Genomic DNA, 72,089 nt, shown 5'->3' with positions numbered 1-72,089 from the left:
TGATAAATAACGAATAGCAATACTTAAAATAAACTTAGAGTATATTAAAATTCAACTTGAAAGAAATGATGCAAGAGGCATACATGGGGTAAAGTGAACTCCTATCCGGGGTAAAGTGAAGTGCAATAAAATAAGAACTTTAATTAAGGATATAGGTAAATATTAACCCCATGCGCTGGAATGACATGTGTAGCACGGCAGCTTCTGGCTTTTTTGCACCGTAGTTGTCAAAAGCTGTGGCAGATTTTTCTTTTTTTTTTAGGTTAGTTTCTGTTCCACCACGCCGCATGGTTTGCTAGCCAGCTGACAGGTTAGGATATTGCGCACATCATTTGCGCATTGGTTCTTAGCAGCCATTTGCAGCTCACTTTACCCCGAATATGTACCCAGTTGAAAATTAATTATTTAATAATGTTAGGATTAATGTTTTCTCAAACGCGTGTACATGTATGTTTATGAGCTTGTTATAAACACACATACAAATTTTGGAGTTAAAATAACACATTTAAGACTCATTTATCCAAAAAGCTAAATTGAAAAGAAAAGCAATTGGAAGTCTCTAAAACTTCATTTTTAATTTTTTAATTTCCATTTTTCGATATCTGAATGTGCATAATAATCATTGTGGTATTACACACATTTATTACGTCACCAAAATTTGTAAATATATTCTATCGTTAAAGAATAAATTAAGAAAGCTCATTTTACCCCCAGGTTCACTTTGCCCCGGTCTCCCCTACTCTTAAACGTCATACTGTGTTTGTGTAGGGGTACACATATTACTGTGGCACTGTGCCAGGTCGCACCATTCCCGGTAGGTAGATACCACTAGAACTGCCAAATACTTGAAATTTAAACCGAGTAAAACTCGTTTTTTTCAAACCGAGCCAAGTACTCGATTATCTAAGTAATAGCTTGAATAATCGAACAAGCTTGATAAAATTCGATTTTTTTATGATCTGAGTGGCTTGAATATTTCAACGGCTTGCTGGCATATCAGCTACTTTGATTTCAAGTGGAGAATTTGAACCTTCGAGCTACTCGATCGATTTCGAGTTACTCCAAAATTCTAATACTACTAGAAAATTAAAGCCAATAATAACAATTATTATTTAATGAGAATGAATATTTCTCTTAAGGGGGTATAACCGTTTGAAAGTGTCAAAAATCGGATTTCTGTTACATATGTTCATGTAAAAATTCGGAAGATTGACGAGGTTATAGGCACTTGAGTGGAACAACCCAGGTAGCACGGGGAGGCGCGGCACGGCGGGTCAACCGAACGCAATGGAACTACCTACATTTTTCATTAGGGTGGCCCTAAAAATTCACGCTACATTCAACCAATTCACTTCCCCTTTTGCATGCAGAATTGTAATAAGATTCCACATCGATCTACGACGTCTTTTTTTTATTTCGAGTCCTCATTTATTATTTATAAAAAAACGTGGACTTTTCTGTTAGAAAAATCTAACTTTATCTATGATCTCACCATTTTTTTATTTTTCAAAATTTTCAAAATCGGCGCCGTAGATCGATAGCTATTAACATATTTTATAAAAAAACATTTACTGTTTTTGATTTTAGACAAGACATACAGCTTTTTTTCAGCGTCACCGCGTAGCCGTCTAAAATCGAGAGAGTTTCGTATATGTATGCATAACTTGCAAAAAACAATAGTTTTTTAACTGAAACTTTTTGTTTAAGTAGTTCATAATACTATGTAAATGTAATACAAAAACGGAAAATCTTCATTAAGCCGTTGTCTTGTAACAAAATTTTTATGTTAATAAATCTTAAGGCTTATACTCAATATAAGTATAACAGGTGTTCGAATATAGGTGGGAGAAAATTTAAGGAATGATTCTTGCCGAGTATTCACACTTGTAATAAAGTTGTACTTATTGTTAAATAATGTACATCTCCTCAGATCAATTGAACCTAATATTCAGTTGAATCCACTGTTGTTTATGGAAACGTTACTGAAATATATTATATTCAGGGGTTGAAACGGTTCCGAGAATAACTGTTTCAAACTGTTATATATCGGTTCTGACTGAAACAATTATGAAGAACCGATATTCTGAATAACTGTTATAAGGAACCGAAAGGGTCTAGCAAGGTAAGCATGGGCAAACGGCCCTCATGTCGATTTTTGGAGTTGTTATTTTTTAAACAATGCTTCTTGCCTGAAACACCATTATGTAAAGTTTCAGATCGCTACCCCCCTGTTTAAGGATAATACGGGAGTAAACGCCCTTATCGTTATTATTTTTTTTCTCGGTTACTACTTAAGATATTTAAATGAAAAAAAAAACGAAAAATAGCTACATACTAACTGCACTTCATATATTTTTCTAAAAATTATAAATCAAGTATTAAGGGTAGAAAAAAAAATTAATTTTTTGGGGGTGGTTTATGGAAACAACCCTTTGAGTGACCACCTCCAAAACAATTAAAAATAATGCTCTATTATCGAGTTATTATATATAAAATCCTGAAGATAGTCGAGATGGTGGAACATAGTTAAATAATTTAATGAAGATCAATATATTATAAATAGGTGGGGTTTTGTGACGAAAACCCGAATACTTAAATACCGAATATTATTTACAAGCACATACCAATTGTCACAAGCAGTGCGTTATCTTGCTGAACTCATGAATAATGAAAATTGTTTGACCGCGGAGTACTTAAAGGAAACCACTAACATTATAAGGATGAAAGTCCACTCGCGACATATCAATCGCAAAACGTACAAATGTTAAATCGAATATATACCAAATTCTATCAGCTACACGGCAATACAACGATATACGTGCGTTTGTGCGAATGGCAACAGGACAGTGGGTTGCTGTTCGCACGTCGCTGCGATTATTTATTATTTATCACACGGGCGTTTTAAATCCAAAATAGTTATACCGTCCGATATATTAACAAATATATTTGATGGAAGTGACACAACGGCAGTAATTAACGTAAATAGCGACGAGGATTAATAAATAATAATCAATAATGATATCAACCTTTGTCGTTATTACCTATGATTTTCGAACTCCCACTGATTACACTAAAGGCACGCTTCACATAAAAAATTATTTCAAACTCCTTTTGAGAATCAATTTATTCTTCCCAGATTTATTATTTAATCACAATTTAAAAGGCACTTACGCATGGTAGTGGCGAGCCAAGCCCATAGCAAGAGTTTACTGCATAACCGATATATAACCGTTACGGAACCGATATAATAGGTCAGAACCGTTTTCACTCGTAACTATTTCAAGATTATTTCGGTTCTCATAACTGTTTTGAGAACCGAAACCGATATCATAATTGTTTTCAACCCCTGAATACATTATATTCTTAAAGTATAATCAGTGTACAGTAATCTCCCGTTAAGAGTCCGTCGAACAGGGCTGGCGGCGGACTCTTAGTGGCTTGCGGACATGGTTCCGCGCTGTGATGCCAGATCGGGGACGGGTTCTCTCGAGAATTTCCCCCACCTCGCGCACACTACGCCGGAGCTGCGTGTCCGTCAGTTGGCCTCCGAAGCGCCGAGCTCACGGACGCGCCGCTCCGGCGTAGTGTGCGCGAGGTGGGGGAAATTCTCGAGGGAACCCGTCCCCGATCTGGCATCACAGGTTCCGCGCGGCCAGTGGCGCGAGTGAGAGAACCGGAGAACGAACGAAGTTGTCGTCGGGTACGAAAGAGAGAAAGCACGATACTTTGTCTCGCTCCGTCTTTCAGCTGGAGGGGCCCGCACGCGGGTCGAGCCCAAGCTCGAGCTGAAAGACGGAGCGAGACAAAGTATAATGCTTTCTCTCTTTCCTAACCGACGGCAACTTCGTATCCTCTCGCTCGTTATCCGGTTCTCTCACTCTCGTCCGCAGGCTTCCAAGAAATGGTGGGGATAGTGGCCGGACTCTCAACGGGCGGAAAGACGGACTCATAACGGGCGATTACTGTATAACGTTTAGTATTTAGTACGGGCTTTTATATTTGTTCCTTTTTTGCTACAATATGCTTCGGTAATTTGGTTTCACAGAATTTTATAATTATTTACAGTAGCAGTGGTGTAAAAAATAATCATTGTTCGTTTAATTTTTTGCAAAGACTCAACCTCGAAAATTGCGTAAGAAAAAATGATCGTATATTGGAAGCTTCGTTTTCTTGTCGCCTCCGAAGCCACTGTTTCTTAATAAAATCGAGTTTGTTCGAAATGGTTTACTTAACTAAGGGGAGATCAGAGAAAGCGTTTGTGGCGGTGAAGATAAGTCTGCCATCGTATAAGTATAAATGTAGCGTATATATGTATGCATGTATGTACATGCAGGGAGACCAAGCAGGAAGGAAAGACGGATAGTTCCGACGAACGGACGGACTACATGCCTCGGTGTAAGATGAGTAGTGTAAAGTTGAACTTTGCGATGGTAGTAGAATGGAAGGTTTGCTCAGGGAAAGGGGTTGTGAAAGGAAGGAAGGAAGATCAGGAAGGAACACGTAATTCCAGAGGGCTTAGCGCGTACCAATTTTCAGGCCAGTAAATTCCAATAACATCCGATGCCCTTAAAGTCTCCGTACATCACGTCCCATGAACCATCGACCGATTTATTACAGAAGAATTCAGGTTATCGATATCCATTAGCAGTCCATCCCCCTTAGAAAGGACTCTTCTCTTTGTCTTAATGGTTATACCCCTTTACGCGTATTGAACTTTCCTACAATTTCTGAAATAAAATACTATTGGGCTACAGAGGTATACAGTGGCTGGTCGCAACTACAAAGACATTAATCAGGATATGTATGGAAAATTCATTTTCTTTCTGTGCGAATAAATTACAAATTATGCAATTGGCATACTACTGTACACGTTTCCAATATTATCTTTTGTTATGCTGGTGGTTCCAATTTGTTTTAGAATTTTGCACGATGAAAATGCACGTTTACCTTGCACCCTTATCATTTATAAAGTACGAGCTTATTGTTCACGGCGCTGTCCGGGTTATATTAATGTTTTCGGCGAAAGGGAGGGTGCTTTTAAAAAGATTTCTTGGCGAGCACCTAGCAGAGATGGGCATTAGTCGAATAAATTTTTAGTCGACTAAATTTTTATTGTACTAAATTTTTAGTCGTTATTCGTTATTGGAAGGACCGCCGTGGCGACTAAGCGACACGAATAAGCGGGGGTCAGAACCCGAGCCGCTCCGGCTCGGGCCCTGAGGCCCTAGGCCTCCGGCCGGGCCGAGAGAGAGGGGGGGGGGGTATCATGAGGCACGGGAAACGCTTTTCGAGTGTACCTACTCGAGCCGTAGCGACTTATTCGTGACGCTTAGTCGCCACGGCGGTCCTTCGAATAACGAATAACGAGGAACGAATAACGACTAAAAATTTAGTCGAATACAAATTTAGTCGACTCAAAATTTAGTCGAATACAAATTTAGTCGACTAAAAATTTAGTAGAAAACAAATTTAGTCGAATACAAATTTAGTCGACTAAAAATGTAGAATACAAATTTAGTCACCTAAAAATTTATTCGTTATTCTCGAATAACTTCACTGTATTTGAAATTTTTATTCGAAGGTTAGTCGAAGAACAATTTAGTCGAATAATGCCCAACTCTGGCACATACCGGCTAACAGGAATCAACCTAAGTAGTTTTCATGGCCATATGATCAGTGGTCCCACAGAAATCGTGATAAGTGTTGGAGTGAGTGAGTGGTATTTGGATTTTATATATGTATATAGATAGATTAGTTAAAAACATAAAAACGTTGAAACCTTCCGCTTGTCAAGACGAACAAAGTGATGTAACATACATGTGGAACGTGGGTGCAGTTCATATTTACTGAGAAAACGCATTTCAAAGTATGCCACTTCAAATAGGTATAATAGTATAGATAAGAGGAATATCAAGTAAAAGCTCCAATAGTGAGTTGGATATTGTATGTAGAGTTAGTAACTGATGGCAAATCGCGCTTTTAGTTGTACCCGTTGAATGAAATAACCTCAACTTGTTCAGTTAAATAGTAACACAGGCACCGTATATATATGGCTGGCCTCCGCAATTGCCCCCGGCAATAATGGATAAAATTTTAAGCGAATCGAGACAGCGAGTGATTACTCCTTGTTACGAGCCGAGGCTGAGGACAATGAGATTGGCGGCTGCGAAGCCGAGGATTTGTGGTAATTTTAGAGTTTGTTAGTAGCGGATGAACCGGTGCCTAGTTATCACCGCGAGCCACTAGGAATGTTAGTTTAGCTTCGTAACTTTATCATGTGATACACCTCGAGCGGTAAAGATGTATCTCTGTGGGTTTATTTTATGCTGGACGTTCGAATAATGATTCGATTCTAATAAGGAACTCTGACAAGGAGAGGTTCCCAGGTGATATGCCAAAAAGATAGAAAAAAATCCATATTTTCAGTTTGATATGTCATGAATGTTTCCTGAAAATTTGGCACCAAAATTCGCAAAAGATATCGAAGATATAGAAAAATGCATTTGTCTCAAAATCTTGATTTTCAAACATGTTTCCCACGATTACCTACTCAAAACTATTCAACCGATTTACTTCAAATTTGCCACCCTACTACATATACATATTATGTTACTTTCGACTTTCAGTGCAATCAATCACCATTGCCATATTTGTTAAAGAAATAGTTCATTTATACTCTGTATTTTTTGTTCCCATTTCCTCTGCAAACATAAGATTATTAATTCTGTGGATCAGATGTAGTTGATATCACCGGTTTAATCCACGATTTCTAATGTTTATATTACCCGCGAAACTCATGCAGTCATCTTTTCGTTCGGCAGTTCAAAATATATTATACATCTGCCCCAACCACGCATTTTCACACCCCGTTCTTCTTGTTCTCCGTGATGATCCAACCGCATGAAGTGGTGTCCGGATTATAGATCCCGATCTTGAAAGGACTGTTAAAAGAAAGTCGTTCATAACTTACTAAAGTTTGCATGATGATGATGAATTTTCTAAATAATTGATAAGAATAATGATAAATGTTAGTATTGATTAAAGTAATTATAAATGTTAGTATTTAATTATTAATTGCAGATGCCAGGCACGACCGAAGAGTGGCGTGTGTTTGAAAGTAGTTTCAATAAAGATTGGAATTTTCCTCACGCCATTGGCGCCACAGATGGGAAGCACATTATGCACATTTCAAGCGCCCATAAAGGGGGGAAGCGAATATTATAAGTATAAAGAGTTCCACAGTATTGTACCATCCGCAAAAATAGGTGCAAAGTATAATTTTATGTTTGCTGACGTCGGGTGGCAGGGCCAAGTATATCTGATGATGGGATATTTAAGAAAACAACACTGCACGCGAAGATTGTAAATGAGACTCTGGGCTTTCCACAAATGACACCCCTTCCTGGCAGACGTATGGAAGAGACATACGTTTCGCTGGCAGACGAGACGTTTGCGTTACATAATAACGTTATGAAGCCATATGCAGACAACCACAAAAAGGGGTCGATGGAGAGGATTTATAATTATCGACACTGCAAGGGGTGGAGAGTAGTTGAAAATGCATTGGCCAGTTTATCGATGGTTTTGAGGGTGCTCAGAATACCCATGCTATTAAGGGGTTATACCTAGTCAGGCAGCCGAAAAGAGGCGAATGTTTGTGATTTTTTTTTTAAAAAGCGGAAGCATATATTCTTGCAGAACTTTTTGCGCTTAAAAGAGCAACATTTAGAGAGCATTAGGTAATTTTTTCGTAGAAAAATATTTATGTTTATCATAAACTAACCACCGACATCCAAGAAGCAGTTTTTAAAATTTGCTTTTGCGGTGAGCACTACCATTCGGAACCAGATTATCTAAAATAAAAAAACAGGAAAAGATTTCGTTAGTATATTAATGTATCCTCAGGTTGACGGAGAGAATTTTCCGAAATATTAATTTAAAACAAAATGGCGGCTATTTAAAGTTGAAATCGTGATTTTTTTTTCGCGTGATTTTTGCACGAAAAAATTATACGTACGTGACTGACGCAGGCGCACGCATAACCACCGCTCTTGTAGGTGTTTCCCCCTCCATCAGCGGTAGCTTAAGCCCGCCGATCCCTGAGGAAAACTGACAACGGACGACTCACAAGGGAACATCCTGAACCCGGAAATTCAAAAAATTCTGAACCTTTGTGAATATATGGGGAATTTCCTCCTAATTACGACGCAATTTTTGTTTACTGCCCAAATTCACTCTAACGGGGTGTAATTGGCCCGTGAAAATTCGGTTATTTTCCAATTTTGTGTGATAACTTGGGAACTGTAAAATAATTTTTTACCAAATGCTAGATCTAATTAAAAGAAATAACTTTTGTCTTGAAACTTTTTTTCTATCTCTTACAGTTCGCGAGTTATAACCCAAAATCGGAAAATAGCCGAATTTCCAGGGGTTAATTTCACCCGCTTCGAGTGAATTTGGGCGACAAGCAAAAATTGCGTTGTAATCAGGAGGAAATCCCCTACATATTAACAAAGTTTCAGAATTTTTTGAATTTTCGGGTTCGGGATCATCCCTTGTCAGGCCACGTGCCTTCACCGGAATTCGCGAACCGGGTCGTATACGTTTAGCAACCACGGATAACACGTCCACACTACCATGTACGTTCACGGTCGCCCATTCTGGCGTAGACGCATTCGAGCCTAGACCCAGTTTGACACATCCCCATTGGAATAAACGTGCGCGCTCAGCCTTACTCAACGTATACTTACGCATTCAGATCGGGATCCGGCTTTAGAATATGCAGGCGCGCTCAACCCTGCTCAACGTGTACGCATTTCGATCTGGATTCTGGACCCGACCGACTTAAACGTGTCTATGAAGCGACGCGTCGTGGACAAACGGCCTTCGTTGTTATCCGACTATATCCGGTCTGGTTCGGTTGCCGCAGTTCGGTCTGGTGCGCTACCCAGTCGAATCGGTCGCTCGATAGTGGTATTGAGGTTCCCGGAAACGGTGTGGTTTCTGATACAGAAATATACTTCGATTCTTGTTTCGAACTCGGAACCGGATCAGAACACGGGACGCGGATGGTTCTCTATGTACTGGCACCTCATAAATTTCGAGCTGTTATTTATTCAAGCCGTCACCAACGCGCTTTTATGTTTTTCCAATAGTCACAGTCGAAGGAAAGGATCGCGAGTGAGAAGGGGTGAGAGTGAACGTGACTGACAAGGGAACACCGCGAACCCGCACTCATCGATTGGATCGCAACTTTGTGGGTTTATAGAGTGACACAAGTCAAGAACAACTGCTACATTCGTGCCCTGCCGGGTGCCGTTTGAGGATGTGAAAACTAACCTCAAAGTCAAACAGACACTCCCACTTTTTCACGTATATCTCCTAAAGTAGAAGAGTCAGAAAAAAATGTTTCAAACAAAAGTGTAGTGGTGCAATAAGCGCTACAAACTTCCGTTAAGAAAATTTTGAAAAAAGTTTCTTTTCGTCAGGTATTTTATTTTTTAAACACTTTTCACCGAATATTAACGCTTCAGCGGGTGCGCCTCTGGACCTTCTATTAGAGCTGTTTCGATACTCGAAGCATTCATGTAACTTGATGTTCGCACCGAACGGGGCTCGGTTCTCCGAGCCGAGACCCGAACGGTTTCGGGTAGCTCGATTTTTTCGAACAGCTCTTATATTTCGGGTAACTCGAATGTTTCGAGCCGCCCGAATATGTCTTAGGTTGTGGTGAGCAACGTTTTGTCCGAAGTGGGCCACAAGTGGAAACCTACTACACTATGCGGGCCGGAATGTTAAATACATAAATATAACTAATCGAAGAGTTTTAATTTATGGGGTAAATTTGTTATTCCTGACATTGATTTACAATAAAACGTTATTTTTTATATTTGATGTTCCTGTTTATTAGTAATATATACACAGTAATATATACTTCATATTATAATACAAACAGGTATATGTATGAAAATTTAGAAAAATGATCGTCGTAATCGGCTCAATGATGAACGATTAAACAATTGTATTAGAAACCACTTAAAAGGGCATTAAATAAAGTACCAAATATACAGTTTTCAATTTTTTTATCATAATTAAGTTAACTGAAATGAATAAATAAATAAACGTAAAAAATATAAAATTATACAACATTAGAAAGGGATAACTTTATCCTATTTTTTGGCGCAAAATTCATTCCGATATCTTCTACAGTTCAAAAGATATATGCCATTGTTCAGGCGGGCAGTAGGTCAGCGGCTGGCGGGCCAAATGCGGCCCGCGAGCCGCGGGTTGCTCATCACTGTTTTAGGTAGTCAACTGTATGGTGCAGTGTGATAGCTTGGTGTAGCTGGAATGTTTTGTAAGCACCGAATATAAATTAAGATAGATGTATAATATGAGATGTATAGATACGAAAATATAAAACCATATGAAGTAATTTATACAACCCTTGCCTGGCGGATATTTTAACAACACATTGGATGCGGAGTGGATTTTGACCCATAATTTAATTCGTACACTTCGGGATAAGCTCCTACGCTTGAAAGACGTAGATTCTTAGCAGATTAATTTTTTAGTTTTAAGATTATTAATCACGTTATTAAGTATCCTCAAATTTTACAACCCTTTAGATTATATATTCCTCCTAAAAATCTTAGGCACTGCTCACTCCCATAAATAGAATTTGTCTTGGAACGCACTATCAACTCACCTCTTCAAAAAAAATAGTTCCATTTAAACAACCGAACTTGATCATCGTATCTTTTAAAATAATAATCGAAAAAAAAATCGTCTGCGCTAATAAAATTCAGTGTGGTTGATAAATTTTTACTAACCATTTTTTCAAACACATAAGTGATATTGTTTTTTTACTGTTACCTTCTAGGGTGCATGTTATATGCTGACCAAATTCAAGCACGTATCATGTAAAGAAGAAATACTGCAGTTTAATTATTTTAAATATACACAGCAATTCTTTGTCATGTATCAAAAAAGAAAGCGGATGCCAAGAAAAGTCATTAATATTAAAGTAACGCAAAGTTATCCAAACTGGGTCGTGTTTGATCTTATTTTCATCAGCAAAATCTCATTAATATATGAGAAATATTTGTATAAGAATAGAACCCAAAATATAGGAATTTAAATTCTCTTTACTGGATAATTCATCTTACAATTAGCATATTCTGTAGGTTTTACATTCCAACCGATGGCTTAGAAACATGGCATCGGCCGGCGGTTGGTTGTGCTTCACGGTTCTGTGGGGGATATCCCTAGTGAGTGGGGATAGAAAGTCAGGTCGTCCGAACTGAGGTTTTGTCATGTCCATTAAATCATTACTGCGGAGCAGAGGTCTACGAGTGGGGACCTCGTGCGCTCGTTCCCCTTCTACGCGCCGTTGCCGAGAAAGGGTGGAATACACAGAGGCTGACGAAAAGCAAATATTTTGCAGACTCTGCTATCGTGGAACTATATTCGGGCGAACTTGATTCGCACGCAATTAAAGACAAATCTAAGATCGTGCGAATACATCTGAACTGTAACCACAGCCAAATGCGCATTGCTCGCACATAGGGGAGACCGGGGTAAAGTGAACCTCGGGGTAAAATGAGCTTCCTTAATTTGTTCTTTAACGATAGAATATATTTACAAATTTTGGTGACGTAATAAATGTATGTAATATAAGAATGATAATTATGCACATTCAGATATCGAAAAATGTAAATTCATTTAAAAAATTAAGAATTAATTTTTAGAGACTTCCGATTGGTTTTCTTTTCCATTTAGCTTCTCGGATAAATTAGTCATAAATGTGTTATTTTCTCTCCAGATTTTTTCTGCGCGTTTAAAACAAGTTTATAAACATACACGTACACGCGTTTGCGAAAACATTAATCCTAACATTATTAAAGAATTAATTTTCCACTGACAAGGAGAGTCTGGGGTTTAAAATTAATTAAAGAATAAGAAAAAAACTTTAAGTACGTTATACTCTAAACACGATTTTTGCGCACCATCGCCACTGTAAAAAATTTAATTCTGGACCGACTGTAAAAATTCAAACATAATTCTATTCGTAATTACACCTGCCGCCACCTCATCCACTATTATAAATTGTCACGTACTCATTTTTGTGCAAAAAAAAAAAATTTCGGCACACCTTGGTTTAAAGTTTAAAAAATGTCTCGTATGAACAAATTTTACTATATATTTTCAATATAATTTTGCACGAGAAAATGTGATCTTGTACGTAACAACTGTTATACAATATGGAATAGGATACGAGTTATATGAGGTCATTAAAGTAGGTGAATCACCCTGTACATTCGAAGTCCCTACGTGTCTTCTAAGTTCCACTCTGCCGCATATCCCCTGAGGGAAATGCATTTTCATTTCAGTTCTCTTTGCAATCTCTTCTCGGTTTTATTCAAAGTCAATGCTCTCTGTAGTGTATGCCGCTGCTTGATACAAATTTATACCTTAAAGCACTGTGCACTGAACGTAAAAATTGCTCAGGTAGGCGTGACAAGAGCTCTGAAGCTCCAATTTCGATGTAATGGAACGAATACGTTTGCATCGTAACTCAGTCAGAAATTCCGTTCTTCGTCTGTGACGATTAATCCCTTGCTCTGTATTCTCGCAGGGATCGATTGTCGACGTACTGACGAGAAATCGTCGTGGCGAATGTTGTGGTCAGGCGGCGCACAGAAGCTGGTATGTGCAGGACATGGTAGTGCCGGGTCCGCTGCGATCAAGGTTGAAACCAATAAGTTGCGCAACGCTTTGAACAGTCCCTTGGTTTGTGGCTTTGTGACTAAATAGTAATATCGGGAATATCGCGGCGATACTGTCTTCCATTGGGTTTGTAAGGCCGCGTACAGACTTGAGCGCAAACACGAACGAGGCAAGCCGAGGCCGAATAAGTGGCCGAAGTATGGACGTCGTTCCGAGGCATGCGAAGTGCCTCGGGACCGTTCGCCGCACGCCTTGGGCTGTTCGCCGCACGGCTATCGATCCAGGAAAGATAATTCGTTGTCGGTGTGGACGTCGTTTCGAGGCATGCGAAAGATGTCGGTCCATCAAAGAAAATTCGTGCTCACGTACGGACACGTCGAGAGCAATGGAAAGACGAGCTTTCTTCTATACGTGTTTGTTTGTGTTATCTGGCAGTGGCTGTTGGATTCAGTCGCCGAAACAAGGAGTTTACTGTGTCGCGTTCACTGAATGGCAGGATGGATGCTTTTGGTTTTTCGAGTGGGACTTAGGTCCAACCAGGTGTCCGCACATATACACGTATATCCGCCAGTGCCGTCTTAACGTAGAGGCGAAAGAGGCAGCCGCCTTAGGGCCCCGTAGCTCAGGGGGCCCCTGAAAAATTGGGAAATTAATAAAAAATAGGGTTGTAAAAGCTAGAAAAGAATAGGAAATGGGCCCCCCAACTGTGAAAGAAAGAAAATAACGAATAGGTACACCAAAATTTAGATTTTAAAATGGGGCCTTTTTCTCGTGGAATGCGCCACACGTTTAATCTTACTTATTTAATTGTTTTCATACTTATTCGCTTCGCATGTTAGCGCGGTATTTTTGATTTTGTTTAATTTAGAATAATTTAGAGGGCCCCATATGGAGGGCCCCATAGAGGGCCTCTGAAAACGATAACACGGCACTGATATCCGTATGTGTATGTGAATATACATACAGTGTGCCCGAGTTAACTTAGAACGATTAAATGTTTCATGAGCAGGAAGGTAAACATATGGAGGAATTGTTCGCACAAAAGTTTTTTGGTACAGAGGAGGACATCACATGGTGTACTATTACTGCACAGAAAGAAGGTTCCTGGCAGGCGGTGCAGACCACCGCTGTGACGATTAGTTTTTGTCACCGATTAGTGCAAATTCATAAAGACAGGGTACATGTATTTTTATTATTAGCGGATTCGGCCACATCTACTTACCACAATGGCGGAGGTTCAGACGGAGCTAGCGGTGCGGGTGGTCTGCACCGCCTGCCAGGAGACTTCTTTTTGTGCGGTAATAGTATCTACATAATTTTTCTGTAGGTGCAGTGGTGGAGGTTCAGTTCAGGTTTAGAGCTGAACTGAATTTTTTTAAATATAATGCTACATCTTTTTATTTATAATATGATATCCTTTTTGAGACGAGTTGAACGAAGTGCAACATGAAGTTACTTTCATCCCATAGAAGGTCGTAAAAGCGGGGCCCCAAGGATTGAGGTGAATGCGGCTCTCGACTCTCCGGCCAGCTGATCCCTTCACGACGCCGTGACGATTGGCGCGAAACAGCTGACACCGTTTTCGACGCAATAGACGATTACCGCTTACAATTAGTCTGATTCGGACAAGTAAAGACGGTCAAATTGCCCCCATGGGAGTTTTTCCGGACTTCCCAATTTTGTAGTGTACACTACTTCAAATCGTATTGTAGAGAATTAGGCTCCAAAGCTCAGCCGTTTGTTTATAATATCGGCTTAAAATTTAGTTTAAAGAAATTTAGATTCACAAAGAAATGTAGGTAAACCCACCAATAAATGAACACTTAAGGATAATGAATGAACACTATTATAAAATTATGTTTGCAGCGCGATTGATTCCACGTGCTGTAAAAATTGTTTGGATATGAAGCAAGAAATTAAAAGAAGTCTCTAATTAATTAGTTGCTTATTTTAATAAATTATTTTACTCATTTTAATAAAAAATGTCTATTCACTGGTACGTGTTCATTTACTACTACATCCACCCTTAGCAAATCACCGAAACAAATCACAGGATTAAATAAAATTTAAATACAAAAAGAAACTTTCACTACTTCTTTAGGAAGGGAAACTTAGGAAGTCCTCAAATACATATGTTCAGTGTGCAATAAAATAATAGCATTTATGACATTCTGTATAAGCCAGGTATTTGGGGACTTCGAGGATGCATACCAGTCCATTCTTGGCTGCGCATTTGAGAAACATGACTTTAAAAGAAAATGAATGTACAGGGTGAGTCAATAAGAACTGCCATCTGAAATAACTCGTTATTTATTAATTTCATAAAAAATATATTAAAAACGCTTTGTCACTCAGAAATGGACTACACTTTTCCTTCTGTGCGTCCACAAATGTCCACGTGTTTCCCTGACAGTGCGGCAGGAAACGAAATTACAATTAACACATTCGCCACTGTGACGGTCACTGTTCACGCGAAACCGGTGTGTATTTATGAATTTCTCTCCCGGAAAGCATTTACCGCATGGAGTTCATTTTTCTTTTTTTTTATTTCAATGTGAAAGATTTGGCCAATTAGAATAACTTTTTTCAAGCTGAAAAACAAACTCATAATGGCTGCAAATATAACATGAGTCCACGTCCTTTCATTTAACGACAACCGTTTTAGAAACTCATTTCTGTTTCACACTTTGTCACCATTGCTCTTTTAAGTAGAATAAGTTCTGTAAAAAAATATGCTTCCGCTTTTACAAAAAAATTCACAAACATACGCCTCTTTTTGGCCTCCTGACTAGGTAGCCCCTTAAGGTAGGCTCTCAGTGTGCCTCGTCTCGCCTCGGTGCAACTTCTTTTCTCACGTACCTACATCTAGACTCGCGTCGCCTCGATTTTGCCCTACCTGAAGTTTTCAGCTTGCCCTCGGTTCAAATGTTTGGACAGTTGTTCAGAGAACCTCTTCCTGCGCAGTCGTCAATCCAGGGTGCATAATTATGCTTGCACCCACTCACACTACGCCTCGCCACTCTTCCTCAAAATATTCTCGAGGGGAAATCCGCAGATCAGCGTCGCGCTGAGCGAGGTGGTACAAGGCGTAGTGTGAGAAAAATTGTCAAACTGCATAAGAAAAGCATAGGAAGAATGAAATGAGCCGAGGCGAGGCGTAGTGAGAGCCTTTCGTTACACATCTACCCGCTTCATGATTTTATTGCCTACGTGTGGACTACATGCGACGAGCAAAACTTTTGCCAGATCAAGAACAATACTGACCCTTGATGGTACTTGTCTTCTGATTCCACTGGTTAGGAAATAGGAGTCAACTAATTTGAAGAAAATTGTCCCCACACCAGTGGCGGATTTAAGAAAAAAGGCCCAGGTGGCAAATGTTCTGAGGGACCTATTTTTCGGGGAAATGAAGAGATAGGGACTCACAAGGAACACCGCGAACCCGCACTCACCCCGCACTCACGCACATACTATACTAAGAATAAACAACAGCCACACGGCTTCATTCGGGCAGATCCGAGCAGCGTTCCCGTTACCCCACCATACCCGTTGGGGGCCCAGCAACTTCAACTGCCAATCTACGATCATCAGGTGGTGGTGGCTGATTTCTCCTAGCGCGCTGCTCGCGAAACCGAACTCATCAGCCAATATGTCTGAACACGACCTTAGTACGTTTCTCGAAATCGTTCGACATTTTCTTCAAATTATGCCAGCGAAGGCCATATCGGGCTATTTGGGAGCCCGGTCTCCATGATGTTTACCATAGCCGCGCGGAAGGGGAGCTCGAAAGCCAATGGTAAGGTGGGCGCGTCACGGATAGGGAAACCTGTAGTAGTGTGCGGTGCAGCCTCATACCCGTACGATAGGCTGAAATGACTGGCCCTCTTAGGAGCCCAAGTGGCAGCGATCACTGGGGTCCCAAAGATTCCCAGTCATTCAAGCCTATCGTACGGGTATGAGGCTGCACCGCACACTACTACAGGTTTCCCTATCCGTGACGCGCCCACGTTACCATTGGCTTTCGAGCTCCCCTTCCGTGCGGCTGTAGTAAACATCATGGAGGCCGGGCTCCCAAATGGCTCGAGCTGGCCTTCGCTGAATTATGCTATACTATATTTAAATATAAATTTTTCGAGATCAATTTTAATTAACCATTTACAAGATTGCACTTATGATTAAAATTACATTACCTTCATCGTACAGAACAAAATGTTTATAAACCTGTTGAAGTATTATGAACTAATTAACACAGTGAAACATTTTCGTAAATTTTTTGAACGTTTCACCCTATAAAACATTCGAATTTATTCAAGGTTCGCATTTCAAATGTAAGTATCCATCGGCTGCATTAACTGTGGCATTGATTCGATCGAATCCGATGCTCATCGTGCAATGGTTATCATGGGACACGAAACGATTCGTGGAATGTCGACGACTCCGGCGAAATACGTGTACTTCGCTTAAAATTAAAACGATGCAATTTCGGTGGCCACGAATGGGTATAGTTAGACGAGCATTACTCCTGCCGTGACGTTGCATACGTTCACGACTCAATTATTCCCCCGACGGATAGCGATGCTCCTCAACGTTCCGTTTGCAATGATAATTGGATATCGATCGTACCGCAAAGAAATATAATTCGCATCTGGACTCCCAGTAAAGTCACTTAACCTTAGGTGGTAGAAAAAGGTTTGATAATTAGTTCAGATTTTCAATTTTGCTCCTTAATTTCTACAAGGTAGATTGTGACGTTAGCAATCGAATAATAGCGTCATTTTTGATAATCAAGTGTATAAAGGCCGCATTGAGGTTCACTTCCCGATCAAAATATCAACCGAAAAAATTTACATATTTTCATCCCACAACATCTCAAGCATGACTATGTTAAATTTTAGAACGAAATTCCGAATGGTATGCAGTAATCGTCCGTTATAAGTCCGTTTTTTCCGCCCGTTGAGAGTCCGGCGACTATCCCCACCATTTCTTGGAAGCCTGCGGACGAGAGTGAGAGAACCGGACAACGAGCGAGAGGACACGAAAGCGTCGACACGAAGTTGCCGTCGGGTACGAAAGAGAGAAAGCATGATACTTTGTCTCGCTCCGTCTTTCAGCTCCAGCTCGGGCGCGACCCGCGTGCGGGCCCCTCCAGCTGAAAGACGGAGCGAGACAAAGTATCATGCTTTCTCTCTTTCGTACCCGACGGCAACTTCGTGTCGACGCTTTCGTGTCTTCTCGCTCGTTGTCCGGTTCTCTCACTCGCGCCACTGGCCGCGCGGAACCATGTCCGCAAGCCACTATGAGTCCGCCGCCAGCCCCGTTCGACGGACTCATAACGGGCGATTACTGTGTACTCTACACTCTCTACAGCAACAGTCGGGCTGCACTCGGATCTCTACTGAATGTAGTAGTGTGATCCAGTCTGGTGTTAGACTCGGTGGACACGTTGATGCAACTGGTAACAAGCAACCGCGTCAGACTACTGTGTATTCCAGGACACGCCGGAATCGAACAAACACATTGTCCGCGAACTTTTTCGTCTGTTCCTGTCTTGTTCACACCGCCACAAACATGAACAAAACTCAGTGTACGAATCGTATGTGAACCACCTCAAGTTCGCACGAGAGCTCTGTTTAACGGGGTGTTCTCCAAATTAGAACTGCTCGTATGGGCTCAGGCGCAATAGTCCAGCAGAGAGTCGTGCCTGCGCGAAACAGGTTTGCTCTAATGTGGAATGCAGTGTAGTGTAACTGCCCGTTTTTCAACGCCATCTTCGGGAATTTATTTAACAAAAACTATAAGTTTACACTATCTGGCGCTTTGTCTGCATATAAAGGTAGGTTTAAAGTAATACTCAGAATTTTTTTGATCCAGTTTATTGCACATATACATGGATATAGTCGGTGCCAGAAACTTCTTCAAACAACTTCTTTTCCGACGGGCGTTGGTGTGGGAACTGTTCTAGTCATCCAAACTGGAAAAACAAAAGATTTATTTTTTTATGTTTGTCGCTGTGGTTGAAAGCACGGACGAGTGTGTATATTGTATGAAAATAATTCTACAGAACGAAAACAGCTTAATTTATCAGCAAAAATCGAACATATTTTTCAAACTGCTGCCATTGTGCAAATTTTGTATTGATAGGGGGGCTCTGTGGTCCCAACCATAGCGACCAATACAATAAAGAAAATGAACCTTAAATAACTATTGTTTTCCATTTTGGACGACTAGAACAGTTCCCACACTAACGCCCGTCGGAAAAGAATTTTTTGAAGAAGCTTGCACCACCGACTATATCTATGTATATGTGCAATCAAAAAGATAAAAAAAAATGTTGAGTGTTACTTCAAACATACCTTAATATACCAGCAAAACGCCAGATAGTACAACGTTATAATTTTTATTAAATAAATTCCCAAACACGGCGTTGAAAAATGGGCAGTTACCTCTGCTGCTACGCTGAACGGCCCCCCTCCATACCTACCAGACTCTGACGATCACAGTGGATTTCTCCTTCTTTCCTTCTCTTTTCGACTGGGATCGTCAGAGTCTGGTAGGTATGGAGGGGGCCCGTTCAGCATGGCAACAAGGCGGAGGTGCCCCCGGTGGCCCGCGAGCCACCAGTTAGTCAACCCTGCACTAGGATACCCACCTAATAGCTTACGTATTGGGAGCTGGACTGGAGCACATAACCGGAGTGAGGCAACAAATTGTTTAACGCTATGACTGATTGTGAGTTTTATGGTGAAATAAAATCGAAATAAAACCGTTCGAAGGGGAAATAAAATCAAGAGTAACAGAGGCAGGTTAACATGCTCGCGATTCAAAAGCGGTCTAATCGGCACTCGGAATGAGTCACACACTAACGAAATTTTTTGTTCAACCTTCGCGAAATTGATACCAATAGATTCCTGAAATCTTACAACATAATTAGAACTAGTCTAAATAACACAGTCCTCCGGCTTATTTTAGCCAGGAAAGTGCCAGGGATTCATTGATACCCCTTTCATGAAGATGCGATAAAAAATAGACAACTTGAAAATTTCAGTGGTGCAGGACTCATTCCAACCTTATCACGTTTGGTTCCCGGGTATTAGGTTGTGGTGGGTTACTGGTCTCTGTGACCAAAGAATATGGAAGGTGTGATCCGTGAGCCCCTAACCGGGCTATAGTGTATATTCTGTATCTCGGAATTCAAAAGAAGATTTAGACTACGTGACTTCTAGCCACTAGATCTTGCGAAACGTGCAGAACATACAGGACGATTGAATTATACACGTGTTTTCTTGTAAAGTCTCCACTGCATTCACTCTGACTGCAAATTCTTGCTGTGGAACTCTCGAAAGCAAAATAAGGGCTGTTTGCCTTCAACTCCACTTGGAACGTCAACACTTATTAATACCTCAATATACGACGGCGAGAAAAATCCAAAAATTTCAAAAGCCAAATTCAAAATACTTTGCAAGGTGTTCAGTTTTCGAAACTTTTATCTTGATATGTACTTCAATATGCAGCACAAGGTGTAGTATCAATTTATGTGGACAAATACATATGATCCTACACAAAAACTGGAGCTGCAAATCACAGTTGCACTATTCCTATGCAGGAAGTAACATCATATTTCAAATTTAGGTCCTATTAAATCGTTCAACATTTTCTGTTGCCTCTTTCATTACTAGCCATAGAGGCATTATACAATCAAATTGCGTAATTCACTATATAGGAAGCATTGTACATACCAGCAATAACGTATTTAGTGGGAAAGGGATGGCTGTAATCATTTGTTGTATGTAAATAAACTGTAACCCTTACCTACTGGAGTACCAGACCTTGTATTAGTTTTAATTCTGACATGGAAAGTAAACAGGATAAGTGGATAAGGAATAATACGTTTTCATACATTCTGAACAGCTTCAGACTTGTATACTAGGGTGGTCCTTATTTTTCAACTTCCGTTTTTTTTTTGGTCGAATCATTCTAAATTGTGGCACTTGGTGAGAAAATGGTATGTGTAAAATTTTAAAGTGATTGGACAACGGGAACCCGTGCCACATTTGGGTTAAGGGGGAACAACACCTTGAAGCCCGGAAAAAAAGTACAATTTTTTGGAATTTTTTGTTAGATATCCATACTTCGTAGGAAAGTCATTGATATGGGGTTGAAATGTGCATGTAGTGGGCAGTATTTTAGAATTTTTATGTGACAAAACATACTGTTTTAATCAACATACATATTATTATTATACATCTAATAAATTGTGCTTTCATTAAAAAATATTCACCGATACTTCAAAAATAGCCAAAACAATTATATTCGAAACTGACGAGAAATCACTAAAATTTCAAAACTTTAGCTCAAACGTGGCACGGGTTGCCATTGTCCAATCACTTTGAGATTTTGCACATATTATTTTCTCATCAAGTGTCACAATTTAGGGGGTGCGATAAAAAAAAACTCATAAAAAATGTTGACCCCTATAGCTAAGGACCACCCTATTGTATACCTACACTGTGTCTCACCATAGTAGGATAAGTTGAAACATCCAATAAGAATCGTTCGTTTAAGGGGTTATGCCTACCTGCAAGGTCTGAAAACACAAGTATTTTCGGGATTTTTTTTAACACACTCGAAGACTTTTTTTTAAATAAACCTTTATGTATTCGAAAGTGTACATGTTAAACTACTTGTGGTAATTTTTGCGGTGGAAAATATACATAAATAAAAAAATATATCAGCGATCTCCCGGCAGCGATTTTTTTTTACAGTAGTTTGCGGTGAACATTCTAATTCTGACCTGGTTCATCTGAAGTAAAAAATTCGCGGGAATTTAGTTAGTATATTGGATTATCTTGTCCTTAATCGTTTATTATTCCAAGATATTAATTTGCTACAAAATGGCAACTGTTCATAGCAAAAGTATCGATTTTCACCACAGAATCGCGCTCATGTTTCATCATTTTCCATCTCTAAAATAACAACTACCCAACGGGAATGAAAAACCCACGATTAAGGACAAGCTAATCTAATATACTGACTAAATTTGGTCGAATTTTTTATTTCTGATGAACCAGGTCGTAGCTATAGTGATCACCGTAAAAAAAAAATCGCTGTCGGGAGATCGCTTATAATTCCATTATTTATTTAGTTATCGCATTGCAAAATAAACTACAAGAACTTTAAAATATATACATTCGAATATACTACCGTTAATTTAAAAAAAGTCTTCAAATTGAAGGAAAAAAATCCCGAATATACTTGCCTTTTCAGACCTTGCAGGTAGGCTTAACCCCTTAACATTGTGTATGTACATCACGGTTAACGAATAGATTTCAACGATGTATCCTGCCGTGTGGCTGTTTTGAGAGATCGTGTAAACTCTGTTAAATAACGCTCGAATTTAGCTTAATACCATTTAATGCAGTGCTGTCCACGGGTGAAGCCCCGTCCTCGCCTTTGTTCCCTCCCATATGCCGTATTTTGTTGGTAGGTGAAAGCGGCTAAGCTCCAGAGCTTACATCAGACAGCACTGATTTAATGAAACGATCGCAAAAGCTGCAATACCTGACGATGGTTGTTACGAAGGCCGAAAAATCAAAAACTCCATAGCCACCACAAAGGCTAAAGGTATAGCTGATACAAAGACCTGACAAGGAACACTATTCAATTGATGATGGAGTGGCGCAGATTTTTTTATATAGATCGAAAGTATATGTCACAAAGGTCAGAAAAATGTAAACTAAAGATGCTCCCAAAAGCTGGTCTGACCTTGAAAAATCAACAAAGATGGAGCAGGGGAAGAAAGAAAATTGAGGGAAAGAGAATGACAAATCTGTTTGTTCAAATTTAAATATCTCTATTATATGAAAATACATTATAGCAAATTAATGATAATAGATTAATGATAGATTGTAATTAGAAAAAAAATTATAATAAATGATAATAGGTACTAATGAAATCAAAACAGTGGGTAATATTAACCATTACATTCGTGATAATCTTGTCGACAAGAAGGTTTAAACAATGATTGAAGCAATAATAAATTTCAGAATAACTGCAACGAGCGAACATTGTTTATTTCATACCTTGATCAACGAGAGAGTCTAAACATGTCACTGACATCATTAGTATTATCATTTATTATCATTAATTTTTTCTAATTATTATCTATCATTAATGAATTATCAATCATTCACTATAATGTATTTTCATATAATAGAGATATTTAAATTTGAACAGACAGATTTGTCATTCTCTTTCCCTCAATTTTCTTTCTTCCCCTGCTCCATCTTTGTTGATTTTTCAAGGTCAGAACCCAGTATCCCGTATAAAATTTTTGCATGATCCAGAATTTCTTCCAAAAGGGTCGAGAGACGCATTTTTCATTTAACAGCCAAGATAGATTTATATAAAACGTGAAAATATAACAGTAACAGATTTTGCCACAAAAAAGAAATAGATTCTCTGACGCTACATTAGACGCATTGTGCTATTTAAAAATAAATTTTAAAATCAGAAAGTAATTTTTAAAGTAAATTTTTTATTAAATAAATAAATTTACCAATTATATTTAATATCTATTTTTTCATTTACACAAGTTTTGTATAAATTAGACAGGAATAATCATTTAGTTAAAGTTTTCTTGTATTTTTGATAAATATTATCAACATTATTCCAAAAATATAATTTTTGCAATATTTTTTTCAATTTCTCGAGAATTCTCAAGAAATATGATCTCATTTCTGATTTCTCGAGAAATAAAAAATATGGAGAAATCAGGAGCACTACAAATGATAGATCTAATTAAAAGAAGTAAGATTTTGTCCTGAAACTTTTTTCTATCTCTTACAGTTCGCGAGTTACAACACAAAATCGGAATATAGTCGAATTTTCAGGGGTTAACTTCACCTTCTTTGAGTAAATTTGGGCAGCAAACAAAAATTGCGATGTAAACAGGAGGAAATCCTCTACACATTCACAAAGTTTCAGAATTTTTGGAAAATTCGAGTTTGCGATCTTCTCTTGTACAGAAGCAGGACACCAAAGTATTACATTTACTTGTGGCGATACTAAAAATGTCTCATATATTACGTGAATAGTGTCAAAGGCGAATATGTTGCACGAAATGTTTTCCAGTCAATTTTTTTTAAGAGTTCTCGAGCTTACCGATGTTACCGATGTTTTTTACATGTAAATTCTTATTTTGTATTCTGTAAAATAACATGGATAATGCGGAACAAAATATTCCTCGCTTCATTTACGCCGTTTAAAATTATCCATATATGTATAAAAGATTTTTCGTATCGTTGCGATTAAAGGAGATAATTTTATGTTTTTTTTTTTCAAATTGGACACCTTTTATACTTAGATTTCGTGTTCTGTATTTGTAGTTTCAATCGTTCCGGATTTACACAGTAACTACTCGAGCGCTACCCTTTTACGTGTAGATTGTCGGTATAAATGTTCAACTTTGCTATGCTTGTTAGATCTGCTGAACTGGAATTTGAATGATGAGATAGTGTTCATAAAAAGAGGCAAGGGGAAAAGGAGGATCTAGCGGCATAGATCCTCCGTGCAGACAGCAGCGCTATTAGATACGCCCATCTCAATCAACGCTCTGCGGATGGTCATAAATTCTTCTGCCGTAATAAAGAGGAAAGGTGGCGAGAGAGCGGGGGTGGGAGAAGCGTCGAAACGAGCTGGTGAGTTACGCGTGTTGAAAATGTATCGGTGGTCTATACTACCTACCTTCAATTTCCACCTTTTCGTTCTCTTTGATCGTGTTCACACTTGCCCGCACAGCCAATCCCGCATTCACTAAAAGTGTACCACAATGCAACAGAAATTTAAATAACCACGTTTCGTTTTGAATAATCAGAAAAGTCTGGCAGTGGCTGTTCTCATAGCTCCTGACGATCGCTTGAAGCTAGTTGATTACTGATTATTTAGAACCCTGCGTGTTTCTGAAACTTACTCAATTGTAAGCACCCGAATGCTTTTACCAGTAGTGTTGGCTAGAACCGTGATTTGTGAATCACGAGTGATCCGATCACGTTCATTCCCAATCACGGTGATTTTTCACAGTGATTCGTGATTTTCCTGATCGCTTCTGATTGGTGCAGGCAGAACAGTAATTCGCGATTTTCGTGAGCTGATTGGTGGGAAGCATAACTGCTCTTTGCACGCGCCACATAACCCCAATTTCTAATTTCTCTTGAAACATTCTTAAGTCCTCACTGTGCTTATAGAATCTCAGTTGTATATTTTGAACCAATGTAAGCGTTCTTGATCTATTTAAATTAAAGAATATTTATTCACTTTAGTTAAAAAGTATAATGTACATGTGAATAGTTTAGCCAATCAAATCAGTGCGTGCGCACATTGACTATTTGTGAATTTATATACTAAGTATATATTCGCTGAATTAGCACGCTTTGACAGTAGCACAAGCTATGTACAGTGAGTAAAAAAAGTATTTGGACGGTTTTTAAAATCGCATAACTTTTTTAGAATTGGTCCAAACGACTTGAGTTTTTTTTAGAAGCTAGAAGGATTAGTTTGCTAAATGGCGTAGTTGGTCGTTTTGAAAAAAAAAATGCATTTGGTCAGCATAGAAAAAAAAATTGTAAAGGTTGTTTTTTTAATAATAATAATAATATTCTGAAAAATGAAAGCGAGTCCGGGGAATGGGGCAAATTTTACAACATTTTCAATTACCGGTGATTGACATATGAGTCAATATTCGTGTTGACTCGGCAGTTACCGGATGTTCGCGAACGTTCGAAGGAACTAACCTATTTTCGAATCGATCTAGATGTTTACATTAAAGTAACAATATTTGAGAACTTTTAAGAGAATTTTTAACATTAAAAAATTTATTGGCAGATCTGAATACGAGTAAAATTATAATAACATAACAGTAATGATTCGCTTAACAAAGCATTAGAGGTTATAACGTCACCTTGACCTTCGGTAAAGCCAGCATACAGTTTGGCAATCCAAGGAGCAAGTTACACGACAAAATTAAAAATAAATATACGGACAAAAAAACTGGACCAGAATGTGTTTTAACTGCTGCTCGTGAGAATGTTTTAGTTAAGTGAATAATACATCTAGACAGTGTCCGGTCGGTCGGGCACGGTAAATAGTTCTCAAGCTTTAAGTGAGTCCGGTAATTACAACAAAATGTTGTTTTACATATTTTACTAATATCTCTTTAATCTTTCATTATTTAGTTAAATAAAAAATTGCTGAACTTACGGAAATACTTAATAATCAGTTCAATGCAAAAAAAAACCCAGAATATATGAAAACTTATGTTGAAATTCTTAAATAACATGGCTGTTGTAAAGGTATTTACAAATATATACAGGCCTGGTATGGAATTCCTACACGTAGTGGAAGGGGAACCTGCGCACGCGTGGCATGTTCCCCCTCCATTACGCGTAGGATTTTTCTGGCAAGCCCAGTAATACCATTGCAATCTCTACTACCACAATCTCATTAACACATATGTATATGCCTTCTAAGTCACGACGCCTCTCGCGGCGGCCAGGGAAACTAAACAGAAATCGGCACACAAAATCGATGGGGTAAAAGGTACAGAGTCGGAACACCTGTCTATTACACAGTGGTGTAGACACGCGGGACATATCTTCCGCAGGATTTTTCTGGCAACTACTTGCAGGCAAGAACTTGCGTAAAAAAAATGCTGTAGTGTAAACACTCATGCAAGGTTCTTGCGCAATAAATGTCGCAAGTTTGTTGCTAGTGGCCACGAGGCTTAAAGTCGAAGTAAGCAACTCTTCGCCGACGGGCAGCGAGCGCGTCGACAGCCGAGAGCAATAAGACCAGTGTTCCAGATAATTCATCTACTATAAAACACTGAAATGTTTGAATTCCCCATACACCTTTATGAGAGTATAACCGCTGGATTGGTGAGATTTTCCTCATAAAAATGCAGTCCAAACACGACGCAACTCTGTCTACATATACTATTATACGTAATGAGCACTTCCCGCTCCGGTAAATGAGACTGGAAAATCCGAAATACATAATGGTTAGACTCATTTTCATTGTAAAAATCTCATCTCATCAATCCTAATATCTTCGTGAATATTTAAAATTTTCACTTTTCATTAGTGGATGAGTCACGTCGCGTACAGGGTTTATCGCTTTTAACTGCCGGTCCTCAACTGAAAGTGGGTCGAGGATCCCTCGCTGTAACTCTGTTTAGCTCTCTGTGGATGTCACTCTTTTAGTTTCTTTTCGTCAAACGGCTCGGACGAAGCCCCAGTCAGACGTGAAATAATGAGGAGCTACGTACAATACTTTCCCATCTCTGCGTTGTACAAGAATGGTCAATGTCTATCAGCACGCATAGATTTGGTTTGTGAATTCACAATTGAAAAATACCAAATTATAGTGTGGAATCGTGTTATAAAATCCTACCAGCGGCTAACGCGAATAAAATTACTGACTACTTTTTACTTTACATCAACTAAATGTGGCGGTTCTTACGTTAGCTGCGATGTGCACAAATAGCTAACGGTGTGCACATTTTTGTGTTCGACGACGTTATGAATTTTGGGTGATTTATTGTCATTTATGTTCTCTGAACGGCTAGAGCAGCGAAGGGAATTCTTACTTCGTAAAAATATTATCTCAATGTATATAAGAAAGAAGAAACAAAGGCAACAGCAGCTATTCGCTACTTCGACAGTGGGTGGCTAAATTGAATTGTCCGTCATTGCTATATATGTAACTAGCGTCCCCCATCTCGGCTCGCCCGAGATATTAGCGTGGCTAATTCATGTTTATTAGAATTATTATCTTTTAAGGAAACTTATTTTGAAAAAAAAGAGCTTGATTTCTTCGTAATATTTCGGAGAAGATAACATTCTAGGTGTAATGATTTTCTGACTAATAGGATAAATTGTTGTTGCGCATCACCTGCCGCAGCAATGATGGCAAATATTATCCATCGCTTCTATTTGAACTTCTCCTAAGTTAACATACCTAGTTAATTCCTGGATCATAATTCACAATGCAAACCTTCCGGCAACATTCACTCTTTTATAAGTCCAGGATTTACCAGTGTATCTTAATATATAAAGCAGAAAGTGTTTGTGTGTTTGTCGCCTAAAAACATTCGAACGGTAAACTCAAGGGGGGGTCATAAAATTTGTCCCAGCTCATTTTATTACCTACCTAATTCACATGAACGGGGTGCTATTTTCACAGAAAAAGATAAATAAATCAAAAACAATTTTTTTTTATAAAATCAGTACCTAAAAATTTTGGGTGAAGCTGAGTAGCAAGCAAAGCTAGTATTGCATGCGTCTCGAGCAGGAGTGGATGGATCTTGACAAATTTGATCGCACCCGGGGCATAGTACCATCCACCCGAGGTACACATAAATCTGCAATCGTAATTTCTAACCAGACGGTCGTTCTAACATATATGTCCGCGGCAATCCACTTCCCTAGCGAGAAAGCGCGCGAAAAGCTTTGCCATCTGGTGGTGACATCAGGGTACTGCTGTGGGCAAGGTATCGTGCGGGCCGAATATGCGCATGCGCGTGCGAAGTAGACTGCCGTATACACGGGTCACGTGGTTTGCAAAACAGCCGTACACATGAAACGTTTACACATAAATTACATGCTAATAACGCGTTTCTGAGACACGTTACGTAGCCTATGTCCATCCTAGAGTATGCAGGAATAACGTTTTAAAATTGGAGGAAGATCGGTTCAATTGGTATTGAGTTTTGCGCGAACATAAAAATCGGCTCTCTCTTTATATAATAGTATAGATACGAAGAGTATATTAGTTATGAGAAGCGAGTAGGTAGCTATATGTAATCCAGTCGATAATAAAAATAGTAATGGCTATTATTCATAGGTATTTGAAAATAAAAATTGATCTCCTAAAGAAACAATTTCAAAATGTATTTTAACTAATAACTACTTAAAATAACGTTCTATAACTTAATACAATAATTATTGAATTTTCAAATAATTATGATTGATTATTTAACAAAAAGTTGTCACTATAGCACACGTTTCTTACTTCTAAGGAACGCTTTTCAGCGTTCTTTTTTGCACTGAATAAGCTTTTTAAAATACTGTTTGTAAACGATATTAATTTACGATTCTTATGGAGATGCTTAGGCTAGCCCAATTAAACTGATGGATTTAATGAAAGCCACTGTATATGTATATTACGATGGGTTTCAATTCACTGCTTACAGGATATATAGTAGCTGACTAACGTTTTTCCTTCGCAGTACACTTTCTACTGAATTATATATGATTCGAAGTGCTGTCTCTGCAGTATGCAGAACCACCCGCATGTACCTACTTACTCTGCTATATTTAAAACGTTCCCTGAAATTAGAGCTCCTATTTGGCGCATAAAAACTAACGATTTTAAGCAGGTTAAGCAACATTCGGAAGACCAACGCATTCGTGGCCAACCGGCAGACCGTGACTGGGCCAGTTTAAATCTGTGTAAAAAAAAAATTATTACACAATTAAGGAGTTCTTGTAGAAAATACTAAGTGCCAAAAATCAAATTTTTCAGAAAAGAGAAAAAACTTCCCTGACGTTAAATTATTTACCAAATTTGATTTGTTTTGATTGGTAACTATGCTTAAGTATACAATAACCTAAATACATCACAAAATATTGATTTTTTAATTAATATAGCTCAAATTCGTGAAAAAATAATTGTATTTGTAGGAAACACTGTATTAAAAGAGTGTTGTTTCGGCGCACTGGTTCGGTCCTTCGAATGTTTAAACAAAAACTAATTGCAATTTTGAACTAGTGCGTCGAAATAACACTCTTTTAATTGGAACGATTTATGCGTTCGAAATTTAAATTATTTTATTGAAAACACTGTATTTGTCACCTCTTAGTTGTAGAGAAAACTGAATGTGCCATTCCTTTAAATTTTCAAGCTCTGTAAGTGTCAATCCTGTTCACCTATCGCTTAATTGGCTCTTACATTGTTTTTGCACAGAAGTGGCGTTGAAGGTACCAGCGTGCCTTATTTACAAAGGGAAGTTGGATTCAAATTTAATACTATATTACCCTTGGCACGTCAAACGTTTTGCGATGAAATTTTTTAATTTTGGTACTTACAAAACAGTTTTCTACAAGAACTCTTCAATTGTTTCTTAATATCTCGGGAACTTCTAAATACTCGAAGCTAAAATGTTATATTTCGGGTCCACACTCGAGAAAAGGTTGCATTAAAAGTTTCTTTTTTTTATATAAGAAATAATATGACGCACACGGGGTCTATAAAAAAATCAATAATCTAATCGCCTGTCCATTAGCAGTACTCTCGTAAACAGTGACGCACCCAGAGGTGGTGCCAAGGGGCCCTGGCAGCCCCCAAAGAAAAAGGAAAGAAGAATTTAATGTAACCACGACTAAAATAATTCAAGAGCTTTGTAAAAAGAAAAGCAAACTGGATTTTATTCTTTAAATAAACTTTTACATTCACGCAATGAATTTGATTGAATTCGCATTAAAAATATTTTTATCTGCTCAACTCGGCACCCCCCAAAATTAAATCCCGAGTGCGCCACTGCTCGTGAAGATGTACTAGAAATGTAAGCTTAAATTTCCATTATAGTGTCGGCACGTGTCCAAAGTGTGGGGAAAACTTTTCTGGCATGAGCGGCTGCTATTTAGGAAAGGCTTGACCGCCTTGAAGGGGCTATTTTCAAAACACCGCACCAGTTAAAATGTTAAGTAAAATGTAAAGTAAAGTACTGAAGGTTTTCGTACTCTTGGTCTGAATTTTGTGGTTTGAAAATTTTATACAAAAAAAAACTGATTTGCACAAAATGTAAGTTATTCAAGGGATGAAGTACAGTAGTGACTCGATGCTTGTTCCAAGCTCGGGACCAGAACATGAGTTCTGGATGACCCTACATTCTGGCACCTCATAATTTTGGAGATGTTGTTCATTCAAGCTGCGGCTACACCCTTTTATGTTTTTCTGACAGTCGCAGTCGAAGGAAAGAACTGAAAGTAAGAAAGGATGAGAGTGAATGAGAGAGGCAGGGGCGAGTTTGAAAATTTTGTGCCCCTAGGTTAACAAGCGTCTCCCAACCTTTCCACGAAATATCATCAAATATTTTAATTCAAAAGAGTCGGGACAATTTAAAAATTAATTCAATATTGTAACTCACATCTAAGTCATTGCTAATTCGCTACACGAAAGAAAGTGAATTGGCTTTAAAATTATCTGAAATCTCTGTGTTTAAACCTTTTCCAATTTTGTCATCCTCCAAAATTTGCCACTTCTAAAAATTTACCGCCCTTCAAAACTTGCCGCTTCCTAAAATTTGATGCTCCCGAAAATTTGCTGCTCTCCAAAATTTGATGCTCCCCAAAATTAACCGCCCTAGGCAACAGCCTACTACAAATCAGAGTGAGTGAGATGCACACATTCTCTTCGTCGGTTCTGGACATTTAAACCAGAAGACAGAGGTGTGAAGAAGTAGGGTCATCTGTTATCGATATTATGGCGATTTTACACGTTTCACCTTGGTTGAACAATACGGTTAAGGTGTCATGCTCAGTCAGGAGGCCGAAAAAAGGGTGGTCTTTGGAAATTTTTTACTCAAAAACTATAACACATTTCTCAAAAAATCTTTTTTTCCTCTTAAGAATTGCATCTAGTACCATGCATCGTAATTTTTTTATTTAAAAATATTTATCAATAACTAAGCTATTGTCCATCACTCGAAGGTTCTCTAAAAAAAAGGGCTTCTGCGGTGACCACTGCTGCTCGAAAGTCGATCATCTAAAATAAAAAATTCAAAAGAGTTTACTTATTATATTATATTATCTAGTATTTGTAGGATTTTTCGAAATATTGATTTGGGAAAAAATGGCTGATGTTTAAAGTAAAAGTTTCAATTTTTATCATAAATCGTGCCTAATTTTCGTGAATTAAAAGAAAACTAAACATCGGATAAAAAAATCCTTCGTTCAAATACTAGTTAATATAATATAGTAAGTAAATTCTTTTGAATTTTTATTTTAGATGATCGACTTTCGAGCAGCAGTGATCACCGCAGAAGCCCCTTTTTTCTAGAGAACCTTCGAGTGATGGACAATAATTTAGTTATTGATAAATATTTTTAAATAAAAAAAATACGATGCACGGTACTAGATGCAATCCTTAAAAGGAAAAAAGATTTTTTGAGAAATATGTTACAGTTTTTGAGGAAAAAATTTCCAAAGATCACCCTTTTTTCGGCCTCCTGACTGAGCATGACCCCTTAATCCAACAAAATTGGAACAATAAAATTGAAAGGGGAATATTTACACATTTTAATGAAATTTACCAAACTGGTTCACTTAAAAATGGGGTCGAAACAAATTGTACGTGCCGTCTTGAAATAATTTGAAAATATTTAATGTCAGTGTACTGTGGCGGATTTAAGCAAAAAAGGCCCAGGTGGCAAACGTTCTGAGGGGCCCATTTTGGGGGGAAAATGAAGAGGTAGTTTACTGAAAACGCACATGTGTGGTAGTATGAAAAAAAATGTAGTGTTTGTATACCTATACTTAATCATAATTTTTTTTTTGGTCATGAGGCCCTGTGGGGGCCTTTTGTGCAGGGGCCTAGGCGGCAACTGCTCATCAGCCTCCCTGTTAAATCCGCCACTGTCAGCGTGTAAGGAAATTAAAGTAAACCTACGGATAGAATAACAGAGAAGACGTCGACGTTGGTAGACGAGACCGTTGTTGATGCGTCGAAATAACAAAGGGGATATCATAATATTGTAATTGTCTTATTGCTTTTAAAAACAATTTTCTTGCACAAAACAACAAGCTCTGTTTACAATCAATACATCGACGCAACTGAAATGAAACCTTTTAATGTTCAAAATGCGTGTTTACAGGTGTTGGATTTGGAAGAATCATCCTGAATGGACGACCGCATTGAACAAAAGTTGTAGTGCAGATACACTCACCATTTACCCCTACAGCCTAAGTAGGCTGTCTCGAGCCGTTCCTTGTTTAAACCTCTAACGACACGCTTGTATGCTTTGCCAAAAATAACAGTGAAAGAAGTATCCAAACTATGTCGTGTCTGGTCTTATTTTAATCAGCAAAATCTTATTAATATGTGGAGGATATTGCAATGAACATAGCAATAAAACTAAAAATGAGAATTTAATTTTTCATTCGTAGAAAATTTATCCTAGGGCATGCTCTGACTTATATGCAAATATCAGCCAGAAGCTCTGACCCAAGTAGCCGGCTACTTGTTATGTTGCACGGTCGGCTGGATCCGGTGGAGATCTCCCCTGCTGGTAGGGATAGAAAGCCACGACTATCGAACTGGAATGTTATTTTTCCAACGAACATTTTTGTATATCGTTGTATGAACAATCAGTTAACAGGTTGCCATTTGTATTAACCACTTTAGAATTGTTTATATGACGAGTATGTTAGTAATTAGTTTGACCTTATTATTCGTTTGACGCATCACATTGATTAGTAATTTTAAATAACGACGAAATGCACACATTGGCAGAACGTAGTGCGAGGGAAGAAATAGACGGGGCATAACAAAACCTATTCAAATGTAACCTCCTGGCCCGCGCATCGCATTAGAATAATTACATGCAGTCACTAACACGTCCCATTTTCAAGCTGGTGCGTGGATCGAATCTGTATATTTGAGAGAATAAAGGATGAGGCACGGGTGGCAGAGGAGGAAGGAAGGAATGGTTGGGCGGAGGAAGCAGAGAAACACAGGCGAAGGCAAGTGGGGAGGAACAAATGCCTCGTCAGAAATTCTCATTTATGTGAGTTGCCATGTCTGTATGGTTTATTCGTTTCATATAACTGAACATTCAAATCGGAACGGCGAACCTACATTTTAATGCGCTCATGGTAAAACTGAGAATGGAAATTACGCTAATTATCATAGGGCAACCGAAATAACAACATTAGTTTACAGCCATTTTGCGCAGCAGATGCCACTATCTTTTCTTATGTAAAATGGCCCGCTTAATAGTTTATATTGTAAACTAGTGTAATCATTCATATTCACGAAATGCACATTACACTAGTTTTAGACAGATAGTGTCGGTTTATTCAAGGTCCAACTGACGCGCTGCGCCTCAGAGTTTCCTCTATAGCAGCATTGAAACCAAGCAAGATGGAGTGAGCGCATTTAATCTCTTTCTAGAGAGACAACCGTGCAAGGCCACAGGGTGGACGGAAAGCAGAGTGAGGTCTGAAAGACCACGTCTTAACTCAATGGGATCACCGTAAGAAATTTTTGCTATTGGGCAGGCCATAACGGTCACGAATTATAAACTTTCGCAACCGGGGAAACACCTAACCCGTAAGGTTGCCAGCAGCAAGCAACGCACCAGGAGAAAAACGGTCACCCATCTTTCCCCGATACGCGTCCCACGATGCTTAACTTTGGTGATCGAACGAGAACCGGTGTTTCCATCGCGGCCACTGCCGCTGGCACTAGTTTTAGGCAACAAAATTTGATCGCTATTGGAAGCCCGGGTGAGAGACGTAAAAGTTAATAAAATCGTAATTGACAATAATACATATTTCGTTCGCCGTTTCTGCATACAATACGAGACGTAAGTCACAATAGATCATTATTAGGCTAACTCGGATTGACGCCACGTGAATTTACCGCCTACCGGAGATTAACACGACACTTTGACTGGTGCAGGGTTTTGAATCTAGCCCCTTCACGGTAACTCGTAGCGTCACCTTTGTGCAGAAACATTAATCATGCTTTTCTCAAATCTTTTTTTTCTCTTTTTCGCGAATGAACGGGGGGTTAGATCGACTTGAAAAAATTATAGGATGTATAAAAGATGTGCCATTCTCAGCGCAACCTATTACATGATCCGTAAAAATTCGAGGTTTTCCGAATTTTTAATTTTTTTATCAAAATCACGAATTTCTACGCGATTAAACTTTCTGGGCATAGGCGACTCTATAAGCTACAGCTTGACCTTTTTAGCTGCCAAATCAACAATTTTGCGAATTTTAATATAAAGCAAATGGCATTTTATTTAGAAAAGATAGTACTTTCGGAAAATGGAATAAAAAAAACAATTTTTCAACTTCCTAGTCCCTTTAAGGGGTGTTTTCACCCTGAAGAACCGTAAATGGGCACAAACGAAAAATTGCCTGATACTATTGAGATCCTCTACAAACCTGCACAGTTTCAAAAAATTCGGAATATTCGGGTAGCCGAACTTCCCTTGTAAGTACGACCTTATTTGGGCTGTTCCTAATTATTATGCGTAATCACTTCAGAATTCCTTGGACCCATTCAATGTTATATAGGTATAATTAAAAATATCCCGGATATGAGGTCTGGGTTAGGTTTGGGTTAGGTTGTCTCGGGAGGGCCCCGCCGTCATCGCGCGGGGTTGTTGAGCGCGGATGTATAGCTAGTTTGCTCCCGCGTAAAGTCCCTCCCCTCGTTCGCACGACTCCGCGCCCGAGGAAGACCACCGGGGACTTTTAGTGGGTGCAAGACCCACATAACCCCGTCCCTCCCCCGGGGCGGGGTATCCGTTAGGGATTTCTCCACGTCAAAAAAAAAAAAAGATCTGGGTTAGGTCTGGGTTGAGGATGAGGATGTAATGGAAAATATACTCATCCCATACTCGGTTGCCAGACGATCGAAGTGTCGCTGAAGCGGCAGAGTATGAAGCGATCTTCAATGTCAGGTTGTTTTCATTGGAAACATTTGCGAACTCTCGGACCATACTTTCGATACATTCCAGAAAATATCGATGTGACAACACGTCAGTCTTGCACAGGATGGTTCTTCCTTGGCGTGAAAACACGACGACGCCACTGAAAATGTTGATGGTCGTAGCTCGTCCAGGTGACAGGCCTGTGCGGCCGAGTCCTACGGCTAGCTAATAGTACCACTTGCATGCAATACTTGAAGTGGGCTGCTCCAGTACTCGAAACAAGCAAGCCAAGCCTGACTCGGCTCGAGTAACCTAACCGATCCCAGAGCTCGCAAAACCCGATCGACACGAAAGCACCGAGCGGCTCGAATGAACCGAGTATTGTTTCAAGCAGCTCGACAGATTCGAGCACCTCGAATGTGTTCCGAGCAGCCCGACTGTGTCAAGTAAATAATGGTTATTAACAATGTGACTACTCTAACTGAAACCGAGAAATGGAAATGTTCTGTAACTACTGAAAATAAATAATTAACTCAAATCTCCCATTTTTCATCTTTTTCTTGTACGTATGAGCGTATTCATAAACGTCTCTTTATTTGATCTTTCTTTTCCTTTTACTTTTTTTTTATCTTCTTCGTACGGTTATATTTTTGTTGTGCGACTGTTAACAAAGGGTGTTACCCTTTAATTAATAAATACATAAATAAATAGAAATGAACAAATAACAAATAATCGTGAAGTACTTGTAAACATTGGAATATCCACATGTTACATAATTGACTTTTTCAACTTACTATTTTTAATTTAGCAAATTTTACATCACAATGCTAGTCTGATTCGATGGGATGGAAAATATTTGTAAAAGAGCGTATGAAATGACGAAAGATAAAATAAATACATTTAAATAATATTTACCTAGTTGAACTATATGTTACATGCAATGTATTACACTAGGGTGGTTCTTATTTTCGACTTTTGAATTTTATTCGGATCACCCTCCAGAATAGTTCCAAAAAATTTTAAAAAAATCCGTGTAAAGCTTGAGCTCGATCGGATAACGGAAAAGGGTGCCCCTGGGCCCTTAAATATTTAAACCATTATTTAACAGCTCGCGAAGTCGATTTTATATAATATACTTCAAGTTATTGGTTGAATAAAAAAATATGTCAAACAGAAGTTGTAGATCCGGACAAGGAGCATCTTTTATGTTCTAATACTTTTTGTCGTGCGACAAACGGTTTTCGAAAAAAATCCGAAAAACTAAAAAAAAACTTTTGTTTCCTCAAATTTTGAAAATTTAAATGCTTCAAGACCACTTTTTATTTATGAAGGCGAACAAGAAAAATGGAATTTTTATTTTCGAGGACGCAAAAATATCGAAATATTAGACTCTATATCTTCGATATTTTTAGGAATTTCGGTCCCAGAATTTTCAAGAAACATTCATGACACATCAAACACTGAAAATAAGAATTTTTTTATCTTTTTCGCATGTTACAGTATATGCCCCGCCCGCAAATGTTTAAAAAATAGTCCTCGAAAATAAAAATTCCATTTTTTTGTTCGCCTTCATAAATAAAAAAAGTACTGAAGCATTTAAACTTTAAAAATTTGAGGAAAAAAGTTGTTTTTTTAGTTTTTCGGACTTTTTTCGAAAACCGTTTGTCGCACGAGAAAAAGTAATAGAACATAAATGATGCTCCTTGTCTGGATCTACAACTTTTGTTTGACATATTCTTTTATTTAATCAATAACTTGGATGATATTATATAATATCGACTTCGCGAGCTGTTAAATAATTATTTAAATGTTTAAGGGCCCAGGGGTACCCTTTCCCTTTGTCCGATGGAACTCAAACTTTGCACGGACTTTTTTTTAATTATTTGGAACTGTTCTGGAGGGTGTCCCGAAGGGAATCTTGAAAAAAAAATTCACCAAGGGCAAATAAGAGCCACCCTAGTATTACACACATACCTAGTATATATGTACATATCACATACACTGTATGTATAGTATGTATGTAGTACCCAGTGTGAGCATTATGCCCCATGTGTATAATTTTACCTTGTGGCATTTTTCCATTCCTAACCGTTTTAAAGATAGGTGCATCTTGACCCAGTTGTTTAACACACCCTGCATAGTTCTATTCATTGTACGTGTCACATATTTATATGTAGAAACCTCCTACGCGGCAGTATGTACATAGAAAGACTATGATCGTAAGTGAAACTGACATCAAGGTACACATGCGGCATGCATAAGGGAATCCGCTAATCGGCGCAGAAATACCTTGATCTGCGTTACGCCAGTCGCTATTGTTTCCCTGCCTGACAGGTCAGACGATAAATTGACTTGCTCAAATTAGTAGGTTTATCCCTGACAATACATTACCCAGAGGTGGTTTAGAGATCTACAGACACTAGTTCTATCGAATTAATCTCCCTCATCCTCTTTGTCTGGTTCTCTCTTTCATTCTTCTTAGTATACCTATGTTCCTCCCCTTTGCCATTATTCGCCCCTCGATCTTTATTGGCATTTATATTTATTCTGTGCCACTTATTATGCAAACTCAATCGACCCGGAGAAGTCACTTGGAGGGTACTATGGGAAGGTAAAGATAATGGTGGGTAATCGGTAAAAACGTCAAGTGTTGTTGAATAGAATAGGAAACTACGACGGCGGAGAACAATGATAGAGATATTATACAGTATATCTAAGAGAAACGTGAAACAGCCTTGGGAGTCGTTTAATAAGTAGAGTCATTTTAGCTATCTCCGTTTATCTTGATATCGGCTACGAAGCGTGGATTTAACAGCTTCAAGGCGAGCTAACCAACCACCTAACCTGCTATAATCTTACTATTTTTACCCCTCGTGGCCACACGGGGTGTATCGCACCCCAGGCAAAAGAATTTTGGTCTTTGTCAATATTTCTGCTAACTTTTAGGCCTTAATAATAAAATTTAAAAATTTGGTGAATTTTAACAATAAAAATCGCGTTTTTCTAGAAGTATTTCTTCAACGTCAAAATTCATCATATCAAAGTTTACATTTCTAGAAAAAAGACTATTATAGCATGATTGTATGCGTACTGCGAATGTACAATTATCACTCAAGCAAAAAATACGAAAATGGCGCTGGGGTGCAGTGAACTCCATGTGACCAATTTTTTATTATAAGGTGTGACCACGGAGGGTTAATAAAGTCTTATTCGAATGAAGCCAGACGTTTTTGCTTTTCCTGTTCTTTCTATTATGAAACAAATTAGACTGTCCAACAAAATTGAACTTTCTTTTGGTTCTGTAACATTCAATAGCCGTTTCTTATAGATTTTTGTACGCTGAAAACGAACCCGTAAACCGTTTATTGCCATCACCCTCAGTTTTCGAGAAATTCGATTTTGAAAAAAAATATGCAAATTTTCAACTTTGAACATTTTTTGTGTTCAAACAATAATAGTTATTCGGTTGCATGGTCTATCAAATTATTCTATGAACTCTCGCGGACACAACGATATAAGTTATGATTGAATTATAAGCATTTCAATATGTTTAAACAACGATCAAAGGGAAAATTTTGCAGGTATCTTGCTATATATTTTAAAAACTAAGGGTCTAGGAGAAAAATTGACTACTCCACGCGATGCAGCAGAAAATTTTCTTTCGGAAACCACCAACAGAAGTGGTAAGTCACGTTTTGTTTTCAACACAGAAGCGAAATAGTTTGGCAAAACGTGCGGCGCCAACAGTGGTAGTCACGCGCGTTAAGCGATTGTGTTGCGCTGAGCGGCAGTGTATCGCGCGCCGCCGTTGACTACCACTGTCGACGCCGCACATTTTGCCAAACTATTTCGCTTCTGTGTTGAAAACAAAATATGTCTTACCACTTCTGTCGATGCTTTCCGAAGGAAAAATATCTGCCGCGTCGCGTGGAGTAGTCAGATTTTCTCCTAGACCCTTAATTTTGCAAATAAATTTAAAGATATCTGCAAAAGTGGGTGAATTTCGGGTGTTCTTTTCCCTTTGATCGTTGTTTAAATATATTTAAATGTTCATAATGCACCAATAACATATATCGTTGTATTTGGGAGGGTTTATAGAATAATTTGACGCGACAAGCAACTGAGTAACTATTACTGTTTCGACACAAAAAATGTTCAAAGTTGAAAATTTGCAGTTTTTTTTCAAAATCGAATTTATCGAAAACTGGGGGCGATGGCAACTAACGGTTTGCGGATTCGTTTTCAGCGCACAAAAATCTGTAAGAAACGGCTATTGAATGTTACAGACCAAAAGGACTGTTGGATAGTTATTATCAGCAGAAAAACATTTGCATGTAGGTACGTAGTTTTAGATATTTAATAACCTGATATCCAATTTTTTTTAATGATAATGTTCTTCGTTATATCTTCATAAGTATGCGCACTACGAAAGCGTTTGAAATGTGAATTAGTTATATTCAAGAACGTGCAAACATTTAAACTGCTTTAAAATAGAAGAAAATAATTAGTCTTCTCCATCTTAATGTGTACTGATCGGAGCCAAATGGTCGCAATAAACCGAGCAAGAAGTAATTAACACCTCATTATTTCACGCGTAGCGGGGTCTTTGCTGGAACCACTCAACAAGGTGAGTGAATGGGATATATCGAAAATAATTAAGTGAATTAACGCTTAGCCGGCTCACTTTGGTTGAACAGTGCAGTTGATGCAACAAAATTGTAAGACGAATGTTCACACATTTCAATGAAATTAACATTAAATTGAAATTGATTGACTTAAAAATGGCGTCGAGGCAAATTGTACGTGCCGGTGTTGAAATAATTTGTGAATATTTAATGACAGTGTGTTAGGAAATTAAAACAAACCTAAAGAAAAAATAACACAGACAATAGAATTCGGGAAATAATGGAGTCTGTTCTTCTCTGAGATCAAGTAACAATATGCAATTGTTCTAGAATGTCAATACTTTTCTATACCAGTCAGTAATATATCTTCTTAAACAACAATAAAATTATAAAAATTCTTGTCAGGAATGAAAGAATTAGTTCCTACGTTTGAGGTGTAAAAAATGGGAAATTCATAAAACATAATAGGAAGACTTCAAGTGTATTAATTTTGAAGGAATGAAGAAACACACGCTTCTGTAGACATTGGTGTGTGAACGAGCGGCGCCGCGATGAGTTCTGCTAAGGGCTTCTCCCCTACGGTGCTAGACTGCGTATCTTACACATACAATGGATTTGGACGTGCGTAATCTTCGCTCTCGAGATAAGCAAGGAGCCCCTGAATGTCATGCGCCTGGATGCAAACCTTGCAGATATTCCTCGAGTTTGTCTCAAGATAGGAAAGGACAGACTTTTGTACCCGGCTCATCTCATTCCACCTTTACAATTACAAATGCAAAACGGATAAAGTACCTACACCTACACGCATTCTTGACTTTAGGTACCTACGTAGTGATATGGAAGAACATATCAGGTTACCTTATCACCACACGGACAAATTTAATTCCCTAGATAAATTACTTCTTTTTTTTACGGATGAAGATATTTTTCTGGGGGTTTAAGTGATAAGATACTTTAATTAATGCTTAAGATTTAATGTGTAATTAATGCTCGCTATTAAGGTGTGGGTGTACCCAAGAGAGTGAAATCAACATATGTATGAGGTTAAATCCATACTATTATATAAAATTGAAGATGCATACTTTGAAATGCGGTTTCTCAGTAAATACGAACTGTACGCACAAGTGTGTTACATCACTTTGTTCGTCTTGGCGAGAGGAAGGTTCTAACGTTTTTATTTCTTTTAAATACTGATTTTTAAATAATAGTAGATCGGGACGCCACCGCTAGGCGGCGACCGGGCGAGCGCTTTTCTCGCTTGCAAAACAGCACCGCGGCGGGAATAAGTAGCCGAGGGCTCTCGAGTTTACAGATTGCAGATTACAGATTATGAATCAGTCACGCTAATATTTCGGGCGAAACCGAGGCGAGGGATGCTGGTCATCTATACTATTGAAAAGTGAAATTTTTTATTTTCTCTTTTATTTTTATTACGGTTATAAACATTTGTGAAAAGTTTCCTACTGAAAACAAATTTTACAAAAACGATACTGTGGCGGAAATGAAACAGAGAATGTACAAATTTCACTTTTCAATCGCATTGTTGTTACATATTGCTTCTGTAATAATTATCGCCTTACATTCCTCGTCCGCTTACTCCGTCACAGAAACCAATTCGGCGGAGTCGCTCAACACCCCGAAGTTGCGCTTCGCCACGAACAGAAGACCCAACGAGCTTGTAGCCAGACTCGATTGCATTAGATCGGATTACAATAGAATCTCGGCGACGGGTGCCTCAGTTTTTTTTATTGATACTTGATCGTTTAAGTCCGTGTTCTTCGACGCGTTCTCGCGGATACAGTACTCTTGTGTAACATTCCGAGGAACAAACATCCAGCGCTATAACGCTAATAACAAACTATCCTTCTTTCCACATTTTATATACCTATTGTATTATAAACAAATATGTTAAAATACCAAAAAACATTATTATATCCTACAAAAGTAATTATATTTATTCACATTAAAATGAGTTCAAAACATAATGTATTATAAGCCAAATATTTGGCACTGTGCAACCGTGAAAGAAATAAAACCACTGCGCAGGCGTATATACAAAATTTTGAGGTATAAAAGAAGGTGCATAAACAGCAACGCACGTAGATTTCCTCTGAATTTGAAGCTGTGCAAACAGAATATCTCAGAGGTATCAGGGTTGCCAGATCAGGCCTGATCTTTTGCCGGAGATTTCAATTTCGTTGAGGATTGCAGACAGGCCGGGGGGTGAGAGAAAAAAGTGCCAATAAGAAAACTGACATCTAAAATTCATTATAATAATGACTTCTTATAAAGGAGTAATAATAATAAAAGTATTATGAATATTTATTAGAATTTGTTACAGATTTTAATAGTTTCTAATTTTGTTATGGCATGCTACATACGTGCAAGTGCGTGGCTACCGTATTCGCTAATATTTTCTATTCTGCTGGAGATTTTTATTGTGCCTGCCGGAGACAACCTGTTCAAAACCTGAGATTCCGGGTGAATGCCGAAGATCTGGCAACCCTGGAGGTAGTTGGTATACTGTTAATACATGTTCATGTTAATACCGTGACTGGTTCTTAAGAGGGGGACCTGGTTTAGGACGCTGAAAACAGGGTGATTTTTTAAGAATTATATTCTCAACACATATAAAAAGAATCTTTCCAAAACTTTAAGAGTGTGTTACTGTACATTCAGACAACAAGAAAACTTTTCTAACAAGTGAGGTTTCGACCGCTTATAAGTGCAAGCGAGGCCGACGCTCTTTTATTTCAATTTCGAAAATATCAGCCCTTCACAGACGGTACTCGCGAAATTATATATTATTGCAACCATAGCCTAATGCGTATTGAAAATTAATAACATTATTTAAATAATCTTTATAAATTGAATTGACGTCACACTGCCGTTGGCATATCAAATGTATCTGACATCGACTGTTGCCAGTACAATGCAATAGCTTTGTTCTCGTTCGTATTTACAAGCATTTAATTTATTTCATAAATTATCAAAGAAGCAGTAAGCTGACATTTATAAATCTGATTATTGTGGAAAAGATGTGATTTGCTAACTGCTGCCGGCAAAGCTGTTGCGGGGGTTTAAAGACTTCATACAAACAGCTATGACATGTCGATTACATTTATAAACATTGAAGTAATAGTATTAGTTTTTAATATGAATGAGGGTACGGCTATATGGTTATAATTGTGTAATAAAATATGGTTTTTATTTTCTTTAAGTCAGTCGATCTGCCACGACGTTATCCAGCTCCCGTCGCACTTTGAATACGTGCCGACACGAATGAAAGTTTAAACTTCTATATGGTCTATTACATATGCATGAGGATACTACAACTCGATAGGCAAAGCTTTTCCGATGAGAATAAATCCAAATACGACCCCATTAGGACTATTTTTAACTATACCGTAAATAAATTTGACAGTATGTATGACTCATTTTCGTGAGAAGAATCTCGCCGATAGAGTAATAATACTTTCATACAGGTCTAATAGAGAATATAGAAATTACAATTTCCATTACTGAGGTCAGGGTCAGATATATCGGACGGTCTGAATTTTTTTGCGAACAGCGATCGAGGGAAAATACGCTCCCTCCAATGAGCCTGCTCCTTCTCTTAATGTTCATGCTCTCTCTCGCGCTGAAGACTCCCTGAAGGGGGCCGATTTCCCCTCGATCGCTGTTCGCGTAATAGTCCAGTGAAATTAGACGGAAATCTGCCCAATCTACGGAATAATTCCCACCAAGCTAAATTTTGGTATGGGCTTTTATTTGGACGTTTTAAACAATATGTTAATAGTCCCCATCGATCCGACCGCCGCTAAAAATGTTACAGAGAGTTGAAGAAAACAACTGTTTTTCACAGATATTTCGTTATCTAGCAGTTTTGCGACAAAAATAGTTATTATACAATTTATAGCTTAGGAAATTCTCTACAAAGAAGGTGCTGTGAGTTTTTTTTGTAGGAGTAACCATTTTCATGTATGTCGGGTTACCATGTTTCAACCCCCATACATTTGACAAGGGAAGATCCCGAACCTTGAAATTCAAAAAATTATGAAACTCAGTTAATATGTAGGGGAAGTCCTCCAGAGTATAACGAAATTTTGTTTGCTGACGAAATTCACTCCAAGAGGGTGCAATTGACCCCTGAAAATTTTTTATTTCGTATTATTACTTGCGAACTGTTGGAGATAGAAAAAAGTATTCTGGAAAAAGTTACTTCTTTTAATTAGGACTATCATTTGGTAAGTTATAGTTCTTACAGTTCTTACGGTTCGCGAGTTATAACACAAAATCGAGAAAAAAAAACGGATTTTCAGGGGTCAATTTGACCCCCTTAGAGTGAATTTGGGCAGCAACAAGAAAAATTGGAATACATACTTATATTAACCTCTACATATCCCCAAAGTGTTACAAAAAATTGAATTTTCGAGAGGATGGATCTCCGCTTGCGAGAAATAATATACTTAGTCCAGTGAAATTAGGATCTGCCTTCGGAACAAATCCCAGCAAGCTAAATTTTGGTAAGGGCCTTTATTTGATTGTTTTAAACAATATGTTAATAGTCCCTATCGATCTGACCGTCGCTAAAAAATTTACAGGGGGTTGAAAAAAAACAACATTTTTTCGTAAATATCTCGGAAACGAAGGCCGAGCGTCAGTGACATGTATAGGAAAAAGTTGTTCAGAATCATGTCCCCGACAACTTATTTCAAGGTCGTCAAAATCGGTGAGGAAACACCTGTTCTGCATAATTACTGAAAATAATTTAAATCGGCCTTTCAATGCTGCAAATAAATTTGATGTGCACATCGTTTATAATTATAGTTCAAATTTTGTCAGGTTTGGTATCTTTCCATCTTTCCTTCCTACACTCCCGGACCTCTCTATCTTTCATTGTTGTTACGTTCAGCGAGGCTCTGACGCTAGACGCAGCTCTCGTGCCGTATTCCTTCAAGACTTCTCGATAGAAAGAGAGAACTCTGTGGCAACAGCGCGGCAGAGACAGAGAGAACAGCAGATGTGGCAACTATGCCTCAAAAATTCGTCTGCACAGAGTATCTGGCGATGTCACCTCTGTACAAGTTCTTTTTATCGACCGCATTAGGGTCCGTTTGTTTACTGGGGATGCTTCGATCGATTCGGACCATAACAAAAATGAGACGGCAGACTTAAGGACCGCATATTTCCAATTACCTTTTCGAAAATCTGGTAATCCAGCGGCCATAGCCGTGATGAATACACCTGTTCTCGTTATTAGAGACTTAGGGCAAAAGTTTAACAAATATCGGCTGCAGAATGAAAATGCGCTTCTTAAAGATATAACTAGAATAAGATACAATAATAATATATTTAGGATAAAACACAAACTTCCATACCAAAATCTACCGATATTTAATGAAGAAAGCAGCTATGACTAAGATAAAAATACAAAATATAATTATTTGTTATTTGAAAATTCTAAAAGCAGGTTTGCCAAGATTAATTTCCTGTATAATATAGATAGACGAAATATATTTGAAATTTCAAAAATCATACTGTGATAACGAAGCTGTGAAGAAGAAGTAGGTCTAAAATAAGGGAAATTAAAGGTATAGCCTCGCTAAGAGGTAGGAACTTTATAGCATACCAAAGACTGTTAGAAATGCTGTATAGATTAACTACAGTGGTTAAGTAATACATGTTATGTAATATAATAGTGCAATGAAGTATATGAAGAAAAAAAATGTTCTCGTTAGATCACCGTAGTTAAGCGTCACGAGGCGGTGTACTGGGGAAAGATGGGTGACCGACCGGGGACGCCCCACCTTTTTCTCCCGGTGTGCTGCTGCTGCCGGGACCTGAAGGAGAGAGGAGGGAAAAATGGAATGAATAAAATAATAATGTTCGTTGGGCAATATAAACAAAATGCTTGAAACGCCATTCTGTGTAAATAACACAGGAAAAACAAAATACAAATACAAAATCTGGCAAGCAAATGTTTTTCGACGAATGCTTGGAAAACAAGCAATTCACTCTAAGCCCGCTTTTGTCCCGCCAGGCGGAAGATTTGTATTACGTAGTTGTTCAAAGTATTATTTTACTTCGCTCGTAGTCAAGAGCACCAGGAGTCCATATCAGAAGGACACATTTGGTGCTGAGGATTTTCATCTGTCGAAATTTTATGGTAGAACATAAACCATACTGTTTTTTTTTTCATTTCCTCTTTCTAGTGGGAATTTCTCCTGATAGCAAGGCCGTATTATACTGTTAGCTCATTCATAAGTTTATTAGTCAATTTTCTCTTACTGCTAACACTTTATTAATTTTTTCTTTTAGTTTTACAAGTGTAGTAGGCAACCGGCACTTAAGCAACGGCCTATAGTGTGCGAAGAGGCCCATAGGTGGCGTACATTTATGAGGAGTTCGGAAGACAGAGACCGTGCAGAGTCAGCGTAGCCGTGGTGGCAAACGCGACTGATCAGCACGCGGTCGGCTCGGGTTCGATTCCCGGCCCCGTGGGCTCTTTTTCCGACTGCTACACAAGTCCAATTAAATTTGAGAAAAAACATCTTTTCTCGTGAGTAACAAAAATTTGCCTTGAAGTAACATCTCTGTTTTATCTGGTCTGCGAGGCGTACCTGCATTACACAATACACAAACCCGTTCCCGTATCTATCGCTGTAAACGCGTCGGTGCTTGAATTTTGAAAAATCACTTTGAAACTTAAAGAAAATTAAAAAAAAGGACATTTTGAAACGATGAGGGTGCTGTACCCCCTTCAAGTTAGCCCTATGCAAAATCATAATGTGTTATATTAGAATTACAATAAATCATTTCGTAATAAATTTGGCAAATTGTTCAGTTTGTTATAATAAAGATGTTGTTCAGCTATTACAGTATATAGGTACATATATTATTTCATGAGATTACATAATGATTGAAACCATTTAAATACTCCATATGTAAATAATTTGATACGTTTTTAAGAAATCGCAGAAAATTGGTGGGGGAACAGATTTACATACTCATTATGTATGTTAAAATTGTTTCATTCAAGAGTGAAAGATTTTATTTACAATTCAGTATCATGATAACCCTGAAGGATTATTCATCCATTATTTCTAACAAAAAGTATTGTTGAATACGAATTTAATCCCGAAAAATGTGTACAGTCATGCCATTTATTTTTAGCCCAACGAACTGGAGCCATTAAAGTAATTTACGGATGCTAATGGACCACTTTATCAATGCGTATAGGGGGATAATGATCTTTGAAACGAATGCGCTGGAAAAGTATATGGCACGAATTGATGCATTAATTTTGTGGAATGATGCACGTGTATTATGGAGTGTAGTGAGTAATAAAAAGTTCAGAAGCATTGAAGTGCAAAGTAGGGAACAATAAAAGTCTGCAGTTTGATTGAACAATTGCCGTTAAGATAAACAATCATTGTACCGACATTTGACGACAATTTTGTTATTGAAATTCCCGTCATTTATTTCGTTTATAATACAAAATTTAAAACATTGAAGAAATCGATAAAATATTCATTCATGCGTAGGTACATATATCACAGGCAAGCTATATCTTTAATTGTTCACCTTTGCTATGAATAAAAGCACACATTTCAAACGCAACAAAACAGGTATTAATTGTCACGAATCTGTTTGCAGTATTGTCGATCAATATGTTGAAATATTGAAAATACATTATACGGGTAAAAGGAAGATTGTGAAAATACACATTTTGACTGGTGTCAACGTGTTTTCACAAAGAGGAACTTCTATCTGGTGCCTGGGCTTAGCGTGTTTTTACATCCATATTTATTGCAAAGCATTCAAAGTGTTGTTCAAGGGACTCTAAATGTTTGCCTTGATAACAAATCGAGCTCGTATTTCGCTTTATGCTCCACTGCTTTAATAACCCGCGCGCGAGCTGGGCATTGCCTGTCCAGTAGTGATTCGATATAAGTTACAAAATCCCTCCACGATATAAGTACCTTGTTATCCCCCACCAAGCAGTGGGTCTTTCTCGGACCCAGCCAACTGTGAATTACAGTTCTGTCTCCAAAAGTGAGACTGGCTCGGGACCAGCCGGTATCAAGTTTCGAATCGGGTAGTCTATTCGGCTTGCTTTTATTCTCTGCCGCGGCGTGTTAGAGGAACTGAGAACGACTAAGAGGACAGACGTCAGGAACAAGTCATAAATTACGGTCCCCCCTCACTTGTTCTCAGACCCTTTCAGTCGTCGCGGCAACTACAAAATAAGTACCTAGTTGTGGATGGCGGATTATCACTCATGGAATCACGAAATGTATTACTTATGGAGACATCTCTGTAGACCGAGCCGGCGGCTTCGACGCGGGGAGCCGACGATGGGCATTTAAAAATCGAAGCGGTACTCTCACTCTCGTCCGAAGGATTCCAAGAAATGGTGGGGATAGTCACCGGGCTCCTAACGCATGGTAGAAACGGGCTGATAACGAGGATTTACTGAATACCGTTGCGGCGTAACAATAATATTTTCGAAGGATGTTAACCCCTTGGCCTACAACATCGACTGAGACTCATAGTCTCTCGATCGGGCCAAGGATGGAACGCACGAGCGAGACTCGTGGCACGTCGATCGGGCAAAACGTAAACACCAAGGGTCAGGTTCGAGGTTAGTAGATACTACGACTCAACTTTTCGCCGATGTCTTTTCATCTCAGTTATTCCTGGCCGCATACACACGTATTTACTTTGTTGCAACTTGGCTAACGGGGCTAAGACTAAGATTGACAACTTCGGACGCTGAGCCTAACCCTCAAATGACTTGACGCGTGGCTCACCGCTGGTGCTGATTTGGTGCCGGCGGTCGGAATTTAAACGGTAGGCCAAGGGGTTAAGTTATAAAAAGTTCACAAATGTTGCGTAAAAGAATGAAATAGCCAATGAACCTTTATTGTCATGTAGGATATAGGTTATTTTCTCTGTCACTTCGAGGAAGGGACCACAGAATAATCACGCTTTTTGAGCCCGGTGTACGCCGCCCGATATCCCCGATAGACGCACCGGCAACCTCGGAACGCATTGCGTCGCGGCATCGTGCGCGTTTGCCGAACTTCTTTTGTTTCCTCACGCGACGGCGACAGTCGCTGCCGAACGACAATCCGACATGTACTTGCGTTGTGCAATAAACGTTTACATAGAGAATAAATAATTTTAATGTCGCGCTTCGTTTTCGAGAAAATTGACTACATTTTAGCCGAGTATGAAAATTCAGTCAGTTTTCTCGAAAACGAAGCCCGACATTAAAAAATTGTATTCTATATTTTCGTCTTAATTTGGTCTGTGGAATCACTACCCAAAAGAATTGCCACCTGTAGTCAAACATCCTGTATACATAACTTCTCTGGCAATATGAATGTCTAAAATTATAAATATCGAGTCCCTGCAAAAGAAATGTATGTTTCACAATGAAGTGCTGAACCCGAAACAGTAATTTTTTTTCAAACAAATCTACGCGTAACTTTAATTAGACCATAGAAAACGAGAATTCTCACTATCAACTTGGGAAGAAAGTGCATAAATGTAATGCTGGATATATGATTACTTTTTAATATCCCGTGACACGATGCAGAGCGTTGACACACGAAAGGTATTATACCTAGCAGTTTCTCACATCTCGGGTTATTCACTTGGAAGAACGATGCTATACCACTTCTGAGATTAAACATATTTTGCGGGTTTTATTTTAGCTGACCCTTTCCGCGTGTGCTTAACATTATAGTAATTTTTGCGGCTGAACGGAAGGAACACAAATTCAAGTGCATCCCTACAAATAGCCACGCAATAGGATTACGTATATACTTTTCTCATTGTGTATCTTATAAATAAACGAACTTGGATTTGCACTTAAACCACCATGTTTATTACTGGTATTTCATACTACAAATAACCAAGCACAGGGTCCTATGACGTTTAGACAACTTGAGATACGTAAATAGACTCTGTGCAGCACTACTTAGGGCAATCATCAGAGTCAACGCATAAACCTTGCACGTTTCGGAAGAAACCCTCTTTGCATCTGCATCCAGTTGTTTCTTCTGTACATTCCTGTAATCAACCCACAAGTACCGTGCCAATTAGTCGTACAGAGAAATGTGAATAAGTGATAACTAACGGTCGTTTCGAACACTTACGATAAGTGGACATTCGTAGATTTCGCTCGTAGCTTTTGAGCTCTCGCATGTAGGTTCGCACAGTCTTCCACACTGTGACATCGTTTCGTTCACTGGGCAACGATAAACTTCTCTCAGACCATTACGGAAGCAACCGATACAATAATGGTCGCCGCTATCTGGAATAATAATTACACGTTTGATTATCGCCAAAGGTTGATGACACGCGTGTTAAGTTTTTGGATCCAAGTTAAACCGGGCATAATACAATTGAGGACCTTGCAGCAAGAGGGATGCATCTCCATTTTCTACAGTTTTTGAGTTACGACGAGTAACACACGTAAAAAAATCTACATCGTTTGGTGCACGTTTCATGCAAATCCGATAATAGATGAGCAACTTATTGCAAATTTTTTATAAGGCTCCCAAACGTGCGTGGACTGAGGATGAGGATACTTCCACTGACAATGACGACGAGCAGGCTCAAGAATTGAAGATCGAGAATCAATTTTTCCCATCTTTGATTAATAAAGCAACAATAAATCAATAAATTGTGTTCTTTATCGTGCATAGTTATCAAAAAAGCAACCGTTTTTTGTACACTTTGGTGCGAGTGAGGGGCGGCTCCAAATTTGAAAAATTTGTCAAAAATAGAAATAAAATAAAAAACTTTTCAACTCAATAACTAGGTACTACTTATTGTGTGAAAATATATTTTATCAAAGCTATAATTTTATTGTTACGTACGCAGACCCATCATTGACTTCTTAATTCTTTCGGGTGTCCGGAATGCACGTGACCCGGCGGGGTCACCGTTTTCTGCAGTGGTGTGATGCAACCGAGTTTTCCCCGAAAACTTAATATTCAATTGAAGGCATTCATATCCCCACTACTTTCTAGCCGAGTTTCATTGTATAAAAAGGGCCACGAATCCATACTCGGGTGCTCATTTCCAGTCTAGCACGTTTAGACGAAAGAGGCTGGCGAGATCGAGTAACATTCTCCTTCGAGTATTATTTCAACCTAAACCATACAGTACGTAGAGTTGCTGATAGGTGTTGCAACTATTAAACTCTTTGAGACCCCCGCATTTCTCACTGCGTAAAAACTAAGAGGTGGACCTAGGTACCGCGACAGAAGCACTAAACAATTGTAAAAGACTGAGCTTATATGTAGAATATAATTAGTTATTTCTAACTCAGAGTTCCTTATTTGAATCATTCATCATCTGAATCTCCTCTTTGAGACCAACCCACATAGATACTCCTTTACCGCTCAAGGTGTATCACACTTTTAAGTTACGAGGCTAAACTAACATTCCTAGTGGCTCCCGGGGATACCAGACCCCGGTTCGTCCACGATATCCAACCTCCCAGTGGCTCCCGGGGATACCAGACCCCGGTTCATCCGTGAAGCTTACCTCTCCTAGTGGCTCCCGGGAATACCAGACCCCGGTTCGTCCACGACATCCAACCTCCTCACAACGGCTCCCGGGGATACCAGACCCCGGTTCGTCCGCTACTAACAAACTCTAATAAACAAATACAATCCTCGGTCTCGCACCCGCCACTCTCATTGCCCTCAGCCTCGGCTCGTAACATTATAGACAATTTTTTCTAAATTACTGGAAATTAGTAAAGATGGAGTTGCACCCCTCTTGTTACAAGATCCTTAATTATGCACAAAAATCAACCGTTACTTTGCACGTAGTGTAAAAACATGTATTGCTGCCAAAGAATAGCTGAATAGTTATGTACAAACTTACAAGCGGGGGCCACCGCGACGACGAACAGGACTGCTACGACGATATATGGAGACATGGTCGACTTTTCGATGCTGTTGCTTCGTTTCACTAGTTTCAAACTTACTTTCACTTGTAAAGTCGAAGCTTCCTTTTCCTTCAGTTTTTATACACCTCGCATTATGCAAATTTCATGCATATATCATATTATTTTTTTACTGACGTACTATTTAATGAGAAGCCTGCGAAGGACACTGTTCTTCGGTGAAATGATTAATTCTAAGCTTGTAAAGCTTATCATAATGATGGAGTACTTGGTTTGTAATATTATTGCTAACCGAGCAACACAGTTGCAAATAGGAACACAGGCGCACACACATCGTTAGGTAAACTAGCCTCTTGTTCAAGCTAAAAGCAAAATTGCGTTTTTCTTCAAGGTGGCAGATATGAAAGTGTCTGATTGATGGGACGATTATGATTATAGTCCAGCGAGGGCCAGTTAGGTGATTAAGGAGCCCGGCCTCTATGATGTTTACCAGAGCCGCGCGGAAGCGGACCTCGAAAGTCAATGATAACGTGGGCGCGCAACGGATAGGGAAAACTCTATTATTGTGCGCTGCAGGATCATACCCGCAGGCTTGAACGATTGGGATTCTTGTGGGTCCCAGTGTTCGCTGCTACTTGGGCTCCCAAGAGGGCCAGTTATTTCAAGCTATGTGTACGAGCCTGTGCTGCGCATGTAAGTAGTAGCATTACTGCTTACACTCTTACAGTACGGTATTACTGTAACTCTATCATCTTACAGTGTGATATGTAAGTACATATATTGTTACTATTGGTATGAAAAAAAAAATATAAAAAACAATTTTTTCGTCGTTTTTGAAGTGGCAGAGTAACTTATACTACTAAATAAGTGTTTTATGCGTTCTTCAATGTGTTTACATATATACAGCAAAGCAGTATAGGAATTAAAGAAACTAATAAACGCAATCAATAAAATGTTAATCATGTTTCTAACAACGTTGATGGCACAGAGGTTCAGTTGCTGAACCGCTGCGAACTTTTTGAACGTAGGTTCGAGCTCCGAACTGTCAAGGCCCCCCCTTGAGCTTATTTTTTTTTACATTTATTATATATTTTTTTCAACACTGAAAATGGGTGTTTTTTACGCCTACTAAGCGGGATCAAAATGACCAATTTCAGACGTATTCGCGTTTTCTACTTTTCCCAAGGGAGAAAGACTTTACGCGCATGCGTATTCGTAATTTTTTACTTTGCTCCCAAGGAAACTTGAGTTTGCGAGCTGAGTGAACATGGCGTTATCCTGTGGTGCCAAGAAGCAATTGGTCGACTAATCGATATCGATCATGTGTGTTTATGTTGACATTACTACTGTCCCCGCATCCCTTTTCATTAAAAGATAAAATGAGTGATAATAAGAGTGATAGTGATACGGGATACTACCACCCCCCCCCCCCCCGACATAGCAGAAGCTGCAAAAGCGATTGAGGAAAATTTGCTGCCCCCCAAAATCGAAAGAAAAGTAGACAATGTAAACAAATTTATGGAGTGGCGAGATAATCAAAAAGTGGAGTCTTTATCGCAAGCAGTGCTTTTATCGAACATGCATATTTTTTTGCGAATAGCTCAGCAGGCTATCAAACACACACCTTTCATGCAGGTGTTGAAAAAAATGATTTATGTTTAAAAAAATACCGACTGCGGGTGTGTTATGAAATAATAATTAATTAAGAAAAAACTAAAATGATAAAAACACGTCCATACTGTAGGGAAGTTAGAGTCAGAATTGATCTTCATACATGGTAATCCAATAGTTACAATTTGAAAAGGGAGGTTCATTAGAAAAAATATGTATTTTGATTGCAGTCGGGTGCCAAATTTACAATAAATGTGTTTTGCCTGTTTCGTATTTTTATTCTATGCTCTAAATATACTACCTATCAAAGTAGCAGGGTCATTTACGTATTGAATCAGGTATACTAATCAGGCAAAAAATGATATTCCGATCCTATATAAATGTACCACTCCATAAACGATGCGGACGGCAAAGAAATAACAATAACTCATAATATCTTAATTTATTACAGAAAAATGCAACGAGCCTTTCTTCAGGAACTTTCAATGTTTATTTAAAAATAGAAATTGCCACTTGATCTCGCTTGATACATAACTATTTCGTTAGGAGAAGTGATCAAATATATAGGTCTTGTGTTCTCCTTTATCACGGCTGTAAAAAGTGAAATACAGCAACAAAACCAGAATATATATTCATTTGGAGCATATCAGATGGCTACCAACACTAAAATAAACTGATTACAGTTCGGTACTGTGGCGGTAAGCGCCCCCGCGCGGACGGCGAGCGAAGCGACGCGGCGATCTGCGCGTTAGCAACAGTGAAAGAAGCGCGGCGATCGGCAGACGACGCATGCTCGGCAGTCACGCGAGAATATCGGGCCTGAGCGCACGTGGTGATAAAAAACCCCCCAAAAAAACCTAACAGAGTGTATGTTCTTTGATACCCACAATACTAAATCAGAAAGTTATTTTTAAATCTGGTCACATTATAAAATTATTATAGGTATTGGTGAAAAATCATGCTATGATAATCATAAACGAACTGCAATACATAGATGTTTAAAATTAAGAAAAAAAAATTGTTCACTTTTGACCAGGGTTTCGTCGAAACCTGCCACATATGCAGCGTACGTTTTCGACTAGCGGTCACGCTGCCGGTAGGCGTTGCTTTTGTATTCTCGGCTACCGCCGTTAACACCTGGTCGCCTCATTACGTTTCGAACGCGTTCGGTAATTATCGTAACTGCGCACGCTTTCGGCTACTGTCGTCGGTTAGCAGCGCCACAAAGTTAATACAATGAGTTAATTAAAATACTAACTTCATTATGTACTCCAATTCTTGCCAATTGGGAAGCTGAAAAAATTGGTTGCCACCCGCGGCGCCACCAGCACACGTGCCACTTGTCATCAGTGTTTTAAATAAATAAATGGAATGTAAGAATATGATAAAAAGATTTGTTTCTCCGAATAGTTAAGGATATTTATCATTGTTAATGTCAGGATATTTGAATTAGAATTTATGTCTTTATATGCATCTACATACGTGTGGAGTGATCAAGTAGTTAGGTTAGGGCATATCATCTTCAATAGTAAGTAAGGAAGAAGGTGCATTGGTTGAAAAATTGTTATTATTATCGTAAAAGACAAATCTGAAATTGCCACAAACCATGTAAAGTTACCATGAAAAAAATTGAAACGGATGGATCATAATAGTTAAATGTCCATAGTTTTCACCTTTTGTTGTCATTTTAATTTTAAAATCAACAGTCAGCAAATAACGAAAAAAAAATATAAATAAACCCAACTTGTAATATTATAACGACATTTTAGTTTGGTACATGCGCTAGTGGCGCCCTCTGCGCTGAGTTTTGCGTCAGCTTCCCCATTACAGGTAAACTAACAAACACTTCATGTGATTGGTGATAAGTATGTATACAATTCTTACGGGCCAATTGATTTAACTTTCTCTTGTGTCATTCACGATATATGAGGAAAGACCATACGGATAAAAATTGAAAAAGAACGAAGTGCCTCAGAAAATCTATTATATTAACATAATTTAGGGTAAATAACGTGACTACGTTTATCCCATAATTGCGGAACAATCCGGAACATGCAATATCCTGATGCAAAAAGACATGGAAAAGTCCTTGACCGTTTTGGGATCCGAGGCTTCGTACTCCAGATATTAACAATTGAATATTAGCGGTTCAAATTCCGCGACGCGCAGTTTAAAGCCGGAACAGCTGAGCGCGGAGCACTGACCGCTTGCACGCATGCGCAGGAGGTACATGAAGATACAGACCTAACCCATAGACACAATACAGCCAACCGTGCTGATTCAAACCGTGAAAATGGGTTAGCGCGGTCGTCTCTACTGTGTGTATGTGGGTTAGGTCTGTATTTACGCGCAGGCATGGTCTGGAATTCCTAAATAAATCCCACTCGTAGTGGAGGGGGAACACGTACAGGAATGGCGTTAATGTGTCCGTGAAAACGTCGTGTCGACGCAGTTTGGCCGTGGTTGGTTTCACTTGGCGTTGGTTGGCTTGATGTCACGACATTTTCACGCACACAATAACGCCACTCCTGTAGGTGTTCCCCCTCCACTACGAGTGGGATTTATTTAGGAATTCCAGACCATCCGTGTCTCTGCGTGCCTCCTCTGTGTGTATGTGCGAGTTCCGGCTTTGAAACTGCGAGCCCCGGAACTTGGACCGCTTATATTTAACTGTTAATATCTGGAGAACGAAACCTCGAATGCCACAACGGTAAAGAACTTTTCGATGTCTTTTTGCATCAGGATATTGCATGTTTCGAATCGTCCCTCAACTTTGGGACACCCTGTAAAAATTACACGGTATCGAAGGGAACATATGATACTGAAACGATTTTTTTTTAAATAACCTATTTGTTTATGAGATTTTAAGGTAACCTTTCTGTATTAAAATTTAAAACAGCAGCGAATTTTGTATAAGAAAGTATTTAAGCTTTGAGCTAAATCTAATCATTACCGAGGTATTTGCAAAACCGATGTTCGTAGTCTTTCTACCACGGTGTAATAGACAGGTGTTCCGACTCAGTACTTTTACCCCAGCGATTTTGTGTGCAGATTTCTGTGTGGTTCCTCTGGCCGTCGCGAGAGGCGTCGTGATAAGAAATCCATGTATGCATTTATGTGATTGTATTAATAGAGCTTTTAGTCGCATTTTACGCAAAAAGTCAGCCTATTCTCCTTGAGCGCCAATCTAGCGGCCGTCAGAAGAACTAAGACGAAAAAGTCACACATTCCGAACAGGAGTCAGGACACCTGTCTATTACACTGTGCTAACTACTTATCTTACTTATTGTTAGGTATAATAGGTGCTCAAAGTGATACCCGTTGGATTCCATACAGCTGTTCTTGCTACTAGGTTAACAATAAGTAAAGCTTAATACTTTCTTATACAAAGTTTAATATCCTGATCACCACCTGTCTCCAGTCTGACATCAGATCGGTAGCAGGTTCTGGCTCTGGCATGAGAGCGCAGAGTCTGACGTCAGAACCGTAGCAGACGGCAGGATCTGCTGCGGATCTGCTGCCGATCTGACATCAGGCACTGACATCAGGCTCTACACTTCAGAACGCACCCATCTGCGGACCCAAACGACTACGGTTCTGATGTCAGATTCTGCTGCCCAGATCTGGCTATCAGGGTACCTTCTTATACAAAGTTTAATACTTTCTTATACAAAGCTTAATACTTTATTATACAAAGCTTAATACTGTCTTATGAAAATCCACTGCTCTTTTAAATTTCATAGTTTAGAAGTTATTCAGGGTGAACACGTTATGTGAGTCACCCTGTTCCTACTATATTAACCCATTCTTTTCTCGACCCGGCTTAACGATCTTGCATCATACATCCTAAAATAACCCCCGTACATAACGGATTATCTAACAAGAAGAGTTTCTTTTACATTTATTATATTAACTTTTCTTCCGGCCGACCATATAACGCATTCACAATCATCCAGTGACTGATTTCTATATTTCCATGCAGAACCCAAACGTTCTTTAACGTTTTTCTTTGATAACTTGAGTTTTCTCTTCCTTTCGACTAATTTAAAACTCGCGCTGCCCGTTTACTACAACGTAAATCACCTACATCTTTTCCATAATTTAACTAGCATTGTTGCTCACTTTGCTTCTTCCGTTATAAGGTAGCACGACGCTCTCATCTCGCTTTGATTTGCCAGTGTCCTCTGTCGTTCTGCAGAAGCCAGAAGCCGTAGTAATATAGTCACAATATTTACTTTTTACACATAACAGGGGACCCTATGGCTGTTCCCCTGGGGATTCTAATGAAATTTCGAGGACACGTATAAACTTATGGATTCAGTATTCTATAGTAAAATAATTTGTTTCTGCTATTAGGGCCGTTTTAATACTGGTCATTAGTGCAGTTAACCAGAATATTAATTTCAGTCCTTTATCACTTTATCAGTAATACCTGTATTCTATGTTTCTTTTGTCGCTTCGTATATATTCGCTTTTATCCAATACAATTTTTTGTATACTCCTTCAAAATGTGTCCATACATTTCTATCATTAATATTAATTCTTTGTAAAATATGCGCATTGGGGTGTAATGTTTTAATGAATGCCATCATCCCACCTGTAGGGCCTATGCGTACGGCGACTTCTTGCAGCGATAGAGTCGCGCGTTTCGGCAAGTGAAACAATTGCCAGCGATTGTATCGATGCAAACGCGCGACTAAGCGTTCACTCAGTGTTCGGCAGAGTTCGGAGGGATTCGGCTGCACCGGTGGAGGAGGAAACACCTACAGAAGCGGTGGTAATGCGTGCGTGAGTGACGCAGGCGCAGTTCATGCAAACACATTACCACCGTTCCTGTAGGTGTTTCTCCCTCCATCGCTGCAGCTCCATCGTTCCGAACACTGCGTCACATTTGTATCGCTGTTGCATCGCGACTGTGCTATGCAAGTGTGGAAAGATAAACGGGCAGTGACTGCATCGCGCTAGCATCGCGGCCTCTTTGCGAGTGTATCGCGACTGTATCGCTGTAAAAAGTCGCCGTGTGCATAGGCCCTTACATTTACGCCTCCATCAAAACTTCCGGGAAGCCAGGCGTAACACCCACTGTTAGTTGAGATACCACAAACATTTCCCGCGCATTATAAGTGGAAATCCCTTCTTTTAAGAAGAAAATTGTTTTGTTCCGAACGCATTTTGTAACAAATTTCGTAGTTTCGAATTTTTTAATCTTAATATGTACGTATGTTCTCTATAATGGTTTGCTGAAAATTATTAGGTACTAATGCGATTCGACGTCAGTTCTGGACGAAGAATATCAACATATGTACTTGATATTGTAATGCGGTTGTTTGAAGCAAAGCACATTTACTAAAGTTACAAAAAATTATTACATATTTCAGTATTTCTCAAATCCTATGTTAATATATAAATAAATTATCATTTTCTAAAGAAGGTACTTGTATTAATTCATTTTTGTGTTCCTCGCTGTAAATCTGCCACATCAATATACCCGGATGTACCAGTCGTAAGCCACCAAAGAATTTCGTGTGAAAAGGCGAACTGCACAGAACATAATGTGCACGGATCAGCGGATAGAACGTAACTGATACTGACACGACGGGTCAATAGATGGAACGTAACTGACAGGTTGATGGGTGGAAGTTAACTTGTGTACTGATCGGAGAGCGGAGCGTACATATTATCTATTCACGCCAAATATGAAGTGCCTGATCGGTGTTCGAATATCGGTTTCGAAACGATTTGAAGTTATTCAATATTGTGAAAATTCGAATCGCAACGAACCTCATTTCGGAATCTCCTTCAAATTTTCATGAATCTGGAATTTCAACAGTATTGAATTCTTTGGCCCACAAGGCCCAAAAATCCTGAAATTTTAACAGAGCACCTTGCTCCGGTTATTTTGTAGGGTAGATAGATGTAAATAATAAATAAAATAAATGAGTAAATCTAAGTAAGCGTAAAGAAAAAAACAAACATTTATTCTCAAATGGTAATTATTTACAACACAACAGATAAAAATAGTAAAGTAAACTAGCGCACACATATATACACTGCTGGCCAAAGTTAAAGCATCACTATAATTTCCCGAAAATTTTGGTTATTTTCAGATGTCTATATCTCCGCGATTAATGGTTCCAAAAATTATTTAAAAAAAGCATATTAACGCTTGAAGGCTCTAGTTTTTGAATCAAGCTAACGAAACTAACTCGTGAAATCTGGCATCTGGAGGATATTGTTCTGTTCCCAATGCTCCTATAAATGGATAGTTTTACTCACTAAATGTTTTTTTTTTATAGTCTTAAAAGGTGCTAGCATAAAACTACAAACGTGCAAAATAATACGCGCAACTCTTGTTTCTTTTTTCAATTCCCCAAATATTAAGTTTCCTTCAGTTGTCACACTAGGAAGACCCCTTCCTTACTACAATGCACACGCAAAGAGAGGAACGCCTGATTTTCAAATATGTTTGAACTAGTCGCCGCATTTAAAACCATTCCAGGCTCATATTAATTTTTATACTTTTTCATGGAACGCTTATTCACTTTTCGTGGAACGCCAGTGCTTGGCGGAACACAGTTTGGGAAACGCTGCGCTGGAGCAGAGGTGGGCAGAACTTTTATTTCAACAAAAAGTTCGAGTAACGAATAAAAGTTAAAAAAAAATTATTCGTCATGTGTCGAATAAAGTTAGCGAGGGGGGTATTTCCCAGGGAATATGGTTTATCAGCTTGTTAATTAGGGGTGCGGACGAACCTGATGCGAAATCGGAGAGTAGCGGGAAATGTTAGTTATGCCTATTAACTCTAAATTAAAGTTTGATACAACTCGAACAGTAAGAAGAGTATCCACTTGTTACGTATCCTCGTATCGTATCGCCGTTATGTGTCATTCAGTGATACGATACGGTGCAACGGCGTGTGATTTTTCCCCGTATCATCACTGTATGCTGTAGCGAATCATGGGATCTAATTTTGAGACGCGACGGTGCAACGCTATTCGTCCACACTGATACGCAACAGCGATACGATACGAGGATACGTAACAAGTGGATACCCTCCTGTAAAGTTATCAGTGAATACGTCCAACCATCTTTAATTGGTTTCAATGATTTACTCGATTTTAGCAATGAATAACTATTCCGTATATTGAAAAGTCAGTCTTTTGAATAAAACAGTGTTTAGTGTTGCGATAAATAACTAAAGGGTTAAGTTACTAATATTACAGGGTGTTGACACACTGGCGCGCCAGTGGAGAAAGTTTGTGATTTTATGACCAAAACCTCAAAAATGAAGTTCTTTAATTCGACGAAATTAATGCAAATGTCAATTGAAGAACTATATTCATTTTCGTGGTCAAAACCTGGAAACTTATTTTTAATATATAAAATTCGGCACTTTTACGTTCTGATAGGGTAGACCGGGGGCGATAGTAACATGGGGACGATTGTAACACGTTAAATATCTCAAAACATATGATAGATATTAACACAAATTTTGGATATATGATGAAGAAAGACATTTCGAATACACGCATCCATATTCTAGCAGTTTAGATATAAAATAGACATGCATAGTGAGGAAAATAACTTTTCGTTACCCTAAAGCAGCGAAGGCCAGCTCGAGCCATTTGGGAGCCCGGCTTCCATGATGTTTACCAGAGCTGCGCGGAAGGGGAGCTCGAAAGCCAATGGTAACGTGGGCGCGCCACGGATAGGGAAAACTGCAGTAATGTGCGGTGCAGCCTCATACCCGTACGATAGGCTTGAATGACTGGGAATCTTGGGGACCCCAGTGATCGCTGCCACTGGGGCTCCTAAGAGGACCAGTTACTTCAGCCTAGGAGTACGAGTCTGCACCGCACGTTACTACAGTCCTATTCAGATATATTGTCCAGTGAATTCGGTTTCACAAGCAGCGCGCGAGGAGAAATCAGCCACCACCACCTGACGATTGTGGATTGGCAGTTGAAGTTGCTGGGTCCCCGAAGATTATGGTGTGGTAACAGGAACGCTGCTCGGCTCCGCCTGAACGAAACCGTGTGGCTGTTTATTCTTAGCGTAGTAGTTGTGTGCGTTAGGAAGCTAAGCGTAAACCAATACGAGATGAAGCTATCGAGAAAGAATCAATCTTTTGACCAATAAAGCTCCTGAATTTTTTCGGAGCTAACGCACACCTATTCTGATGTATGTATTTCTACGTTAAGAACTCGGTTTGGCCTACACGTCAGGAGCTCGGCGCTATCCCCACCACTTCTGTCTCGCTCTTGTTCTGCGAAGGCGAGAGCGAGATGGAACGAGAGCAAGAAAGAAACGAGGAAGTGGTGGGGATGTTTCGCTGCGTGTTACGTATAGTGACTCTACGGGCTATAGTGACTTAGGTGTGAGGTACCCAGCGGGGCCTTAACCGATACCCTGCTGGGTACAGGCCGCGAAACGTGCCCCCCCCCCCTACTATCTCGTGCAGGACTGTGTTTAGGAAAGACCAGGGCTAAACCTGGGCCCAAAAGGGTAAAATAAGTTATTAATATAAAATAATTTATATTGCTACTGTTCTAATGCAGTACATATACCTTACTGAAATGAATTTGTATTTAATACGTGCTCATAATGAGACAATTTTGAATAGTCAGTAGCAAAGCTTAATTGGTGTCTTTTAACAATGATAAACAGTATCTTCAATTTCTGTTTTATTGTATTAAAATCGAAGTTGTAACACTTATCTATAGGACCCCGGTTTTGTCCTGATCCTCCCTAAACACATTCCTGCAAGAGGTAGTAGGGGGCTACGTTTAGCGGCCCATACCCAGCAGGAGCCTAAACCCCGCTGAGTGACGTCACACCTACTATCTCAGTATAGAGATAGATCAGAGTCACTATAGCTCGTAGTGGCACTATACCTCACGGGCACCGAATCCCCACTGAGCGACGAGCAGGCCTAGCCCGAGAGAGAGTGAGAACGTTGAGAAAAGGAGCACCGAGGCAGGCAAGCGGTGTGGTGGGAGAATACCCCTCGCGAAACTCACCGGCCATTATATCTGAAAACGACTTTACTTGCACTCTTACAGTTTTCCCTAGCCGTGGCGCGCCCACGTTATTATTGTCTTTCGAGCTCCCCTTCCGCGCGGCTATGGTAAACATCAGGAAGCCCGGGCTCCCAAATGGCTCGAACTGGCCTTCGCTGGATAGAGGCCTAGCGCGCGCGGAGTTGAAACACTCGACGAATACAAAAATTACATTTACTCGTCGATTAAAAAAATTAACTTTATTCGTCAAATAATCTAAAGTTAAAGTAACTTTTATTTGATCCGTTATTTAAATAATTTTTTTATTTAGGTAATGCCCAAATTTGCGCCAGAGTATCACCAGCACATTTACATTTACTTGTCTTTCTAATATACAGCAATATATTTGGTTATATACTACATAATTATATCGTTCATGTCAATGCACTGCCCGGTTGAGCTCGCATGTTCGGTACCGGACGCGAGTTTGTAAGCGGGGTGAGATAGCGAATTTTTTAACGGTTGATTGGGTTTCACAGCCGAATCGTTCGACGTGGAAAACCGATTCTAGAGTGGGCGAGACAGAATAATGCTCACCGGGTGCCCGAGAACCGAGAGCAATAAAGCTTGGCGCTCAGAATAAGTCTAGCTCTACTAAAATTTTCAAGGGTTTTATTTGCCATTACATCTACATGAAACTGATACCAATGAGTTCTTGAAACAATGAAATTTGGATACATAACTTGAGAACTTCAGTAGTTCATTTGTCATTTCGAGCAACAAATGGTGCGATAAGTTTCTAGTCTGTCTGAATAAAAAATGTGGCAGAGGCGGGGGGAGGAGGGTTTGATCAAGGAGCCCTAAACTGAACAGTATTGTCTTATTATAGTTGAAACATAAATTTCAAAAACGCGTTCCCGAATAATCGCAGAGACCATCATACAGGGGTAACCGTTGCGTTTTAACGTATCTTTTATCAGACGTAAATTATCCGGTCGAAATTCAGGATCAGAAAGTAAGATGGCACGATCTATTAATACCTTTACCAATCCTACTTTATGTTGTATGGGATGGGCAGAAAAGAAGTTAATATATCTACCAGACCAACTAGGTTTATGGTACCAATCGGTGTTGAATCTATTATTTCATCTAATAACTATTGTGTCAAGAAAGCTTAGACGACAATCCCTTTCAATCTCAAAAGTGAATTGGAGTCTTTCATGAAAACTGTTGAAAGTATCCAACAATGTTTGCAGATCCTCTGGTCTAAGACAAGCAATAATATCGTCCACATATCGTTTGTAAAATGTAAATTGAAATGGTACCTTTGAGAGAGACACTTTTTAAAAAATAAATTTTAACTTTCCTTGAAAATGGTCAGAATTATTGACCGAAACGTTGGAAACTGTTAAAAAAATGTTTCAAAATTGCAATTAGTTTTTGTTTAAATATTCAAAGGACCGAACTAGTGCGCCGAAACAACACTCTTTTAATTGAAACACGGGTTATGTTCAGTATTACTTTTTAATTAAATATCATTACATTTTTAACATAAGGGTATTATGCGTACATTTTACGGCTTCGCTAGAGTTTTCTGAAATTATGTTTTAAGTGTCATAACGATCCGTTCACATTTACTAAAGTTATCGCAATTTATGTTTAAAGAAATAATAATTTTGGACGATGAAACATTTTTTGTTTATAATTTTTAGTTGGAATAGTAATGATTGGATAAACAAACTGTAAATAGAAAAAATATGTGTCGTGACGAGCTTTACAACACTATATTTTTTAAAATTCAGTTTAACAAAAGTTAATTTTACAATCTTTCTTAGCGTTTGTACAATAATTTTTCCCATTTTCGAGCGCTAGTCCCCTCATTGCATTCGACCATGGCCGTCTGTAGTACAGGCCGGAACATAGTGAATTTGGCAACGCTGTCATCACTCCTATTTGAATTTTTTTGTTCGAAATGCGGTGTTGCAACATCGCAGTGTCCGGCCTGTACTACAGACGGCCATGATTCGACCCTTCAATTGCTCCATGTTCATTGTTCGTTCGCCACGTTATTTTCTATGTGGAGGCGATTCAACGTAATCGTTCTGCGACTCCAAGTCACGTTTCGCGTAGGGCGCGGAATCCTCGAATCAATCGCGTTGAAGGCAATGTGACTGCTTCGCTCTGATCACGTTACCGAATCAGTAGATGCATAATTTGGTAAGTAACAGTTAGATCCGATCTTCTCTCAGGACAGAAACTGTGGATGAGAGCCACTGTGTCGAACAGTCTGCTGTGAATCCTCAAACAGTCGATTTGTGTCTTCGGTCAGTTCGTTTGTCTGCGACTCAACCCTCCCGGTGACACGCTCGGCTTAGCAGAGACTGCGAAGTCTATCTCCATCCAAGATTACCGCGACGTAAATGGCAGCACGCGGGGAGTTTCTTCGGACTGCTTCCGGACCACTGTGCCAGCAGCTTTGGAAGGGAATTTTGGTTCTATTTTAGCACCGATTTAAAAAAAATTTATTCTTTTTAACGCACCTTTGAAGTCGTTTTTTTACTTTTTTTTTTAAGTATATTATTTTTTAATTTTTAGTTACCTATGTTTGAAGTCGGTTAAGAAGCATTTATCATGGAGCCAGTTGGGGAACATACTCCATATGACAATGAAAGAAACATCCAAATCGGCCCACGCGTTACAAAGTTATGCGCGAACATACGTACATAGTGATATATACGTGACGAATGGAGAACCTCCTCCTTTTGAAGTCGGTTAAAAATTATAAATATCGAGTCCATGCAAAAGAAATGTTTGTTTCGCAATGAAGTGCTGAATTCAAAACAGTAGATTTTTTCAAACAAATGTACACCTCACTTTAATTAGACCATAGAAAACGAGTATTCTCACTATTAACTTGGGAAAGAAGTGCATAAATGTAATGCTGGATATATGATTACTTTTTAACATCCTGTGCCACGATGCAGAGCGTTGACACGCGAAAGGTATTATATCCAGCAGTTTCTCACACCTCGAGTTATTCTCTTGGAAGAACGATGCTATACCACTTCTCAGATTAAACCTATTTTGAGGGTTTTATTTTAGCTGACCCTCTCGCGTGTGCTTAACATTATAGTAATTTGTGCAGCTGAACCGAAGGAACACAAATTCAAGTGCATCCCTCCAAATAGCCACGCAACAGGATTAAGTATATACTTTTCTCCTTCTGTATCTTATAAATAAACAAACTTGGATCTGCACCTAAACCATCATGTTTATTACTGGTATTTTACACTACAACTAACCAGCATAGGATCCTATGAGGTTTGGATAACTCAGAATTCGTAGGTAGACTTTATTGGGGCACTACTCTGGGCAATCATCAGAGTCGACGCACATACCCTGCTCGTTTCGGACGAAATCCTCTTCGCATCTGCATCCCATTGTTTCTTGTGTACATTCCTATAATCGACCCACGAGTATGGAACCAATTAGTCTTGCAAAGAAATCTGAGTAGGTGATAATTGACGATCGTTTCGAACACTTACGATAGGTGGGCACCTTTCAATAATACTCCATAAGGGTGTTACGCTTGTAGCTTTTGTGCTCTCGCATGTAGGTTCGCACAGTCTTCCACAGAGTGACATCGTTTCGTTCACTGGGCATGGATCGGTTGCATCCCTCCAACTGATACAAACTCTGCGATGACGGCTGACTTGAATCATAATTACGGGTTTGATTGTTACCAAAGGTTGATGATGCACGTGTTAAGTTTTTGGAACCAAGTTGGACCGTGCATAATACAATTGAGGACCTTTCAGCAAGAGAGATGCAGCTCCATTTTTGACAGTTTTTGAGTTATGACTTGTAGTATACGTAAAAAATTCTACATCGTTTGGTGCGCGTTCCATGCAAATCCGATAAGAGGTGAGCGCCTTATTGCAAATTACAGTTTTGTGCAATACGAATGCGCAATAAGGCGGAGCGATACTATATAGACGAAAATTTAAATTTGAATTTTCAGTTGGCCTGGGTGCGGGATAGTTGTCTTTTGATTAACCAAACACAAATGTAAAATTTGTTGGAAAAATATTCATCTCTGTAGGTTCCTTTTTCTCCTACAAATGATTATATGATTATATGATTATATGATTATATGATTATATGATTATATGATTATATGATTATATGATTATATGATTATATGATTATATGATTATATGATTATATGATTATATGATTATATGATTATATGATTATATGATTATATGATTATATGATTATATGATTATATGATTATATGATTATATGATTATATGATTATATGATTATATGATTATATGATTATATGATTATATGATTATATGATTATATGATTATATGATTATATGATTATATGATTATATGATTATATGATTATATGATTATATGATTATATGATTATATGATTATATGATTATATGATTATATGATTATATGATTATATGATTATATGATTATATGATTATATGATTATATGATTATATGATTATATGATTATATGAGTATATGATTACATGATTATATGATTATATGATTATATGATTATATGATTATATGATTATATGATTATATGATTATATGATTATATGATTATATGATTATATGATTATATGATTATATGATTATATGAGTATATGATTATACGATTATATGATTATATGATTATATGATTATATGATTATATTATTATATGATTAATCTCTAATTCTAATTTTGTTATCAGTTGTGTTTGGTTAATCAAAAGCAACTATTCCGCACCCGGGCCAACTGAAAATTCAAATTTAAATTTTCGCCTATATAGTATGATTATATAATCATTTTTAGGAGGAAAAGAAACCTGCAGACATGAATATTTTTCCAAAATTTTTTTACACTTGTGTTTGGATAATCAAAACACAACTATCCCGCACCCCGGCCAACTAAAAATTCAAATTTAAATTTTCCGCTCCGCCCTAATGCGCAACTATGTCCCACCTTATAAATAGCCTTATAAAAAAGCTCTCAAATGTGTGTTGACTGACAATGAGAATGAGGATATTTCCACAGACAATGATGACGAGCAGGCCCAAGAATTGAAGATCGAAAATCAATTTTTTTCATATTTGATTAATAAAGCAATATAAACTGTGTTCTTTATTATGCATAGTTATCAAGAAGCAACCGTTTTTTGTACACTTTGGTGCAAGTGAGTCTCCAGATTTGAAAAATTCGCCCATAATAGAAATAAAAACTTATCAACTCAATAACTATTACTTACTGTGTGAAAAGGTATATTTTTCGATTAGCGCTCTCTTTTTAATGTTAAGTCAAAGCAATAATTGTATAAACAATTTTTTCTAATTTACACGAAATTAGTAAAGATGGAGTTGCACCCCTCTTGTTGCAAGATCCTTAATAATGCATAAAAATCAAGTGTTACTTTGCACGTAGTGTAAAAACATGTATTTCTGCCAAACAATAGCTGAATAGTTATGTACAAACTTACAAGCGGGGGCCACCGCGACGACGAACAGGACTGCTACGACTATATATCGAGGCATGATCGACTTTTCGATGCCGTTGCTCCGTTTCAGTAGTTTCAAACTTACTTTCACTTGTAGTGTCGAAGCTTCCTTTTCCCTCGGTCTTTATACTTCTCGCATCGTGCAAATTTCATGTATACATCATATTATTTTCTTTATTGACGTGCCATTTAATCAGAGGCCTGCGAAGGACACTGTTCTTCGGTGAAATGGTTAACTCCAAGGTTGGAAAGCTTATCATAATAATGGAGTACTTCGTTTTTAATATTATTGCTAACCGAGCAACACAGTTGCAAATAGGAACACACACGCGCGCGCACACCGCTAGGTAAACTATTCTCTTGTTCAAGCTGAAATTACAATTGCGTTTTTTTTTCAAGGTAGCAAATATGAAAATGTCCAGTTGATAGCGGGTTTATGGTTATAGCCCAGCGAGGGCCAGTTAGGTGATTAAAGAGCCCGACCTCCATGATGTTTACAGTACCGCGCCGAGGGGGACCTCGAAAGCCAATGTCAACGTGGGCGCGCAACGGATAACGAGAATGTCCCAATTTCTGCTCATGTCCCCATTTCTGATCATTTCGTATTTTTCTTATTGTTATATGCGTTACGTTTGTACTATAGTTGCAACAGAATAATTCTAAATTATTTAAACATTTACGCGAGTGTTGCACGAGCTTGGGTCAATACATACATTGCTATTTTTCATGAGCAGAAATACGGATATTAGAAATATTTAGAGCATTATATATTTAATTGGGTCATTCCACGCGAAATCGGATACTTTTTGGAGAAACATTTCGGATGTGGCTGAAATTTGAATATGTTGTAGTCTGTAGGGATATATAAACATATCTCGAAGGATTTTTGACAATTTTGAAAAATGTCGATTTTACAGCTGTTTGAAGGTAAGTGCTAACTTTTTTTCAATAAATAATATCTATGGAAGTAGTAAACGGATGGATTATGAAAATAAGCAATTCCTTTTTAAGCAATTGATTTTGCTAATATGGAATTGCTTAGTTTTTATTCACTGTCTAGCAATGAATAGTTGCATTGACGAAATATGTTCATTCTTATATTTTTATCTTCACAAAGTTGTTGGCATGTGTGTATGCACACTATGTACTCAAACATACTGTTACATTATTGACATATTCTAAATATCTCATAGTGGAAGTAAAATATCTAACACGAGTAAATACAGGGAAATATTGCAAACACAAGCTTGCGAATTTACATTGTATATTTACAATGACTTTATAACTACAGTTGTAAGTATTCCTCCAAGCTCAGTTGCATGAATTATATTCACGATATTGAATTAGACACTACAGAGAATACACGTGAATACTAAAGCAAGCACTCTGCGTATACCAAATACCATACATATGCTGTCGTGATGCCATGACTAGTGATGGAAAGGGAATAGCAAATTTACGTGGCCACTGCTTTAAATCTGCATTTGACTCTGACGCTAAATATTGAAACTGATGTATTCAATGCATATAAATAATGAAAATATTTATGTATCTACAGTGTGTCTGAGTTATCTGAGAATGGTGGAATATATCATAAACAATTGAAGACATCCAAAAAATTGTGCTTACAAAAATATTTTGGTATGCAAGAAGACATTATCTGGTAAGGAACAATTTTTTTTGTAGATGTAGACATAGAGGAGATTTCCAGGTGAACTTAATTTTGTTTAAATGGATTCTTATACAACATATTGGCATTTTCTTATTTCCGCTACGCCATCTGGTGGGGAAAATTAAAGCAGTCTAATCGGGTTATTTGTCACCTGTTATTGGCAGTATTGGGAACTTCGATTGTTTGATGATGGATTTTGTAAAATTTAACAGACTATTTAATGACAATAACATTATTGCAATATTTCAATACTTGTGTGACACCAGTCCTGTAACGCGATTGACCCGCTTACAGAGCTTACTTTAGTAGATGGCGCTCTCACAATATTTCCCAATAGGATAATTCTGTTCATGAAAAGCTGTAAAGCGAAGCCCCAGGAAATCCGGTCAATGGGAACCAGGCTACCCAATTTTTGACCAAATATTTCTGTCAAATTATAAATATGGTTTAAAAGTAAAACAGTACAAACGACACTTGTTCAGATATTTATAATCCGAATCGCTCAACCTAACAGATAGCGTGCTCAAACTACTGAGGATGTTCTGGGAAATGTTCTGTAGCTCCGGTTCTTATTCGAATTCCCAAGTAGAATTTTCTGAGCATCTATATTTTGTTGCAATCAAGTTGCGCAGAAATGTGAAAACAATTTTTATTTTTTTCAAACGTACACAATAGCTATCCCCAATAACACTAGATTGCCTACCAATCCTGCAATACATTCATCACTATCCTCAGAACTGGCGCTGTGGAGTAGAAAGAGTCAATGGCTCCACCTACTTTTTGCAATCCGCATTGGAGACGTCACTACTGCTGGATATGCCCACAAGGGTAAACAATTATCCGGAATAAGGCTACAAGGTTTTACTGAGACTATACTGCGAGTTGTGCGTGCATCGTTAGATGTCAGTCTTTCTGTTTCTTCCGCTCCATTATTTATTAGTGTGTACCAAGGAAGAACAGCGAACCGCAATCCGGTTTTTGTGGTTTGAAGGTGTATCAGGAGCTGAAAATGGACGACTTGCAGCCCGGTATGGTAGTAGTGCACTTCCGCAAAGCAGTGTCTATGAATGGATCGGCAAGTTCAAACATGGTCGCACAAGTATCAAGAAGAAGAAGGAGCTGGACGTCCATCCACATCCATCACTGATTGGATGTGTTACATGGTGGCTAAGAACAGACACGTGGCTATTGATAAAGTAGCAAGTCACATGCGTATGGTTCTGCGTATGAAGTTGTAGCGGCCATCGCCACGACCACCTATGTTCATTTGGCGTGCAAATGGTCGGCATGGTTTATGACACGCACGTCAGCAAAACTATTTTTGAGTAAGCCGCTTTCCGTTCCTTTCGTGATTGAATTTTGAACAAAGCATGTTTTCCTTCGAGACTTTCGTTTACGGCCTCAATAGTTATTGCGGGTATCATAAACCTGAGTTTCCGAAAGGCCCACGATGCGAGGCCGGGCGGCCTGCGACCGGCCACGTCACGCGCCTCGGCGGCCTGGGGGAAATCCCGCTGCATTGCCAGGAGTATTTCTCCCGCAAAATCTCACCCCCGTTATGGTGGAAGCGCGCCGAAGACGCGCGAAATAGGTGGCGCGATTTTGGGCCTGAAAGGTACCGATTGGTTGACACCGGCGTCGGGTGAACCAATTAGGAAGTATTTTCTAGTCCCGCGTGTCTTGCCGGAAAATGTGCGTCCGGTAGACATCAGTCTTCGCCCACACCTTGACTAGAGCTAACATCTGGTCCACAATTTAACTTTGAAATAAAGACTACAAAACTGAACTACTGTGTGATTTCTATAAGGGAATTTAGTCAAATCATATTCCTTTAAAGTCATCAACAATAAACTTGACTTCAGTAAAGTGTGTAAACAAGATGGACTCCTAAAGAACTTTCGGAATAGCACAACCAAAGCTTTTGGATCGTTACAGTAATGAAGGTGATTTCTTTTCACAAAGAATTATCATCGGAGATGAAACGTGGATCCACAATTACGAGCCACAGAGTAAACAACTGAGCATTGGATAGAAACGAAGTGGATTGCCAATTAAAAAAGTCCAAAACTGAGCCATCAGTGGGAAAAGTGATGATAACGATATCTTGGGATTCGATAGTACCAATATTGGAACATTGCCAGGAAAAAGTCATGATAATAAACAGTATTCGTTACAACGATATGCTCCGTAACAATCTAAAGCCTGCAATACGGACAAAACGTCGAGGATTGCTCTCTAAAGGCGTTGCGTTGCCGC

At 38.7% G+C, this 72,089-nt stretch overlaps 2 protein-coding genes across 2 annotated transcripts; both read right to left on the bottom strand.

The window, feature by feature from the left end:
• Positions 1-49,949: 49,949 nt before the first annotated feature.
• LOC143368008 (chymotrypsin inhibitor-like) lies at positions 49,950-52,123 on the bottom strand. Its single transcript, XM_076810303.1, has 3 exons — positions 51,988-52,123; positions 50,244-50,401; positions 49,950-50,157 (listed from the first exon to the last, which is right to left on the bottom strand). Exons 1-3 carry the CDS (start codon positions 52,040-52,042, stop codon positions 50,062-50,064), a joined length of 309 nt encoding a protein of 102 aa, XP_076666418.1. The 5' UTR covers positions 52,043-52,123; the 3' UTR covers positions 49,950-50,061.
• A 12,502-nt stretch (positions 52,124-64,625) lies between these two features.
• On the bottom strand, positions 64,626-68,415 carry LOC143367777 (chymotrypsin inhibitor-like). Its single transcript, XM_076809922.1, has 3 exons — positions 68,144-68,415; positions 66,165-66,331; positions 64,626-66,078 (listed from the first exon to the last, which is right to left on the bottom strand). The coding sequence occupies exons 1-3, from the start codon at positions 68,196-68,198 to the stop codon at positions 65,983-65,985; spliced, it is 318 nt and encodes a 105-aa protein (XP_076666037.1). The 5' UTR covers positions 68,199-68,415; the 3' UTR covers positions 64,626-65,982.
• Between the last annotated feature and the right edge of the window lie 3,674 nt (positions 68,416-72,089).

The sequence above is a fragment of the Andrena cerasifolii genome, chromosome 4 (assembly GCF_050908995.1).
Source record: "Andrena cerasifolii isolate SP2316 chromosome 4, iyAndCera1_principal, whole genome shotgun sequence".
NCBI classification, from domain to species: Eukaryota; Metazoa; Arthropoda; class Insecta; order Hymenoptera; family Andrenidae; genus Andrena; species Andrena cerasifolii.
This window is presented reverse-complemented; position numbering and strand designations above follow the sequence as displayed.

What these genes read in the sequence shown, in the direction of transcription:
- LOC143368008 (XM_076810303.1), bottom strand. Translation starts at nt 52,042, where the DNA reads ATGTCTCCATATATCGTCGTAGCAGTCCTGTTCGTCGTCGCGGTGGCC. An exon ending in CGTCGCGGTGGCCCCCGCTT is followed by an intron (nt 50,402 to 51,987) that starts GTAAGTTTGTAC and finishes TTATTATTCCAG; the next exon opens with ATAGCGGCGACCATTATTGT. An exon ending in TCTACGAATGTCCACTTATC is followed by an intron (nt 50,158 to 50,243) that starts GTAAGTGTTCGA and finishes GGTTGATTACAG; the next exon opens with GAATGTACAGAAGAAACAAC.
- LOC143367777 (XM_076809922.1), bottom strand. Translation starts at nt 68,198, where the DNA reads ATGCCTCGATATATAGTCGTAGCAGTCCTGTTCGTCGTCGCGGTGGCC. An exon ending in CGTCGCGGTGGCCCCCGCTT is followed by an intron (nt 66,332 to 68,143) that starts GTAAGTTTGTAC and finishes TTATGATTCAAG; the next exon opens with TCAGCCGTCATCGCAGAGTT. An exon ending in TTGAAAGGTGCCCACCTATC is followed by an intron (nt 66,079 to 66,164) that starts GTAAGTGTTCGA and finishes GGTCGATTATAG; the next exon opens with GAATGTACACAAGAAACAAT.